Raw genomic sequence first — 72,089 nt, forward strand, 5'->3', positions numbered from 1 at the left:
AATAAATAATTGTTTCAGTCTCAGAGTTGAATTCTTAACAATAAGTTTCTCTTCCATTGAAATGAGCAGTTGGGAGGATTTCTTTATCTTATTTTTATTCTGTTAACTTTTATCTGGCTTACTCTATCTCAAAGTGAATTTCCCCTGTGTCCAAAGTTGTGACTATAATGGAAATGTGAATTGGTCTAGAATGATTTGAACTCAAATCATTAACACACTTTTTAAATTAATAAATGACTCTTGAAAATTTTAGAGTCTCAGATGCTAAACATGTCAACTTAAAATAATAATATTTTCTGGAGTAGTTGTTGCAAAATTATGAAATCATATTGAAAGGGTTTAGGCAACTGCAGGCATATAACATGTCAGCATCGTGATACAAATTCCCTTACCTGTTTTTTGTCTGTTTTCCTGACTGTTGTTCCTCTTCGTAATCTATGCACTATCTCTGAATACAAAAGAATTCAGAAAACTAGAGATGTCAATACAAGTAAACCTAGTCTATAATTAAAAAAAAGTACACTTGTTTTCTTCACTTAGAAGGGAAGAAAAATTATCGCTTGTTTTTTGCCCAAAATACAATAATGTAGAATTCTTTCTCTTTAAAAACAAAAAATACAACTTGGATAAATTCCATAGGAAATCTAAACACTCAGATATTTTATAAATTATAAGATGAAAATAAATTTACTTGAAATCTTTAAAAATTATTTTTATTTTAAATTTTATTATATCATTATTTTAAAATTATTTCTGCTTGAGTAAACCTTCAGCTGTTTAGCCATAATTCAAGTTTTACTCTTGTGACTAAAAATTGAAGAAAATTGGCAGAGAAGTATTTTTTAAGCATTGAAAGAAAAGGTAAACCAAAATATAAATGAAATGCAAAAAAATAACACCTGACAATATATCTGTTAATAGTGTAATTGCAAAGTGTGTTCAACTGATAACAAGAAATGATAGTACTTCATTTATCACAGTACTGTACATTGGCATCTTCTGGGTCCCGGCACCCTTCCCATCTACACTTTCTCCTTTCACTTATAATTTGAAGGTGATTTTACAAAAACCTTATCTCTTTTTGCTCCTTGAGAGTTGGATAACCTTATACTCACCCAACTCAAAACTATCAATTACTTTCCTTAAGAAATACCTGTTCTCTTATCATTTCATGCAGTTGGTTTCTCCACGACTTCAGTAGAACTTTTTCTTTTGTTTTTTTGTGCAATTATATATTAAGAATCCAATTCTTCAAATTTCCTGTCTAAAGGTTAGATAGCTTGTATATTTGCTTAAACATCACTAAACATTTTTGAAAAGCCATACAACAACTTTAAAACAGGACAGGACACTGTACTTCACCAACAGCACAGGACCTAATTCAAAGATAATAAATTCCAAGGGGAAAATAGCTCTGATTTAATGTAGCTCTAGTTATTATGAATAGTACTATGAAGGTAACATTACAAAATAAAGCCTAAGAGAATGTTCATTCTATTGAAATATTGAGGCAATTGCAACAATGCATATCAAATTTTTATTTAGAAGCTGATCAGAGGTTATAAATGAAAGAAATTTTGGAAATATAAAAATATCATTAAAATGTATCATTGTTTGGTTATATTTTAACTTCCCCCAAAAATATATTCACTTGACAGTCCCTAAAAATTTTCTTACAAATTTATTTCACTAATTTTTATTTAAGTCTGATTATTGCTTCTAGGTTTCTGGTATACACCATTGATTCTTAGTTCAAATTTGTCTCTTCTTGTCCACCAAGCCTAAGAATATTAGGGAAGCATGGTGATAAAGAATGAGAAAGTAAGGGAGAAGAGGGGTTAATTTGATAAAAGCTTCATACATACAGACCTGAAGTACCAAGGCACAATCCTCTTGAACAATCAATATACATTTGATTAACAAAAATGAAGGGCATGAGGGAAAAATAAATCTTTTCTGCAGGTGAGTACCAGTGGAAGCGGGGTAGGCACAAGGAAAGAAGGCGTGAGGGTATATATGGAGGATATGCTTTGTATCCATATATGAAAATAGAAGGAAAACTGTTGAAATTGTTCTAAGAAAGGGGAAAAGGAGGGAAGAGGGAAAATGATGGAGGGATAAACCTAGCTAAGATATATTGTAAGCACATATGTAAATATCACAATCTATCCCCCTGTACAACTATTATATGCTAATAAAATCATTTAAAATGACAAAAAACACATTCTAAGATTTTACTGTCAATAGACTAAGCAATCACTTCCAGTCCCCAAAGTATCCTAGAAATGAGTTGGAATGTTCTGATGTCCTTCTTAAATGTGCATTGACTATCTACACAGTTCATAGCAAAGATGTCTGTGTCTTCATTTAAAAATGTTGATGACACATCTCCTAAATTTTGTTCAAATTTTAGAAGTTAATCATGCTTCCATATACTGGGATGTTATACAATTATTTAAATTTTTGTTACAAGTGAATTCATATGCTGAATTCTTAACCTGTAATATCTTAAAATATATTTGAAAATAGAGTCTTTAAAGAGGCAATTCAGTTAAAATTACGTCATTATTGTGGACCCTAAATATGAATGGCTGATGTCCTCTGAAGAGGAGGACATTAGGGGCAGGCATGGTGACTTTTGCCTGCAATCCCAACTACTTGGGAGGTACAGGTAGAAGAAAGAAGACCCAAGGCTAGCTCTGGCAAAATGACAGTGCGACCCATGTCTACAAACAATCTGAGCATGGTGATACACATTTGTAATCCCAGCTATCCAGGAGGCAGAGATAAGTGGATTGTAGTCCGAGTCTGCCAGGAAAAAGTAGCATTAGGCCCTACCTGAAAAGTAAAAGCAAAAAAGGCTGAGGGCATGGCTCAAGGGTTATTGTGCTTGCCCATCAAGAAAAAGGCTCTGAGTTGAATCCCCAGTATGGACTGAAAAAAAAAAACATTAAGACAGAGAGATGCAGAAGATGATGACATAAAGACACAGAGGGAAAGACCATCTACATGCACAGAGAGAGAAGAAGCAACTCTGATGACACCTTATCCTGCTCTACTCAAATGGGCAGTGCAAATAAGGAGACAAGAGCCCTCTTACTGTTGGCAGTGTCAGAAGCTTCGAACAGGGCCTTCAAAGCCAGAGGCTTACAGAGCTGTGACTCAAGAAACAGAGACTATGGCTCCAAGCCTCCCAAGCCAGACACTGACTCAAGAATGAAATCTTATCATTCGCAAGTGAATGGATGGAGCTGGAGAACACCATCCTGAGCAAGGTTAGCCAGAAGACAAAAAATCGTATTGTCTACCTCATATGTGGACTTTAGATCTAGGGCAAATGCAGCAATGTGGTTGGACTTGGGTCACATGACAAGGGGAGAGCACACACGGGAGGTATGGGGATAGGTAAGAAACCCAAAACATGAAAGTGTTTGATGTCCCCACTCCAGAAGAATTAATATAGAAACCTTAAAGTGACAGAGGTCTACACAAGAAGGGGATCAGGAACCAGTGTAAAGATCAGTTAGACATGAATCAACCTGCACTGTAACAATTTGTACATGAAAGCAATGCTAGGAATCTCTCCGTATAGCTGCCCTTAACTCAACTAGCAAAAACACCTTGTCTTTCTTATTATTGCTTATTTCTACTCTTCAAGGGAACTGGAGAAAAGTGCAGAACAGATTCTGCCTGGAAGTGGTGAGGGGAGGGGAGGGAGGGCAGGGGGGAGAAATGACCCAAACAATGTATGCACATGTGAAGAAATGAATAATAAAAAGACACAAACAAAAAAAGAAAAAAAAAAACCACAGAGGCTTACTGCTCTAACCCCTGCATAACAATGGCCCAGTACCCAGCAGCCAGTGCTGGGTTTGAGGGTGGGGCCTTCAGCCCTTAGCCATTGTAGATGACTTGCTGACTCTCTGGAACTCCTCAGCAGCCAAGATTAGTAGCTCCTCCACACCTCAGCTCTTCACATCCTCTTATTTTTTTAGTCTTTGTTCTTCACAGCCTCTTGCCTTCCACAGTCTCAGCTCTCTACAGTCTGTATTTCTATTTGCTCTTTTGAACTTTCTTCTGCTGTGTAGATGCTGCTAGTTATCCGGGGCTGACAGCCCCTGGAGTTACAAGTCCTTCATACAAATGGCTCAGTCTATGAGAAAAAGATCACACGTAGGCAATAAGAGCAATTAGAGGAATCCTCTGCTAGGGGACTCTGCTAGGGAAGTGCACAGGAGGGGTCTCCAGAGTGCAATGAGGATAAGAGGAGCACTGTTTATATAGTCACCCATGCACACTAGCTATCATGGGTAAGAGAGATGCTTCTCTTCTTGGTTGAGGACTACTGCAACAAAGCCTGGAGCAGCTGTGGGCAGCATTATCTAGAGTAGTGGGGTCATCCAAGGTCCTCTGAAGCTGTCATGGCCTGAGCAGAGCCTCCTAAGGCAAACCTTGGACAGCAGCCATGACAGTTGTGGTAGTTCCCTGACTAAAACAAGTCTCTTTCAAGCTATCTGCAGCTAGTCTGAAGTCTCCGTCAACTGTAGGTGGTTGGATCAGTATCCTCAGGGTATTCTGGAGAGTTTTAAAGCAGCTGTGTTGGCCCCATGATGGATGACAACTGGAAGAACTGTAGAGGGAACAGCTTCAGAAAAATGATGAGAACTGAAGTTGCAGGTGCCACCATCCTCAATAAAACTGGAGAGGCACAGCAATTATCTCACAGTCCTGCTGGACTCCAGGCCATGGAGGGAGCAATGGTTGCTCCCAATCTGGTTCAGTCCCTGTCCAGTTGGGGTCAGTTGCCTAGTTCTGCTCCTCCTGCAACTAGGCACAGGGAAGCGTCAGACAGTTGTCTATGAAGCAGCCAAAGGGCTCTCTCCTAACAGCTTCATTCATTTAAAGACAAAAATACTGAGTATGCTTACAAGAAAGGTCATCAGGAAATTAACAGTGTCCTCCTGATACGTCTCACCCTGACCTCCAACTTATAACTTCTGGAATTGTGAGAAAATAAACTTCTGTTTAAACAAGCCAGCTGTGGTATGTTGCAAACAAACTATAATGGATTTTATTAGCCCTCACACAAATTTCAGAAATTCCTCTTCTTTTGCATCCATATGCCTCATTTTTTAACCACACATTTTTTTTTCCTTTCTGGGAATGTTTGGCTTCTTGACGTGTACACAATTCTATGCATGCAATCAATTATTCGGTTATATGTTTCCACCCCCACTCCAGAGGAGGTCATGTGTTAGAAGCTTAATCTAAAGTCTGGAGATGTTGGGAGATGATGTTGACCTTTAGGACTTATTGGGAGGTAAGCCTTTGAAAGGGATTAAGGTATTTCTCTCAGCTGTCCCTAGAGGGTCATTAGAAAAGCCTGAGCTTGACCCCACCAAGGCCTTCTGGCTTTTTGTCCAATGATAGTATTTCTTTTTCCTCTTGATTCTTCTGCCATTGTTACCACATTGGCTATAAGGCACTTACCAGAGCAAAGCCAGTGTCCAGAACCTTGTAGTTGAATCTCCAGAACTGAAAGATAAATTAAACACCTTTATAGACCTAAATAAAGTTCCTTATGAAGTTAGCCTGCCTCAGATATTTTGCTATCATATGAATATAATGTTTTTATGCCTCATCATATTGATTTTCTTCCTACCTCATTTCCAGCTTTCCTAAGCAACTGTCTCTTCCACCCTCTTACTTACTCTCACTTACTCTTTTCCATTCTCACTTACTCTCCATGCTCATGATTTCAAAGTCATAGTTCTAGTTCAAGTTTTGAATCCTTATAAAAACCCAATATTCTAAATATTTGAATGAGGATTCCTCCTTTATCCTTCCTCCATTATTCCTGTGATTTTCATCCCATGAAGGACATCACTGCATGGTCACTTTTGCAAATGAGAAACCTAAGTGCCAATCCTTATTGTCCCTCTCTTCAACAATAAATTAGGTCTTTTTAATTTCTCCTCTTCCATAGCTCTGTATTTTTAATACTTCTCTTAATTACCATCCTTATTATGCTGGTTTAGGCCATCTCATCTCTTACATATTACCCTGATATCATTTTTTTTGCAGAAAGACATTATATACATAAGAATCAGCCTGAAGCATCAATCTGACTTTAAACAATCAAGTAGGTCTTTGTGACATTCAAGTGGAAGTCCCACTTACTTAGAATAAAATGTAAAACTTGTCCTGGGTTTGTCTTAGCCCTGCTCTTTCCTCAACCTTCATCGTCTGCGCTCAAGGGACTCTGTCTAACGCAATTTCAAGTTGGAGTCACGTTCTCTAATGCATGGTCCATTTAACATGCAGTTCCTTCATTTGCAGTATCCTTCTCCCTTTCCTCGTGCTTAAGTAATTCTGATCATAAATTTTTATTCTGATCATAACTTCTGATCATAAATTAGACATCATCATTCTTGCCACTTTCCATAGGGGTCCAAGAATGAATTAAGTTCCCTTTCTGTGCAATTCCCTGGAACCTTTTGCTAACATATTTAAGTATTTAGACAAGGAAGTAGTCACTTTAGTCCCAGTGTGACCATTTTATCAGTTTCTATACATTTCTACAATGCTTAAAATGCTTAATAAAAATCTGATAAGTGAAATGATTAATAAATCAGTGTTAAAGTTTTGCACCAGAAGATATTTTAAAGCAAAACCAAAGCTTTTTTTCTCTTTAATCTGGTTTTCAACACTTCTGTTAATATGTCCCATCCAGCATGGTGCTTGGCACATTACTCATTTTCAAGGACAACATGAGATTTCTAGAAACAAAATGAGCCATAACAAACATAGCAACTTAGATATTAGTTCTCATGTTTATGATGTTAGGAATAATTGACAAAATATTTCATGAGGACATTATAAGAAAATTGAAAATGGCAGTGATATTCCTTAAACTCTTTAATCAGTGGTATTTCTTTTCAACTCTTTATTTTCAAACCATGATTCTATGAGCATGAAAATGCTAATTCAGTTCTGTGTCAGCTGGTGTTTGATACCTCTTCATATAAAATTTTCTTTGACAGTTTTGAAATCAATACTAACACATACAACTCGGCTAAATTTTCTACACTTTTTTACTTTATACTGTGAAATGATTTTAACATGCAGAAATGTTGGGAAATACTGGAAATATTTTCTTCATACTGATTCCAAGATGCTAACATTTTAATGTGTTTGATTTAGACTACCTTAATATAAAATACTCATCTATCAGACATACTATATACTTACATAATATACAGTAATTTTATTCCTCTTATTATTTTCCAAACCATTTGAAAGTAAATTTTAAACACAATCCCCCTTTAGTCCAGAATTATTCAGTATATGTTATATAACCAATTAGAATTCTCAAAATCTGTGTTAATAGTTATAATGTACTATCATCCAAAAACTACTGATCTCATTCAAAGTTTGCCAATGATTCCACTGACATGCTTTCTATCATAAATTTTCTATCATCTATCTATCTATCTATCTATCTATCTATCTATCTATCTATCATCTATCATCTATCAAACTTGCACTGAGCTGTCATATCTCTTTAGTCTCCTTTAATCTGGAACTATGCTTTTTAAAGTCAGTCTTAATATTTTTACTAGCTTATGAGTGACTGTATGTCAGTGTTTCAAACTTGATCATTTCAGTGTGTTTATGTGTCTTCTTCTAGACTTTATAAAATCCTAACACCATGTGTACTCATGTGTGTATCAATGCACTTTCAGCTGAGATTATTAATTTATAGTCTTCAATGGCTGTTACTGTCAACAGGTAGAGTGTGTATTTTCAACTTTAATGTTTTTGAAAGTTACAATGGTATGTTTTATTTCAAGGTTTGGACTCTAAGCTGTAAATGAATTTTCAGTAGCCAATATAATTTAAAATGACGGAGTATAGAATTTCCATCCTACAGAAATAGATATAAACTAGAAAGATCACTTTTGATTAAAAGAAAAAAGTATTTCAGATAAATGTAGGCATTCCCTTTATAAGCCAGGGCATTAACTTTTTGTGTGTTTTTTTGAGAAGAAGCAAGAAATCTTTCTAACAGAAATCAGTTAATGTGAAATGGTAGTTAAGCCTGGATTTAGGGCACATTAAGTTTTTATACATTGTATATTTGTTAAGAAAGTCTGCTCTGGAATCCTTATGTGATCATGGAAGACACCATGGAATCAAAATTAAAAGAATATATATTGGCTAATGGCTAAATCTATTGTTCTCACAGGAGGAAATTGGGATGCTCCAAAATGAGAAATAGGTTAGGTCTTTTTCAAAAAATTACATCTGTGATGTCCTGAGTTTAGGGAAAAAATAGATTTATTAAATAAATAGGTAATAGGTAGATAAAAAGAAAATGATACTATGAGATTTTATACATTGTAATCAATGAAATCTTGAGTGTTATCTATCATCTGTCTGTTCTCCGATTTTGTTGAAGAGAAAACATAAGAGATAATAAGAAAGACATAGCATTTTTGCTAGTTTGAGGTTAAGATAACTATACAGAGCTATTCTAGTGATGCTTCCATGCCCTTGTGCATTGCAACCCACACTGGTTCTCTCTGCCAGACCTCTTCACTACTTCCTGATCCTCTTCCCATAGTGGCCTCTGACAATTTAAGATTACTTTATTCACCACACAACAGGGAACACATCAACCACATTCAAATTTTAGGTTTCCTTTCCATGCCCTATTTCTCCCATGAGTGTTCTCCCCTTAGTGTGTGACCCTTGTCCAATAATATTACTGCATATGAAGGAGCCCATGCAATTTTGGGCCTTCTGAGCCTGACAACTTGCTTAAGATGATGTTCTGTAGTTGCTTCCATTTACTTGCAAATGACAAAATTTTATTCTTCTTTGTGACTGAGTAAAATTCCACTGTGTATAAATACTACATTTTCTTGATCCATTTGCCGGTTGTGGGGCATCTTCGCTGTTTCCATACCTTGGCTAATGTAAATAGTGCTGCAATAAACATGGGCAAGCAGGTGCTTTTGTAATAATTTGAGTCGTATTCCTTCAGGTATATCCCTAGCAGTGGAATTGCTGGATCATATGGCAGATCTATGTTTAGTTTTTTAAGGAGCCTCCATATTGTTTTAGAAACTGATTGTATTAGCTTATTTTCCCACCAGCAGTGTATGAGGGTTCCTTTTCCCCAGCATCCTTGACAGCATTTGTTGGTGGTGGTGTTCTTGATGAAAGCTATTCTAACAGGAGTGAAGTGTTATCTTTTTGTGGTTTTGATTTGCATTTCCTTTATGGCCAGGGCTAGTGATCATTTTTTCATGTGTTGTTTTGCCATTTGGATTTCTTCCATAGAATAAATTCTGTTTAGTTCAGTTTCCCAATTCTTTATTGGTTCATTGATTTGAGGGAGTTTAGGTTTTTGAGCTCTCTGTACATTTTGGTTATCAGTCCTCTGATGTATAGCTAGAAAATATTTTCTCCCACCCTGAGGGTGGTCTCTTCAATTTAGAAAACATTTCTTTTCTTGAGCAGAAGGCTTTTAATTTCATGTAGTCCTATTTGTCCATCTTTTCTCTTAGTTGCTGGGCTGCTCTAGTTCAACTGAGGAAGTCCTTGCTTATACCTATTGCTTCCAGGGTATTCCCTAGTCTTTCATGTACTAACTGCAAGGTTTCAGGTCTGATATTAAGGCTGTTAATCCACTTTGAGTTGATACTAGAACAGGATGATAGGCATGGATCTAGTTTCAGTGTTCTGCAGGCAGATAACCACTTTTTCTGACAAAATTTGTCGAAGGGGCTGTCTTTTCTCCATTGAAAGTTTTTGGTGCCTTTGTCAAAAATAAGGTGGGCATAGCTGGGTGAATTCATATCTGGGTCCTCTATTCTGTTCTACTGCTCTTTATATCTGTTTTGTGCTAGTACCGTGCTGTTTTTATTGCTATGGCTCCGTAGTATGGTTTGAAGTCAGGTATTGTGATACCTCCAGCGTTGCTATTTTTACTCAGTATTGCCTTGGCTATTCGTAGTCTTCTGTGTTTCCAAATGAACTTTAGGGTAGATTTTCCTGGGATTTCTATGGGAATTGCATTGAATATGTAGGTTGCTTTTGGTAATATAGTCATTTTTACTATGTTGATCCTGTCAGTCCATGAGCATAGGGTATCTTTCCATCTTCTGTAGTCTTCCTCAATCTCTTCAGTGGTTTGTAGTTCTCCTTGTAGAGGTCATTTACATCCTTCAGTTTACTCAAGGTATTTGTGGGGGTTTTTTTGAGGATATTGTAAATAGAATTGTTTTCCTATATTCATTCTCAATTTGTTCATTGTTGGTGTCTAGAAAGGCTACTGATATTTGTAAGTTGATTTTGTATCTTGCTACATTGCTGAAGCTGTTTATGGTGTCCAGAAGTTTTTGGGTGCTGTTTCTTGGATCTTTGATCTATAGGATCATGTCATCTGCAAATAGGGATATTTTGATTGTTTCTTTACTTTGTAATCTTTTATTTCTTCTTCTTGACTTATTGCTCTGGCTAGGAATTCCAGGACTATGTTGAATAAGAGTGGGGATAGTGGGTACCCTTGTCTCATTCCTGAGTTTAGGGGGAATGGTTTCAATTTTACCCTATTAAATATGATGTTGGCTATAGGTTTGTCATATATAACCTTTACAATGTTGAGGTACATTCATTCTATTCCTAGTTTTCTTAGAGCTTTTATCGTGAAGTGGTGTTGAATCTTATCAAAGGCTTTTTCTGCATCTATTGAGATGATCAAGTGGCTTTTGTCTTTGCCTCTATTAATGTGCTGTATTACATTTATTGAATTGTGCATATTGAACCATCCCTGAGATGAAGCCAACTTGGTCATGGTGAATGATCTTTCTGACATGTTGTGGATTCAGTTTGCCATTATTTTATTGAGAATTTTTGCATTGATGTTCATTAAGGAGATTGCCCTGTAGTTCTCCTTTTTGGTGTGTCATTGTCCAATTTTAGGAGGAGTGTAATTCTGGCTTTATAGAATGAGTTGGGCAGTGTTCCTTCCCTTTCTATTTCATGGAAAAGTTTAAGAAGTATTGGCATTAGTTCTTTGAAGTTCTGCTACATTTCAGCCAAGAAACCGTCAGTTCTTAAACTTTTCTTTTTTGGGAGACTCTTTATTGCTGCTTCAATTTCATTGCATGTTATAGATCTGTTTAGGTGGTCACTATCTTCTAGGTTCAGTTTTGGATGGTCATAAGTATCTAGAAATTTTTCCATTTCTTCAGGATTTTTCAATTATCAGAATATCGGTTCTCAAAGTTGTCTCTGATGATTCCGTGGATTTCCTTAGTGTTTGTAGTTGTCTCCCATTTTATTTCTGATTTATTAATTTGAGTTTTTTCCCTCCTCATTTTAGTCATATTTGCCAGGGGCTTGTCAATCTTGTTTAGTTTTTCAAAGAACCAGCTTTTTGTTTCATTGATGCTTTGTATGGCTTTTTTGGTCTCTATTTCATTAATTTCAGCTCTTAGTTTTATTATTTCTCTTCTTCTGCTTGTTTTGGGTATTGCTTGCTCTTGTTTTTCTAGGAGTTTGAGATGTAGCATTAGGTCATTTATTTGAGATCTTTCTGCTCTTTTTAATATATGCACTCATGGCTATAAACTTTCTTCTTAGGACTGCCTTTGCTGAATCTCATGGTTCTGGTAGATTGTGTTTTCACTTTCATTAGCTTCCAGGAATCATTTAATTTCATCTCTTATTTCTACTATGACCCACTGATCATTGAGCAATGTGTTATTCAGCTTCCAAAAGTTTGCATATTTTCTGCCATTGTTTTTGTTGTTGAGTTCTAGCTTTAATGCACTGTGATCAGATAGAATGCAGGGGGTTATTTCAATTTTCTTACATTTGCTGAGGCTTGCTTTGTGCCCTAAGATATGATCTATTTTGGAGAATGTTCCATGGGCTGTTGAGAAGAATGTATACTGTCCTGTTGTTGGATGAAATATTCTGTAGACATCAGTTAGGTCCATTTGATTTATTGTTTCATTTAGTTCTAGGATTTCTTTGTTGATTTTTTGTATGTATGACCTATCTATTGGTGATACAGAGGTATTAAAGTCTCCCTCTGCCACTGTATTGGAGAACATATGTGCTTTTAAGCCCTTTAGTGTATGTTTGATGAAATTGGATGCATATAGGTTGATAATTATTATTTCCTTTTGATGTTTTGCCCCTTTTATTAGTATGAAGTGTCCTTTATTTTATTTGATCAATGTAAGTTTGAAGTCTACTTTGTTGGATATAAGTATTGCTACTCCTGCTTGTTTTGGGGGGCCATTGGCTTGTTAAATCTTCTTTCTGCTTTTCACCGTAAGCCAGTGTTTATTTCTGTCAATAAGACGAATCTCTTGTAAACAACAGATTGTCAGGTCTTCTTTTTAATACAGTTTTTTAAACCAGTGTCTTTTGAAGGGGGAGTTGAGTCCATTGACTTTCATTGTTAATATTGATAGGTATGTGGTAATTCCTGCCATTTAACTGTTTTTGTTGTTTAAGGATTTGACTGTGTGCAGTTTAATCGATGTTACTCTCTGATTGCTTGTGTTTTCTTCTCTTCTCCTATGGTTTGATCCGTCCTCTCTTGTTTTTTTTTTTTTTTTTTTTTTTTTTTTTGCTTTCATCTTCTGTGTAAAGAATTCCTTGTAGAATCTTCTGTAGTGGTGGCTTGGTGGTTATATACTGTTTTAGTTTCTGTTTATCATGGAAGATTTTTATTGCTCCATCAATTTTAAATGCTAGTTTTGCTGGGTAGAGTATCCGGGCGTTGAAGCTATTTTCATCAGTGCCCAAAATACCTTGTTCCAAGCCCTTCTTGCTTTTAAGGTTTCCATTAAGAAATCTGCTGTTATTCTGATGGGTTTACCTTTATATGTTATTTGTTTTTTCTCTCTTGTAGCCTTCAATATTCTTTCTCTATTTTCTGTGCTTGTTGTTTTGCTGATAATATGCTGTGGGAAGGTTCTATTTTGGTCAAGTCTGTTTGGTACCCTGGAGGCTTCCTGTACCTGAATGGGCAAAACTTTCTCAAGATTTGAGAAATTTTCTGTTATTATTTTATTGAATATGTTACATATCCTTTTGGTTTACACTTCTCCTTCTTCAATGCCCAGGATCTCAGATTTGGTCTTTTGATGGTGTCAGTGTGTTCTGGCATATTCCTCTCACAGCTCTTGAATTGTGTAACTAGGATTTCTTCTGGTTTTTTTTAATTTCTATTTTATCTTTGAGCTTTGAGATTCTGTCTTCCACTTGTTCTAGTCAGCTGGAGTGGACTTCCACTGTTTTTTTGTTTTGTTTTGTTTTTAATATAGGGACTTTTTATTTCCGGGATTTCTGCTTGATTCTTTCTTCTGAGGTTTTCCATCTTTGTTCAACTCTTCTTGTATTATTTTTGTTGTCTTCTTTAATTCATGTATCTCTCTTTTTATACTGTCCTTTTTCTTCACTTTGGTGTTTATTGAAGTCCTCTCTGAGTTCTTTTATTTGCTTCTGTGTCATCTCATATTCTTTATTTTTGGTGTGCTGAAATTTCTTGAATGCATCTTGTACATTCTGGTTAACCATGTCTAATATCTTCTCTGTGAATTTCTCAGAGATTTCTTCCCAGATTTCTTCTTTGAGGATTTTTTGTGGCCATCATTGAGTTCTTTAGTGACATTTATCATTTTTTTTTGAGGTCAGAAACAGGATCTATTTCCCACTAAATCCTGTATTGAATTATTTTTTTGAGGAGAATGGTTTCCATCCCTTCTTCTTCTTCCCATGGCTCCATTTAGTGCTGTACCACTGTATTTTTGTAGGCTAGTTTGGTTTGTTTGATTGCCTGATTTCTTTCCCTGATTTACTTTTTGTGTTGTGGCTGACTTGGTTGTTATCTAGATTGATATGCTCTATCTGACCCTGGTCTGGAGTTTTAATTTAGCAATAACAAATTCACACATTCAATACCAGACCTGTTGTTAGCATATTCTATAGAAAGCCCCTTAATGATAATATCTATAGATAGTCAAAATGGGGGGGTGGGTAATGGTTATTAGGTTAGTTACAGATTTTGGGGAATTGGTAAAGGTGGCACTAAAAAGGGGGGAGTGGAAAAAGGAGTGGGTGACTGGGTTAATAAGTATGGGGCTGCTGGGTTTTGTGGCCCTTATGTGTGTCTAGCTGTATTCCTGTTGTAGTGGAGGGTGCATATGTCAGGGATTGCAGAGGGCTGGGATTGTGTGCAGTTGGTACAGTAGACTGGTCAGTGGGTGGTGAGGGTGTAGGAGGGAGGGATAGGTAGTGTGGTGACAAGTTGGAGGAGGATGGTAGGAGGAGCTGAAGACAGGGGAAAGACTGGATAAGAGGAGGCAGAAAGAGTAGATGGGAGGGAGAAAATGGATTGTAGTACAGGAGAAGGAAAGAGAGTGAAGAGGGTAAGAAGAGAGATAACAGAATAGTGATGATGGAGTTAATAATACAGGAATAAAAAACACAAAAAAAGAAAAAAGAAGAGAGAAATGCAATTTTAAAAAGCTAGGTTCAGGAACCACAGAAAGTTCAGTCTATTAATTAAAGTTCTGAAGTTATTCCTTATGTGTCCAATCCTGGTATTGGTGTTCAAGCGGAAGCTCTGATGTGGTTTCACCAGGTGACTGGCTTGTGACTGGTATTTGGACCTCTTGTCCACAGATTACCTGGAGTTGTGAGGTGATGTAAGATTGCCAGTTCATGCAGGATGGTCAGAGCTGTTTCAGCAGGCTGCTTTATTCTTCAGCTGCAGCTCTGTTGTGTCAGCTCCTCCCCTGGCAATGTGTGGCATTTCAGTTTTGAATTCTGCCATCTGTCCCAGAGATCAGACAGAGCCCTGCTTTGGGTGGTTAGTTTGTTGCTCTGCTCCCTCTCTCAGCCTTTATGCCTCTTTGGATTGGATCTCTGCTGGGTGCCAGCAGCAGCTCTAGGAGGTTGGCTTGTCAGCCCGCCCCTGCTCTCAGCCTTTACTGCTTTACAGTGAGTCACTGAGAGTTCATTATTGAGAGTTTGGTTCCTTGCTCCATCCCTGACATTCAGCAGTGAGAGAGCGGCTCTGTGCCCCTCCCCCATTCTTCAGGGCAGGTTCAGTGTTCAGTGTTCCACCCCCACCTCCAATGTCAATGTTGGTGTTAGATTACAGTCCACTGTTTAAGTTTCTCAGTTTTGCTGGGGGGAGAGGGGTGGGTAGGGAAACTGCGTGTGGTGCATGATGCTCACCTGCTTCTTCTGCAGTTTCACACAGACAGCATTGGGGTCAGCTGGCAGGAAGAAATGGCACTGTTGTTTTCAGTGCAGTGTGGCATAGGGAGGCTTTCCACAGATTAGGTGTCCAGGATGTTGCAGGATTTGACTCTAGTTGATCCTCTGTCTTCCACTTGTGGGGAGAAGAAATTAAAAAAAAACAAAAAAAGAGAAGGGACCAGGGGCTTTTTTCCCTTGCTGGCTGTTGAGATATACTTTTTGAATCTTATCTCTATATAGATTCTATTTTAACATACATATTCATGGCCCTTTCTCTAAAATATCATAAAAAGTGGGAAACTAAATAATTTGATATTTAGCTAAATAATAATAAAACATCTGCCCTTATTTTTTAGACTATGCAGTAATTTTTCTCCTATATAGAAGATGGAATTTACAGCTAGCGTGGTTTTCAGGAATCAGGGAAAATTGCTCTTACCTTAATAATCTAACTCTCCAAATAGGAGATCAGGTATAAATTGTAGGTGCTAGTTTTAAGGTTTTCCCCATGACTGAATAAAACTCTGTTGTATACATATATATCATATTTTCTTAATGCATTCATCAGTTATAGGGCATCTGGGTTGTTCCACAGGTTGGCTGTTGTGAACAGTGCTATAATAAATATCCATGTGCAAGTGCCTCTATTGTATCTTGACTTACATTCCTTCAAGTTTATGCCTAGGAGTGGTATCATTGTATGACATGGCATTTCAATTTTCTTTTTTTTTTTTTTTGGCTTTCAAACCATTTATTTATTTATTCATTTATTCATTCATTTATTTATTTATTTTTGGACAGCAGTACTGGAGATTGAACTTGGGGCACTGAACTTGCTAGGCATTTGAGCCATGCCCCCAGTTCTTTCGCTTTTAGCTTGTTTTGCAGACAGAGGCTCGCACTAATGTTGCCCAGGCTAACCCTGAACCGTGATCCTCCTACCTCTGCCTCTGAAGTAGCTGGACCAGGTGTGCACCATCACATCTGACTTGTTTTTGAGGCAGGGTCTTGCTAATTTTTGCCTGAGCTGAGCTCAAACTGTGATTCTCCTGTCTCCAATATCCGGGTAGCTAGTCAAACTTTTTTTTAATTTTTAGCAACAAACTTTTCTCCAGTTCCAAATGAAATTTATCTATAGACACAATATTGAAAATCAATAAAAATAAGCAGTGACAATAATTTATATCTATTGAAGGCTAACCCTGAATGCATGGAAACAACTTATGTGCATTATCTCATTTAATTAGCATTATGGCTCCAGGAGTGAGTATTTTTTTTGATGCCCATTTTGCAGATGAGAAAACTGAAGTTCAGAAAGGTTAAGAAATGACCCAAAGATCACCCGGCCAAGAAGTAGCAGAGAAGGGATTTGAATCCTGGGTAGGTGACGCTCGAGTGAGATCTGCATGGAAGTAGAGGGCAGTCTGGGGACCTCTGGGCTCCCCTCTCATTCTTCCCTTATCTTGCAGGAGGCTCCTGAGTGTGGCGTTAGTCACAGGGGTCTGCAGGGCACAGTGAGGTCCTGCTATCAGAGGCAAATGATGCAGCTCAGGGCCACGAGCCCTAACTCACAGATGGGACAGTTCATTTGGGGTTGAGGTCATCTGGGAAAGGCTTTACAGAAGAGAGAGTCAGAAGCAAAGCAGGAACTGACCTTGGACCTCCCATTCTCATTGACTCCCACCTGCAGGCAAGGAAAGCCAACTGGGTCACTTCTCAGGGATAGCAGGGGCTGCCCAGAGTGTAGAGGTGACCCAGCTGTGTGCCTGAAGTCACTCCATTCTCATGCTTTGGAGTTGGCTGCTTCCAGGCAGAGCCCTGGCAGGGGAATTACAGAGCAGATAATAACACCTTTGGTTTAGTGACCATGGCTTTAAACTTGGCAGCTGGTTCGACACAAAGAGATTAAATGATTCCAACCAAAATCCCTTTCAAGTGCCTCTGGAGAGTAACAGCTTTGCCAGCAAAAAGCACTGGTCATTGTAAGTCTGGAACAGAAACCTGAAGTTGCCAGGACAGAGAAAAGACTCGGGCTCAGTCCCTAACTCTCCTCTGAAGAGCCAACTGCCTGCACCTTCTGGCTGCCTCCTCTGCTAGACTAGCTCTATTCTTCCTGACATTTATGCTGCCAGTTCTGGGGACACGGGCAGTTCCTGAAGTCCACGTTAACCATATTACCTTTTCAGGCAGTGAGAGATGAAGGGTGCATGGGTGTTCTTCTGGGCCCTTCACACCACTCTGAAACTGGCAGGCTCCTGACAATGGATGACATGGGCCTAGGATGGTTCTGACCTTCACTCCTCTCTTCTCCCTTCATCCTCATCTTCTGTGTCCTCCACTGCCTGCGGCCCCAGTCTTCAACATGCTGGCTACACAAAACCGCTCATCTTCTGCTCCATCACAGTGAGCTTTTGCAACGCTCAAGCATAGTACTGGTGACCAGTAATGAATCAAGGCACTATAGGCCTCACAGTTTCTACAGGACTCAGGTTGGGATGGTGGTCTGGTTGGATGGAAGAGTTGGGGCAATCCTGAAGCTGTGTTTCTATGGTGATGGATTTAGAGTGAACATGTGCTTGTTTGGGGTGCCTTGCTGATTGAGAGACTCTACACGGGAAGTCTAACCTCCTCCTTCCCCTAGTACTGTGGGTATGGCATTGCTCTATGCTTCACCTTCCCAAGTCCTGACAGTAGCTTCAGAAAGCCTTCTGTGCCTAACCTGAAGCAGAAATATGCCAGGGAATCTCAGTTTCTGAGGCAGGCTGAGTAGGGCGGGTGGTGGTGAGGGAGGTGTGGGCCTGGTTTGGGATGAAGCCACCTGATGGGCTGTGCTCATCATCCAATCCAGGAAGCATGTGCGGATCACCCACACACACCCAAGGCCTCTTTCTGACCCTTAAACGCCCACCCTCAGTGACCTAACGGAGAGAAGAATCCAAACGCAAGGGCAGGCTGACAATCCAACCCCAGCTCAACTTCAATCCATTCGGCCAAGGCCAGCAGCTGAGCAAATGGCCCACAAGGTGGCACAATTGAGTCCCCATGTTACTGAGTGTCCCCTCGCAGCCCAGGGAGACACCCCACAGGGAGACAGCCTGAGGGGCTCACAGAATAGGGAGGCTGGAGGGACACACCTGAATTGGTTACTGAGGCGTTGCTCTCAGATCCAAGGAGGGCAACCTTTGCAACAACAGTTGAGGAGGAAAAATGAGAGAGTGATTTGTGAGGGAGCCCTTGGGTGATAAGATGAGAACTGGACCTGGAAGCAAGGGAGGATTTACACGGGTGGAAAGGAATTGCACGGTAAAGGTCTGGGGCAGCAGTCAGCACACAACAGGGAGAAGATGCTGCTGCAGGGTGAGGAAACCTCTCTAGATAATGGAAAACACCCAGGAATGGCTGACAGGTGTGCTGCTATGGTGGGAGGCTGACCTCATATCTGGAGGCTGCCAAGTCATCAGCCCTGAGGAGGACATCACAAAGGCTTTGCAATTGGTGGCCTCGGTGGCTGCACCTGCTCTCCAAGGCACTGTTTCCCTCTGCAGTGTGAATGGATGACAGGAGGAAAGGACACCATTTTCCACATTTGTGAGAAACACCAGCTGTGAGACTCATGTTCCCAAACTTTCAAAGTCTCTTATTTCAAGAGGTTAGAGTGGAAATGGGGCCAGTTGGACCGGCTGGTGTCCTTAGAGGCATCTGGGACCGGTTTGTGACTGAAGGGTCAGAAAAGGCTTCTCAGAAAAACCAACATCCTACACACACTTCTTTAGTAGGAGTTGAGGAATCGCCAAACTGATTTCCATAATGGATGTACTAATTTACATTCCCACCAACAGTGTTTAAGGATTCCTGATTTGCCACATCCTTGCGAACATTTGTCGTGTTGTTTGTGTTATTGGTGATAATCATTCTTACTGAGGTAAGAAGAAATCTTAGTGTAGTTTTGATTTGCATTTTTTATGACCAGGGAATTTGAGCACTTCTTCATGTATTTATCAGTCATTTGTATCTCTTTCCTTTGAAAATTCCCTATTCATGTGCCCATTTCTTCATTGCATCGATTCTTTGTGGGTTGAGTATTTTTGAGTTCTGTAGGTTCTGGATATTAGTCACTTGTCAGATGAGCAGCTAGCAAAGATTTCCTCCAATTCTGTGGGACTGTTTCATTTGTTATGCAGAAGCTTTTTTAGTTTGATACAATCTAACTTATTTATTCTTTCTCTTATTTTCTGAGCCACTGGAGTTCTATTTAGGCAGTTGTTTCTTATGCCTAAATGTTTCAGTGTATTTCCTCGTGCTTCCTGCAGTTGTTTCAAAGTTCTGGGTCTTACATTAAGGTCCTTAATCCACTCTAGGTTGATATTGTACAGGGTGAAAGACATGGAGCTATTTCTAGTTTTCTGCAGGCAGATATCCACTTTTCCCAGCAACATTTGTTGAAGAGGTTCACCCTATTAAACCTCTAAGCATTATCCAAGCTCTTGGGAAGGGTCCTAGAATGTGTCAAGGCAAATATCAATAAAGAGATATTGTCTTTTAAAAATCAAAACTGTTGTGGTTAATTTGGGGATGGTGGCCTGTATGAAAGCTGTGGAGATCAGAGGCTCCAATCATTCAGCAGATGGCACCATACTCTGGAAAATACTGTGAGCCTTCTCTGATAAAACTGAGCAGAGTTTTTAAGCCCCACAACAACTCTGAAGTCCTCAAACCAAATTCCAGAAAGCACCCTACTGAAGTATGGCAATGAGGGTATCCACAGAGTTGATTCAATAATCTCTCAGAAGTAAGCCAGGGCTGACTGGGTTGGAGGAATTGAACATACAGACACAATTCTTTCATGGGTTCTTTTTACTTATTTACTTATTTATTTTTTAAGTAGGACCTCCCTATGTAGCCCAGGCTGGCCTCAAGCTGTTGCTCCTGTTTCCCACTTCTGGGACAATTTTTTTTTTTTCCAATACTGAGGTTTGAACTGAGGCTTCACACTTGCAAGGCATGTGCTCTACCACTTGGGCTACTTCACCAGCCCTTCTTCCCACTTCTGAGAGCTGTGATTATAAGCATAGGCTACTGTGCAGATCTTAGAACTGAGAAATGGGAAAATTTAGACCTAGTTAGAGCAAATTATATGCAAGTCAAAGGATTTTCTTTCTTTGTTTTGTTTTTGCTTACTTTTCAAAAAATGGAAATAGGTAATGTAGAAGAAAGAAAAAAGTATCTTTTTTTTCTTTTGTTTTTCCTTTTTATTTGCATTGTACAGGAAGGATTCATTGTGCCAATTCTGAATAGCCTAAATTGTAAGTTGGTTAGACTGTTCCCACTATCTTCCCCCTGCAACCTTTTCCTCTCACCACTTAAAACAATTGGAAGAGATTTCATCACTATATTTCATGTATGTATATGAAGCCCATCAGCCATATTCCTTTACCCTCATCTCCTTCATTCACTCTCTCCCCTCCAACAAGTACCCCCTGCATGTGGTTTGGAGGTAAATGGATGGAATTGGAGAACATCATGTTAAGTGAAATAAGCCAGGTTCAGAAAGGCAAAGACCACATGTTTTCTCTCATATGTGGAAGATAGATCCAAAAAATAAACATACACCAAAACAAAGATGATCATATACACATTTATATGTACAATTATGTTTGTAATAGTGGAACTACTTTTTGGCACTTGAGGGAGTTGGGAAAGGAAAAGAGAATGATAGAGTCAGCAATATCATAATGCAATATATCTGTGTAACTAGAGGACATAATGATATGTACTGAAAGCTGGTGAACAATGGGGGGTGGGAGGGAAGGGGTAAGGGAGAGTAGTGGAGGACATTGAACTGGCCAAAGTAAAGTATATTCATGGCTTAGATAAAATGAGAAACCCCTTTGAACATTGAGTTTGAAATTAAAAATGAAAGGCAGGATTTATTCATCTTCCATAACAAATTGTGTACACTTAACCAACATCTCCCCATTTTCCCTCCCCTCAGTCCCTGGCAAACACCATTCTACTATCCTTTTATGACTATTTTAAGTTCCACATATAAGTGAGATCATGCAGTATGTGTTTGTCTTCATCTTAGCTTGCTTCACTTACCATAATGTCTCCACTTGAACATATCTTAAATATTCATTTAAAAATAGAACCATCCTGTGAAAAGTAAACCTCACTGTGGATGAGAACAAAAACTATAGATAGACAGAGGTGATTAGAACTAAACTCAAGACACTTAACTTCATATGATGAAGTAGGGACAGGTGTCTAGGAATTCAATTCCTATAGAGAAATAAGAATATACACATATATATATGTACATATGTATATATATAGAGAGAGAGAGAGACATATATGTTATAATAACAAAAATTAGAAAGATGGATATAACAATTTTACACTGTTGGCTATTGCTACAAAGGAAGTGAAGGAAATGAATGGATAAGCTCAAAAAGGAGCTAACCTATTCAAATTCTTAATATTTAAAAAAAATAAGCCACCAGTAATCTGATATTAGTTATAGTTCCTTTTACAGTTCACTTTCCTGTTGGTGAAATTGGTTTAGTCCTATTTGCTCAGAAAACCACACAGACTTGTTTAACTTGTCAAGTTAAACAACAGATGTGACAATACTTTTTAAAAAGCTGAGTGTGATAAACAAAGACTGCCTACTATGGGTCAAGTAAAAAGCTCAGACACAGGAATAAAGATGGAAAACATTTCTGGACTTTTCTAAAAGATGCATTTATTCTAGTAAGGAAAATAAGTGAGTAACAAAGTAATTCAATTGAACTACTCCAAATACTAGAAAAGAGATATGGTAGCACAGAGAGAGAATGACTGCTACTTGTAGCAGTTAGATTTTGAAGTTAACTTATGAAGAGTGGAAAAGCTTCCAAATAAAGTGGACTGTTGATCTAAAATGTATAGAGGTTTGGAGGTCGCAGTGATAAGGAAATCAAGGAGATGGCAGTTTGTTGGAGTATTGGGTTGGAAATGCCGAAGTCAGAATGTAGATTGGAGCTATCAACATTCGTCTTGCCTAAAGGCAGACACACTATGCCTGGTATGCGATGACTATTTAGTTATAGAAACCTAGTGTGGAGATAAGGGGTCGGGGAGGGGAGTCATTTGTAATGTTCCTTTGGGCATATTTATTTAAACTACTACATTTATCTGAAAGGATCCAGCCTGTAAATCCTGGTTAGTACAACCCACTTCCTGAATCTTCACTTCCTCTGACCTTGACTTACTCCTTCCCTGTACAGCGAACTACATTGTCAGGGCTAAGGGAAAACAGGAGAAGACAAATCTGACATGATCTCCAAAATATGGGCGCGAATGCGCACCCGCGCAAACACACACACCCTAGGAGATCTAAGAGTTGAAGCAGGACTATTTGACCTCCATATTAGTGCTTATGCTAGAAATACACAGGTTTTGACATTTAGCTTTCTAGTGACCCATATGTGGAGGATGAATGCTAATTCTACCTGTAGCTTTTATTAGACAGAACATCAAAAGGTTTGCTTATTTTAAAAGGTATTTATCCTTGTTGTTTTTTTAAAGCCCAGAAGGTCAGCAGTTTCAAAGGGCATTGTTCTGTATTGAATATAGTAAAAATTCATGCTTTGTGCTCAGTGACAATAATTGGGAATATACTTAAATTTGACTGGCTGATGGTGCATGAAATTCAATTACTGTTCTTTGAAGTATTGTTTGAGCTAAGCAAGTTTGTTCTTTTGCAAAATTTAACAATTTAACAAAGGAAAGGGAAGTAGAGTGTCTTCCAGTTGAAAGATATAATTGGCATTGTTATTCTCTGATTTTAATTACCCTTATATTCCATTACCTTTTGAAGTTTGGTCTCCAGAAAAGAAAATTATAAAAAGAATAATAGAATAGGCTTAAACAATGGTTTGACTAGGTCACTTGCATCAATTCAGCCTGTTTTTCTTTGTGAAATTTCATGACAATTATCTTTTTAAAAAGTAAGTTAGGAACACATTTTTATGAGATCAAATCTCTTTAATTATTCTACTAAAGACCGACCATCTCGTTTAACATATTGATGTCAAAGATACATTAGTTTCTCCTAAAGAGGAATCTGCCTCCTCACTAGTTTCTCTTGTATCCAAATAACTTCATTGTTTCTGTAGGGATGAAAATGCTGGGTCAACTTTTCCTCTAAAACTTTCAATTTCCACATGATGAATTACAATTACTTTGGAGAATAGCTACAATTTTCTAGTCAGTTTAGAAAAATATAGAATAAATTATTAGTTTTATGTGAAAAGTTCATCATTTTATTTTTATAAACCTTTAATTTCTATACATATTAAAATGCTGGGACTTAATTTAGGCTTCAGTCAGGTTAGAATTTAAAGTAGCACATCCTTATTAAAGACTTATAGATTCTTATATGTAAACAGTCATTTGCTTGTTACTTAGAAACCTTGAAACATCAAACACAGGAACTATGCACAAGTAATAGAGTCTTTTTCACATCGAATGATTTCATTTTTTTTACTACCAAACATTTATTTTTTAAAATAACATGACTTTGAATTTAAGAATGAATGATAAGAATAACAGTAATAAATACTAGGTACTTAAATAAAGTGAATACCTTCTATTTTTAACTTAAATTACCTACATTTATCTAGCTTTACCTATGCTAGAATTGTGTTTAGTTTAAACACAATTCAATATTAGCCATAGACCTCAGACAAATCATTTATAAGCAGTTTTAATAATCTGGTTAGAAATTACTTCATTCCCACCAAAAAGAATAATTAAAATACCTTAATTCCAAACTCTTTTTCAAAACCCATAGTTATTGTTGGATAGGGAATATTTAAATCCTTTGTGTGCCTCCCTCACCACACTTCCACTTAGTTCTTATAGGTAAACCACTAATAGACTAGTACTTTGAAACTAGTCAAAATTCACATATAATTTATACTCATGGTATTTTAGTAATTTAATAGTCTGTATTATATACACCCAATTGTTTTGGTTCTCACAGACTAAAGCTCAAACCAAATGTCTTGCTGAATTCAACAACCATCCTAACGCCTACATATCACAAGAAAGTTGCTGTCATTTGCATATCTTTAGAAAGAGTCTATGTCCTGTAAATTCCATTTTATCTCCTCCTTACCCAGCAACATGTTTACTTATCCATTGCCAAGATGAAGTGCTTTTTTTTAAACAAACAGCAAACTATTAGATCAAAAAATAAAATGATTTCCCTCCCTCATCCACTAGCAGTTAAAACCAAGCATTAAGTTACGATAAAATGCCCAGGAAAAGAGTTTGGGTTCTCTTTTTGTTATATATTTAATATCAACTTTACAAAGCAATCATTGATAACATAAAATATACCCATTAAAAAGCATATCTTTCTATGAGTGTAACAAATTACATACCATGTTTCACCAACAGTCAAGATACAAATGTTTTTAATTCCTTTCTAGGTAATCATCATCCTCCATTCTCAGCTCCAGGAAATAACTAAACTTTTTTTTCACTAATGATTATAATTATACTTTCCAGAAGAGCATGTAAACAGAATCATTGAACATATACTCTTTTGTGACTGATTTCATTCATACAGTATATTTTCAAGATTCATCCCTATTGCTATGTCAATAAATAGTACATATTTTATCAGAGTTGTATCACATTGTATCACTGAAATACAATTTATTTATACATAACATGTGGCCAGTTGTAAGTTTTGAATTATGAATAAGTATACTGTGTACATTTTTGTACAAGTATTGTGTTAAATGTGTTTTCATTTCTCTGAAATAAAGATTTAGTTTTATAAATGAAATTTCTGGGTTATATGAAATTGCATGTTTTACTTTATAAAAAGCAGTCACATTATTTCCAAAGTGACTGTACTACATTACACTTTCAATAGTGAATTTGAGTTTTATTTGCTACAACTCTTGCCAAAACTTGCTGACATTTTCTCAATTTTTGCTATTCTAATGGATGTTTAATGAAGTTATATTTTATTCAGAGTAAAAATATTTTGTATTCCTGGATTGATAAGTGATATTGGTCATATACGTTGTAAAAATATTTTCTTCCAGTATGGACTTATTTATTTTCTTAACAGGGCCTACTAAAAGTAAAAGGTTTTAATTTTGATGAAGGTCAATTTATCCATTTTTTTCTTCTATACCTTTGATTTTTGGAGCCTAATAAGAGAATCATTCCCTAAACATAAAATCGAAATGATGTTCTAATGTTTTCTGTTAGAAATTAGAGTTTTACTCCTTACAGTTAGTTCTGTGATCCACTGTAGGTTGTTTTTCATGTATATTTCAAGGTGGACGTTCAGGTTTATTTTTAAGACATAGTTATCAAATCGTTTTGACACATTATATTTTTGAAAAAAACTTTCTTCACTAAATTATGTTGACAAGTTTGTTGAAAATCAACTGACCATGCATATGAGAATTTATTTTTGTACTCATATCTGTGTTCTATTTTCAGATTTGTGTTCTATTAATCAATTATCTGTTCTTATATTAATACCGCACAGTTTCATTTTGTTTTTAAGTTTTTTGGCCGTCCTGGAGTTTGAACTCAGGACCTTGTACTTGCTAGGCAAGTGCTGTACCACTTGAGCCATGCCCTAAGTCCTTTTTGGTTTAGTTTATTTTTCAAACAGAACCTCATGCTTTTGCCAGGGGTGGACCTCGAACCATGAACCTCCCATCTCCACCTCCTGTTTACCTGGTATCACAGGTACATAGCACCATTCTTGGCCCCATGTATTGCTGTAATGATCCTCTTACGTCAAAGTATCTTTGGCTATTTCAGATTTTTTACATTTTCCTATTGATTTTACAAATAGCTTATCAATTTTTACAAAAAGAATATTGATGTTTTAGCTACTGAAATTGAGTGAAATATATAGATGAATTTGGGGACAATTAAATGTTTATCAATAACTAGACTTCTAACCTAAGAATATGTTACAACACACAATTCATGTGTTACTTAACTAAATTTTTCTGTGCAAAGGACTTGTACATATTTTACTAAACTTACTCCTAAACATTTGATAATTTTACACTATTAAAAAAAAGAGCATATTTTAAGTTTTGAATTATTTATTTCAGGATAGATAGATAGACAGACATACAGATAAAGCACCTGCACACCCATGTTTATTGCAGCATTATTCACAGTAGTTAAGTTATGGAAACAGCGAAGATATCCCACTACTGAAGAATGGGGTAGGTAAATGTGGTATTTATATACAATGGAATTTTATTCAGTCACAAATAAGAATGAAATTTAGTCATTTTCAGGTAAATGGATGGAACTGGAGAACATCACCTTAAGTAAAATTATCTAGATTCAGGAGATCAAAAGCTGCATGTTTTCTCTCATATATGTGGAATATAGACCTTATACAAATACAACAATATTATGAAAAACAGGTCACACTAATGTGAGTTCAAATACAGGTGCAGGGTGGGGTATAAGAAGGAAGTTAAGGTGAATATGGTTGATGTACTCACTATACAAGAAAGAATATAGAATTTTTAAACTTGTTGAAATCACTATAAGAAGGAAACTAAGATAGAAAAGAGAAAAATAGAGATGAACCAATTCAGGTTATAATACATACATATATATAAATATATGGAAATGTCACAAGAAAACTCCCTGGATAGCTATCTTAAACAAACAAAAATGCCATTTTTTTCTTTTACAAAGTAGGAGAACAGGAAGGCCAAACAGGTCTTGTCTGGGGGATTATTTGTACCAGTGGGAAAGGGGAGGATGTGGAGAAAGGGTATAAAAGGGTGAATATAGTGCAAATGGTGTGTACACATGTATGAAAAATGGGACCTGTTAAAACTATTCCAGGAATGGGGAGAGGGGAGATAGAGGAGAATGATGGAAGGGATGAATTCAAATATGATACGTTTGACATATTGTAAGAACTTTTCTAAGTTCCATAATGTACCCCCTGCACAACAATGAAAAAGCATAGAATTGGAAATGATAGCCCTAAACAAATGTTAATAAATTTATCAATCATTAATCAAGGACTCATAACCTAATTTAGAATGTATTTTAAATGGTAGCAATGTTTGTATAACATTTTTGAACGTGTTCAGAGGTTTAAAATAAACTTTGAAAATTAAAAAAAATTGATAGATATAAATAGATGATAGATATCTATCTATCATCTGTATGTCTGACTTTTCACCACTGTGACAAATTCCTGAAAAGAACAACTTAAGGCAAGGAATTATTAGCTGGGCATCGTGGTTCACACTTGTAATCCTAGCTGTATGGGAAGAGGAGGCAGGAGGATCTTGAGTGTAAGGCTAGCCCGGGCAAAGTCAGTGAGACCTTATCTCAGGAACAAAAATGTGAAAGAGCTGAAGGCATGGTTGAAGTGATAGAGCACTTGTATAACGTGTGAAGTCCTGGGTTCAATTCCCAGTACCACAAGAAATGACAAACAATACCAAAACAAAATGGTAGGGGTTATTTATTTTGACTCAGGTTTTCAGTTCATGGTGGAGCTCACCTCTGAGAGGCCATGAAGCCAGAGGGAATACCTGTTCTACTTGGCTTTCTCATTTTCCCCTTTAACTTTCTCCAGCCCCTCTTATGCCTGCCTATGTGTTGGTGCTACCCTCTTAGTTAATGTTGTCTGGAAACACCCTCACAGACACACCCAAAGTGTGTATTACGAATCTCCTACATACTTCTCAATCCAGCCAAGCTGACAATTAAGATTGACCAACACAATATATAACAATACAGTTTATTTGTATGCATAAATATTGTATATTTTCACCTTTTAGTAACTTTTTCACAGATTTCTCAGGCTGTCCTGTGATCATGATACCATGTATAGATATAGACACATATGCATTTTATTCCTCTTTATTTCTTATCTTTTTGCAAAGACTTTAGAGCTGTGTTGAACAGTAGTGATAGGATTGAATATCTTTGTTCAGTAGACTAAAGAATTGCCTTCAATGATGTCTACAAGCTAATGTCTACAAAGCTTGTGACAATGAAACCTGATATTTAAGAGGAGCTATGGAGGTATGATTATGTTAAGGATCCTGTGATAGAATGCTTATCTTTGATTATCCTGGGGGGCCTGATTTAAATATAAACCTCCTTTTGAAAGGGAGAAAGATGTCAGAGAAGAGAGATGATGCTATGCTGCTGTCTCTGAAGAAAGAGGAAGGAGCTGTGAACCACACAATGAGCATTGATTCCAAAAACTAAACCAGGCAAAGAAACACATTGTCCCCAAAAGCTCTAGGAGGAACACAGTACCATGAACTCATTTCAGACATCTGATTTCTTGGCCTGTAAGATAATAAATTTGTATTGTCTTAACCATTAAATTTATGGTAAATATTACAGCAGTAATATTATATCAATACTCTTGGCTTATTTATTTTTTCTTTTTCAATCAAAACATTTATTAAATGTGAACTGCATACAGAGAGTTACGTATGGGTTAGTACCTGGTTAAACCAGGTACTGTCCCCTTTTCATGTTCACAGAAGAGTTACTGTTCATAGCTGTGCCGATCTTATGGACTGCAAGGGACAGTATAAAATTCCATCGCAAGGCTAGGGATGTAGTCTAGTTTGCACAAGGCCCTAGCTTCAATCCTCAGCACAAGAAAAACAAAACAAAATACTAAGTGCAAGATTGGCTGAACTGGGATGGAAGCAGGGATGAGGGCATTGAGCCAAGCCTCCTAAGCAGTGATCTTATAGTCTTCTCTGCCAGATATCCAAGCTCTTTTGCTTTAAAGTCAGACAGGAAGCATACAGGCTGCCTTCTGCCTGGGACGAGGAATCCAGGTGATAGAAAAGAAAGTCAGAGAGAGATTGGGGAAAGAGAGCAGGAGTTGGTTTTTTATTGACTTTGAAGTGGGCTCTGTAGTAAAGCCCCTTTGGGTCTAAGAGCATTTTTCTACTTCCTTTTTTTTTTTTTAGTTGCTGCCTGAGCTGCTAAGCCTGTAATCCATCATTTCCTGTGACATCAGTACAACTCTGTCTGTAGGGCTGGATGGAGCGTTGGTCACTCACTGCAAACTTTTTTTGGGATTTTCTTTGAAGCTGACCTTTCACTGGGAAAGCAGGATGGCCTTCCAAAAAAGACCAAGCTGAGAGTTGAGTTAGAGGCCCACAGCCTGAAGCATTGCCACTCAGGTCCAACTGGAATAGCCAGTAGTTTGCCCCCCTAAGTTGGGAGCCCGCAGTGCAGCCTCTGGGTCCTGGAGCATATAGTCCTTAGAGCATCTTTACTGAGACCTTCCCTTAATTCTTAAGGGGAGAGCATTCATTGTTTTACCATTACATAAAATTTTTGCTGCAATTTTTAGTGTTAGTTATCTTAGATGGCAACTGTTCTTTTCTTTCTATAGCTTGTGTAGAATTATTAGAATGAATGTCCATTGAATTTTGTCAAATAATTATGAATTTTTGTCAAATTCATACTGAGATGATCATATAGATTTCTGTCTTTATCTGTTCATGTGGGGAATTGTGGAGTTTCATTGTTCAAATGTTAAGCTTACTGCATTTCTGGGGGAAAATGCGCTTGTCAATGGTGTTTTATTTTGTTAATATTTTTGTATGGAATTTTCTATTATATTCATGATGATTGATCTAGACATGGTGTTTTTTTTCAAACATCTTAGTCTGGTGTGTATGGCCTCTCAAAAATCCTTTAGTGTTAATTTTTCCTCTATTTTCTGAGAGAATTTTACAGTATTGCGATTTTTCATGTTTGATAGAATTCACAGATAATTTTGGAATTTTCTTACAATTTGACTTTTTTATTAGATACAGGATTATTTTTGTATTCCATTCTTTCTGGAGTAAGTTTTGATAACATTCATTTTCATCTTTCAAGGATTGTCATCTCTTCTACATTGTCAAATTTGTTTTCATAATTTTAATCAGTATTTATCATTTTCCATGTTGTAGAATTATTTTAATCTCTTCATCTTTGCTCCCTAATACTTTTTGTGTCTTTTTTTGTCTTGATTAATGTAACCACAGGTTTATTACTTGATTTTTTTATTGTTGTGCTGGGTGGGGTACATTGTAGCATTTACAAAGGTTCTTAAATATATCATACTTGGACTCACCCCCTTCACAGCTCTCCCCCATCCTCCCTCCCACGATTCCTGGAACAGTTTCAACAGATATCATTTTTGCATTTACTTTCATGTGCGTACACTGTTTGCACCATATTCATCCTCCTACCTCCTTTCCCCACCACCTCCCACCAGTGCCAACACCCCCAAAAAAACCTGTTGTGCACCCCATTCTCTGATTTTGTAGAAGAAAAAACATAAAAGAGAAATATGATGTTTTTGCTAGTTTGAGATAAAGATACTACACAGGGAGTTTCCTTGTGCTGTTTCCATTCATATATGTATCACAAGTCCAATTGGTTCATCTCTACCAGTCTGCTTCCCATGGTATTCATTCACTGTATTCATTCCTGTACAGTGAGCACATCAACCACATCAAGTTTTTAATTTTTTTTTCTTGCCCTACCCCTCCCATGCATGGCCTCCCCTTAGTGTGACCTGTGTATTATAATATTCTGCATTTATTTTAGGCCTACAGTCTGCACATGAGGGAGACAATGAGATTTTTGGGCTTCTGAACCTGGCTAACATCATTTAAGATGATGTTCTTGAGTTCTAACCATTTACCTGCAAATGACAAAATTTCATTCTTCTTTGTGGCTGAGTAAAATTCCATTGCGTATAAATACCACATTTTCTTAATCCATTCATCAATAGTGGGGCATCTTGGCTGTTTCCATAGCTTGGCTATTGTGAATAGTGCTGCAATAAACATGGCCACAGGCTTCTTAATTTTATTGAATCTGTCATGTAATCAGCTATTGACTTCATTGATTTTTCTATATTACATCTCATTTCATTGATTTCTTCTTCTTCTTTCTTATTTCTTTCCACTTTCAGTGTAATTTGATCTTATTTTAGCTTCTTAAAGTAAATTATTGTCCAATGCTTATGTTTGTGAAAAGTATAAAAGTACTTTGCTATTGTTTTTACTTTTATAGCCAATTTTTTTAAGGAAGATGGAAAATTAGTACACTTATTTTATTTTTACCCACATACCATTCTTAGTGTTTCTAATTCCATGTGCAGATCTAAACTTTTACATATTTTTTTTGCCTAAAATAGCATACCTTCACCATTTCTTATAGGGGAATGTAGCTTCATTTGTCCAAAATGTCTTTATTTGCCTTTTGTTTTGGTAGAAGTTTAAAATAAAAAGTTCTATAGCACTCTAAAGATAGTGTCATCAACCATTCATATTTTGTGAGATGTCTGTTGTTTTCTTTGCTGCTCTATATAAAATGTGTTTTTATTTTTCTCCTGCAACTTTTAAGATCTTTTCTTTATCACTAGTTTCAGTGCATTGATGAAGATGTTTCTGGTGTTTTATTCTCATGTTTGTATCAGGTTTTCTTGCTAGGGCTTCATTAAGCTTCTTGTATGTTTTAATAATTTTAAACAAATTGGGAAATTTCCAGTCATTATTTCTTCAAATATTTTCTCTTTTTCACTATCTTTTCTCTCATTATCCCAATCCAGTTGTGCATTTTTGTTAGACTATTTAAAATGGTCCCACCATTCACAAAAGTCACCATTTTTAGTCCTGATGCTCTCTCTCTTTCTCCTTGCTTCATTTATTTCTTCAGATTCACTAATCCTTAAGTTTCAATTTTGTTGTTTTTCTATTCAATTAAATTTTTCTTTCATATATTGCATTTTTAACTCCAGAAGTTTACTGTGATTTATTTGTAGATCCTCTAGTTTTCTACTTCTCATACTCTTTCTTCCTTAAAATACTTGAATGTCCTCCAAGCAGCTCTTTTAATAGACTCATGCCTATCTTCCATTTCTGGGTCTGTTCCTGTTGACTTTTCATCCCAGCTTTGAGTCATGCTTTCCCACTTCGTAGCACATCTAGCAATATCTGGATCCAAGAAGTTATGAATGTTTGCTATGTTTTTATTTTTTTTTCAGAGTCCTGCACTTTGCTTTTTCAGATGGTTTGTGTACTTGTGAGTTGTCTTGATTCCATGAGGCCCGTTCGTAAGTCTTTGGTAGCACAGTTCTAGAGTAGCCTCCGTTCCTGAAAGGGATCACCAAGTATCCTCCATTTCAGCTGGTGGGTCTTAGATATTTCCTACCCTGTGTTAGTCCTTTGCCTGGCATTTTGCACTTTCATGTTATATATGTGTAACTTAGTACCATAGGGAACTTACTCAGATTTCTTGAGATTTTCTCAGGGCTTTCTTCTTTCTGTAACTCTCTATTGATTTCCAGCTATTGGGATGAAAGGGTAGTCTGAGAGGTGGAGTGCCAGCACAAGACCCTGGATTCAAATCACAGTACTGCCAATAATAATAATAATAATAATAATAATAGGTTCCAGCCACCTCAGCTTCCCCAAGCTCTAATTTCTTTCTCCGCCCCCCTGACTTTTTTTTTTTTTTTGCTGTACTGGAGTTTGAACTCAGGGTCTTCACCTTGAGCCAGTCCACCAGCCCTTTTGTTTGTGATGTGATTTTTTGAGATAGGGTCTCGTGAACTATTTGCCCAGGCTGGCTTCAAACCACTATCCTCCTGTCCTCTGCCTCCCAAATATCTATAATTACAGGTGTTAGCCATCAGTGCCTGGCATAATTTCCTTTTCCTTTTGTTAGTGAAACTCCTCAACAATGTACCCTCTTCTTGTGCTCACTGTTCAAATTGCCTTTATCAGGAAACTAAGGAACTCATAGAATTTACATTGCTGCTTTCCTCTTCTCAGTGCTGATGATCTATGGTTCCTTATGTGTATGTATATATACATAGGATATGTATGTATTTAAATATATTTAAGTATGCTGTATATTTATGTATATTTACATGTGGTGTCCTGACTTGTATTAATTTACATGTGGAAGAGAAATATAAAATCCTTGATACTTTTTCATGGCCAGAGAATAATTCCAGGTTCAATTTACACTTAAAAAAGTTATGACTTGTGTGGTTTTATGATTCTGATGTGAGAAGTCTGGTACTTTCAGAGAATTTGATTAAATCAACTCTCCAAAGACACATAAATTATAACTTATCCTTGTGTTTCTTCTTTCTTTTTTGCTCCATTTGTCCTAAAGAGGTACTAAATATTAAATCCAGTGGTGCAATATCAAAAGTGGCAACCATTTATCTTCTCAGGTTTTCTCATCTCAGTCTCCACTTTTCTCTCACATTCATCCTGTGATGGAGAGAATAACAAGAATTTTATTGTAACATAATTTCCCATATTTATAATCTGACATAATCCTAAGTAACCATACCAGTCTCCTCAGATCAGTGTTCTGATACCACCCAATTGAAAGTATCCACTACTTACCATCTTGCTCTGTTCTTCTCTGCCATGTCACTGTGTTTCAATTCCTCAGAATACTCAAAATGATCTGAAAATGTAAGTTAATTTGATTCTTAGTTTATTTTTCTCTGGACACCTTCCTCTCCCCTCCACAGGACAGTAATGCTCTCAGCTATTTCACTTATATAGATCCAGTTCCCGTAGAAAGAACACTCAGCCGTAATAATTATCAGAAATAGTTTATTTTATTCTTAACAACATTTACATTCCTGAAGTACTTCTAAAGGTTTCAACAGGTTTTCTTGTGAAAACAGTGTCTCTAACCACGATAAATTCCCATGTCTAGTGGAAACCTTGTTGATGGTTTGGGCCACAAAGAAAATGCACCAAATGCAAAATGAACTGAATTATTTCTGCTTAACGTTGTTCTTCATCACACACCAAAATCAGCTTAAGTGCAGCAATTGGTTGATAAAAATTGAGTCTGTAAATGAAACTGCTATGCCACTTTTATTAAGAGAAATTATTTATACAAGACTGTTATATCTAAATATATCAAGATTTTAAGTAAAGAATGCTAATAAAATTAACAGCTAACAGCCAGCAACTTGAGAATTACTAGATCTCAAAGACAGGCCTGAAGGGAAGATTTCTGAAAGTCTAGTTCCATTAGTTCCAAGTGGTGAAAAATTTTAGAGACTGCATTTTTAAAAATAGATTATTTGTTTATTTATTTATTTATTTATGGTGATGCCAAAGTTTGAACTCAGGGTCTTGTGCTTGCTAGGTTCTACCCTTTGAGCCATACTTCCAACCCAGAATATATTTTTTAAAGAAATGAATTCTAAAATTTCTAATAATTCAAATGCAGCTTGGATAAATCATAATCAGCATTTAAATAGATAAGACTTGTTTGTTTTCCTATGACCCTATTCCCTACTCAATCTCCTTAGAAGACCAGAGGATAGCTATTTTAAAAAATATGAAATACTCAAAATCATTTATTTTACATCAAAATATCATATGACTCAATTTTTCTTGGTATTCATATTCTGTTAAAGGACACAAATCATAAATCTGAGAACATCTTTCAAACACTGGAATTCTTTGTGCACAGAGAATGGAACATAGAGGGCAGTGCTGTACTCATAATGTAAGGTAGGAAGCTTTGGCGAAATTCAAAGTAACGCAGCAGGCTTAGTTTCTCTCACTGTGTTTATCAGACAAAAAAACCTATTTTAACTATTTCATATTTAAAATGCTGGGTTTTTTCTCTTAGAGTATATTATAGAATAATATACCATTGTTATATTAACACATTACAGTATATAATCTAATATCATTCATACAGGGATATTCTTATAAGATAGTGAAATCACTAGTAGAATTCTTTTGTGGTAGTAACACAACTCAAAATCTACTCTTAGCACTTTGCAGGAATATAGTACATTGTTGTTAACTACAGTCACCTTATGGTACAATAGATATCTTTTTCCTGTCTAATTGACCAACATATGCCAGTCCTTCCGTCCCTGTCATCGGGTCCTGGTAATCATCTCTGTACTCTCTGTTTCTATGAATTCACATTTTTAAGGTAAAAATGATAAGAATGCAAGGAAATACGTATGTTAATTAGCTTGATTTAGCTATTCCACAATGTATATGTGTTTTCAAAGGATCATGTTGAACACAATACATATGTAAAATTTTTGTGTGTCAGTTAAAAATAATAAATAAAAACTGTAGAAAGCAATAAAATCATTAATAATATCAGGAGGTGAGATATTTAATAAGTAAGGTGCCACGTGTTTTTCAATTCTGGTGAAAGCATGTACCAACTTACAGAAATCAAATTTTGATAATGAAATATGATTTAGATATAATCCATCCAGGATTTCCAAAATAAGGTAAGCTATTTTTTTGTCAACATTCAGAAAGACTCAATTTGTTCATAACATTCATTTTGATCCAGGTATTAGAAACCACATTGTCCACTTTGAATGATATGAGTCCTTTTATCCTATCCTTTCTCCTTAAATCAAAATTCCGGCAGACTTAATACTCAGCACAAATTCCCATTTGTTTCCAACTTTTTATATACCTGCGATTTGCAAATTCTCTTTTCTCCATGAAGTCAAATCATTCATTTCTCTCCCAAAGAAATATTTTCTTTGTCTCAAGCTAGGTCAAAATCCTTTCCCAGTCACAAGCCTAATCACAGCATACTTGCAAAGTGGAATACATTTATACGTCTTCTGTTTTCAGCACTTCTTACTATTCTTCTGAGGTCAAATCTAAAGGTCTCTTGTCCCTTCCCCACCAAGTCTTTGGTCTCTCACTCTGGTATTTTACCTCAGATGATCATTTTCAGGTAAGAAAAATGTACAATTACTTTTTTAAACACTTTGAGCAAAGAACACTATTAAAAATTACAAGTATAAACCAGAACAGTATGTCCTTCTTATCTTAATACAAAATGATAAATCATAAATACACTTTACTAGACCCTATAAATGGTCTTAGAATTGGTGGCAAAGGAAGGCTCAGGAGTCAGAAAGAAATGGCTTCTAATTTGCTCCAACTTTCCTAAAGTACCTTTTCCATCTCCAGAATATGGACTACATCTTCCCAAGGTCATTGTGAAGACTAAGTTCATTCATATGCAAGAAAGTATCCAGTGCATAAAAGGACTGTAATACAACTTAGTGCCCTCTCCTGTTCCTGCTTTGCATGCCACAATTTATATCCCCAGTGTGTTAGTGAGCTTTCTGTTGCTATGACAAAGTACCTGAGAAAATTAACTTAAAAGAGGAACCATTTCTTTTGGCTGATGGTTTAATTCCATGATCACTTGGATCCATTGATTTCTGGGCTTGTAGCGGGCAACACGGTGGAGAGTGTGTGTTAGAGCAAAGATGCTCAGCTCATGGTGAGCAAGAAGCAAAGAAAGAGGAAAGGGGGAGAAAGAGAGAGAGAGGGAGAAAGAGAGAGAGAGTGAGAAAGAGAGCTCAATGGTAAAATATACCCTTCAAAGGCACACTCCTAATGACCAACTTCCCTCAAGTAAACCCTATCTTTATGACCTTCAGTAGATCCTAAATGTTAGAATAACATTTCTACCACCATCCAATAGCCCATAAAGCTATGAATCCATAAATGATTCATTCATTCATGAGGTCAGATGAGGTCAGGTGATTGAGCCTCATGACTCAGTCACCTCCCAAAGGTCTCATCTGTGAACACTGCTGCACTAAAGACCAAACCCTCAACAAAAAGCTTTTGGGAGACACTTTATATCCAGACCTTAAAATCCAGTTAACCAGATTTTTCCTTCAAACTATTATTCATCTGTATAGTTTTCAAAAAATAGTGGAGTACACAATTGTAGACCCTCAAAATGTACTCATTATTATTTCTATTCTACAGAGTTTTTGGATTCCCTAAATAAGGAAATTTTGGTTCATGTCTATTCTGATTTTTTATTCATTAAATTTAAATTTTAAATTAAGACATAAAAATATAAAATTGTACACTTTAATGGGTTGCTATTTAGTGTTTCAATGCATATACATTGTGTAATCTATAAATCAGGATAAACTATCTTTTCAAACATTTATCATTTTATTATGGTGAAAACATTGAAAATCCTTTCTCCTTGGTTTTTGAAATAAATAATACACTATTGTTGTCTATAGTTACCCTCCTATGTTGTTACACCCCAGAACTTCTTGTTCTCATCAGTCAGAACTTAATAATATTTGATCAACCTGATTTACTACACTGGCCTCCCCCCCTACTCTCCTCAGCCTCTAATAACCACCATTCTACTCTCAACTTTTATGAGATCATCTCATATATGCAGTTACTTTCTTTTTGTGCCTGGCCTACTCCATTTGTAATAATCTCAATTTGTAAAAATCTTATAATGACAAGATTTCATTCTTTTGATGGCTGAACAGTATCCTGTGTACATATACCTCCTTTTCTTTATCCAGGCATCAACTGATGGACACCTATGTTGTTTCCATTTCTTGACTATTGTGACTAGCACTGCAGTAAACATAGGTGAACAGATGTCTCTTCCACATTCTGATTTCATTTCCCTTAGTTATATACATGGGAAATGAGACAAGTCAGAAATCCAGAGAATCTATTTCTAGGTAGTATGAATTTATGGTCCAAAGGAAGTAGATCTCAGCTGTGCAAGAGATCAACTGGAGAGCACATTGCAGCTTACCACTCCATCAGAGGCACAAATTACCCAGATACCAGGGATATTTGTAGCTAATGCCTCACTTTGACCAGTAAGACTTGACTTGCTCAAGGCTGCATAATTCCTGAGATTAGGAGGATAGAAGCCCATATGTCAAGACTGGCAGGCCCCAACGATGCCTCAACTGGAACTGGAACAATTTTGAGTCCTTGGCATTTGTTGAGACTTTCGTTATGACCACATTTTCATTAATCTTCTCTCTCTGCCAAATTCTCCTTTGTTCACTCTATCAAAGATGTTCCCAGTGTGCTTACCAAATTTTTTCCTACATTTCAATTTCTGCTCTACAGTCTGTTTTTCAGGGACTCAACTTGAGATTGAGCCTTTCTGTGATTTAAACTTATGAAGCAATTGATAAGCACATACCATGTACTCTGCCATGTGGATTATGTAACAAAAATATAAGATATGATTTTCTTCTCAAGAAATTTATAAATTTATTAGCAAGATAAGCAATAAAGCTACAGCATTTTGTTAATCATATAATATGTTTAAGAGCAAAAGTGAATGGCATAGTTCACAGTAACAGTTTTGAATAAGGCACATTATGATGTCAGAATTTAAATTACTTCTCCATCATTAGTAGATGTATGGTCTCAGGAAAATTATAGACCTTTCTGTGACTTAGTTTCTTCACTGAGAATTGGACATGATAATTACACTTACCTCTAAAGGTTGTGGCGAGCATTACATACATTAAAATATGTGAAACAGAATGGTCTCTGTCATGTACTAAGTGAACTAGAAATATTAGTAATTATTGTAATTGATATGACAAGATGTGAACAAGAAAAACTACTTAGACATAGAATCATACCCAATAATTATAACTTACAGTTCAAAAGAGCTTTTTGCAAAACCTTTATTCATATTGTTTTATTTAATTTTAACAACACTTTAGAAAGGCAACTACTAATTTCATTTTGCAAATTGTAAAACTAAAATTGAACGAAATCAAGACTTTAGTCCAAGGTTATTCTTAATGATGCAGTAGGAAGTGAAAAAAGCAAAGCAACCCAGAGTATAGCATTTGGGAAGGCAAAACTATGCAGAATGTATGGTGAAATAATCAATCAGGACAGAAATTTCTTAGTCGGAGATTAGTCTCAAACAGAAGTTGTGGTCAGGCTATAGCTAACTTTGAATTATATGCTAAATTAAATGAGAGAATCATTGAATGCTTCTGAGAGGCAAAAGGCATAATAAAATTATTATTTTATGATAAACTTCTTGGAATTAAAAAGCTTACAAGTAAAACAATTTGGTAAGAATCTGAACTTTGAACAAAACTACACACTATTTTGTTTTGGTTTCTCCTTTAAATTACTCTGGTCTATGAAAAAGTTATTTGAACTTACCAAGCATTTGTTTCTTCCTCTGCCAAAAGAGAAAAACAGTAATAATGCCTATAAATGATTTGGAGTTCTTCCATGAATGGCAAGTGATACAGAGCTTTGTATGGCCACTCAATCTACTCTTGGCTTGGCTAAATTTATAGCTTTTAGAAAAATTATTTCATGGGCTTTTACAGATTATTATCTTGTCTTTTTCAAAAATTTTAGTTTAGATTCTTTGACATTATGATATGGTTTTCTATTTGCAAATTTAAAACAACTTTGTCTTACAGAATTAAATGGTTTCACATATTAGTTCTTTTACCATTAGATGAGCCACAAACAAAAGAAGTAAAATCCATGACTCATGTAGTTACTTTACATATGATATAAAATATGGTCAGGAAGAATAAAACCCAACCTAATGAAATTTCCTGAAAATAAACATGTTGTAAGTTGTATTAATAAATCAAATGTCACTTAACAGTATAACCCTGAAATTTTTAATGAGCTTGAGTAAGGTCATTGCACCAAATCATAAGGTTCATCTGACTCAGGAACATACAGACCATGAGTTCCTAAAGGAGTCCTATTCCCAGTAATCAATATCAAATAGAATCAAAGTTACCCTTGTATTTTATTTTCTGTTAACTGAGACAGGAAAAAAGAACACAGAAATGAGCTTCAACCAGAGAACAGTGACTAGAAACGGAAGCAGAAAAGCTTGCTGAAGGAAGCTTTCTCCATTAGACTCTGTGAATGAAAAGAGTCAGGGTAACCAATGACAGACTATACTCTGAAGAGAGAAGAGAAGAGAAGAGCATCAGGAAATATGAAAGAGAGGCAGGACAAATGAAAAGCGCGGAGAAACAGGAAGATAGCAGAGTAAAATAGGGAATAGTCTGCAGCTCCAACACTGGTTTCTGGGGTGTGAGAGAGGAAATTATTGCATATCTTTCAAAACTAAATCTGAATGTCAATGGCTTCAATTCTCTAGTCAAAAGATATAGACTGGCAGATTAGATTAAAACACGAGATTCATCATTTGTTGCCTACAAGAAATGTACCACACAGGAAAGTCAAACCCAAGCAAATGGACCCCCAAAGCAAGCAGCGGTAGCTATACTCGTATCTGACAAAGCAGGCTTCAAAACAAAATTGGTCACAAGAGACAAAGATCACTTCATATTGGTAAATGGTACAATCCACCAAGAGAATACAACAATTGTAAACATATACACACAAATGTTGGTGCACCCAATTTCATAAAACAAACTCTACCGGACATGAAATCACTGATAGACCATAACAAAATAATAGCACATAACTTTATATTCCACTCTTACCAATAGATAGGTCATCCAGACAAAAACTCAACAAAGAAACTTCAGAATAAATGACACTATGGATCAAATAGATTTAAGGGACATCTACAGAATATTTCACCCATCCATTGCCATTCTTCTTAGCAACCCATGGAACTTTCTTCAAAATAGGTGATATTTTAGGACATAAAACAAGTGTTAACAAACACAAGAAAATTCAAACAACTTCCTATATTTTATTAGACCACTAGAAATCAACAGCAAAACAAAGTACAGAAAATATTCAAACACATGGAGACTGAACAATACAGTTGTTTATGACCAGTCTGTCACTGAAGAAATAAGGAAGGGAATCAAAAGATTTCTTGAATCAAATGAAAATGAAAACACAACTTATCAGAACTTTAGTGACACAGCAAATACAGTTGTAAATGCAAAATTTATAGCTACATGTGCCTATAGTTTAAATAAATAAACTAATGCTGCATTTCAAGCTCATAGAAAAATAAGAACAAGCCAAATGCAAAAGTAATAGATGGAAAGGCATAACAAAATCAGGGAAGAACTTAATGAAATGAGACTAAAAGAATAATAGAAATACTCAATGAAACAAAGAGTTGGTTCTTTGCAAAGAGAACAAAGATTGACTAAACCCTTAGCCAAACTAACCAAAACAAATAGGGAGATGACTTTATTTAATAAAATTATAGATGGAAAATGGTAAGCCATAAAAATATTAATGAAATTCTGAATATCATCAGAGAATGGTGAAAAACTGATATTTTAGTAACATGAAAATCTAGAACAAATGGATAAATTTCTAGATACCTATGATCTACCAAAATTGATCCAAGAGAATATAAAAAACTTAAACATATCTATAATGAGCAATAAGATTGATGCAGTAATAGGGTCTCTCAACAAAGGAAAGCAGAGGACCAGATGGATTCTGTGCTCAAGTCTACCAACCTTTAAAGAACTAACACCACTGCTCCTTCAAATAGTCCATGAAATAGAAAGGGAAGGAGTACTACCAAAAGTCATTCCATGAGCCAGTGTTACTGTGATACCAAAACTGGATAACGATACAACAACAACAAAAAGAAAATGGTAAACCAGTTTCCCAGCTATGTGGAAGACATTGATAGGAGGACTGCAGCCTACTGCTGGTACCAGCTCAAACTAAGAGACCCTACCTGAAAAATAAGCTAAAGGCAAACAGGGGTAGAGCCATGTCTCAAGTGAGAGAGCTTGACTTGAAAGAGTAAGACCCTAAACTCAAACCCTAATACTGCAGAAAAAAAAAAAGAAAAAGAAACTTTTCCTTGAGATGGGAACTCTGTCTCTGCTTTGGAAGACTATGTGAGGCAACTGTGAAAGAAGCAATCGTTTACTGTGAATTTAAATAAAATAGAAAATCTAACAGAGTATAATATTATCTGAATATCAGATGAAGTAGTATTCCCACATGCATTAATTCACTCATTTATCAATAAAAAGTAAGTATTAATCAATTACTATGCTATTAATGTTACTGTGATATTAACTTTTCTAGGTGTTAGGAATAGTTTTCTTTTAAAATGTCCTTTAGTATTAATATATCAGCTATTGAAATACTAAACTAGTACTCATTCAGTAAATAAAAGTGAGAACTTCTCTTTATAATTAAAAATTATTTTTTTCTAATACCCATATATAAATATTGTATGAAACTTTATATTTCGCACATTCTAGCTAAGGCTTGGAATATCAGGAAATTTTCCAAGTCATGTAAAAATGTTGCTTTGTTTTCATAATTTACATTTCTCTGTAAAAACAAAAAGGATATGACATCCATTTTCTAGTAGATATAAAATATAAAATGATGACTTTTACTTCATAAGCTCAGTCATAAACTTAATAAAGAGGTCAATTTGAAATAAAATCATACATAAACAAAGGAAGAGAAATATTATTGTAGACATTGCCATTTTAAAGATGTTTGGTTTTCTACTCTTTTTACCACTCTTTTGCATCTTAGGATAACAGAGTGATTATTAATTGATTCATTTCATTTTAAAAATGAATCCTCAGAGCTGTAGAAAAACAGTTAAATATCTGTCTTTGAATTATGTTCTAAACTTAGCAAAAGCTTTCTTGTGCTAATCACTTCTTCATAATATTTTTGGGGAGTACTATGGTTTGAGATCTGGGCCTTGTGCTTGCTAAGCAAACACTCTGTCCCCTGAGCCACACTCACAACCCTCAATCACTTCTTGATCAGAAGCAATTGATATTTTTCATTAATTATTTTCAACTTCCAAAGAAGTCACACATAAGTATTCTAACTATGAAATATTTCAAAGACAATGAAGGTACAGAATAGAATAACACAATCATGTACTAACTACCCAGATTTTAAAATAGTTTTGCTGTTTGCTTCAGGATTTCATATATGCATATATATTCATTTAAAGATATAAACATGTTATATATGCTATAAAACAGAGTGCAAAATAATGAAATTTTGTTGTATATAACCATAATTCAACAGATGTAAAATATAAAATATGTGCATATAAAGCGTTGCAAACAGGGCTAACATCCCTCCTCTGCCTCACTTCACATCACTCCTTACCTATGGAATCCATGTGTTTCTGGCCTCTCTCTGAGTGATAACAGTCAGTCTTTCAGTGTTCTCCATTTTGTGATCAGATATCAAGTTTAAGTTTTTAACCACATACATGTAACTCAGCACTAGTTTTTTTTTTAAAGAAAACAATCCGTCCTTCTCCTGTCTTGTTATCTTTATTGTGCCATCTCCATTATGTACAAAAGTCACACACGAATAACTTTTAGATTTATTCTTGCTAATGTGAAATCTACCCTGATTCAGTTGGCATTATTTTTACATATTCTGTCATTTCTCTCTGTTTTATTTAAAATTCACCCACCACCCTTGTTCTTCCCCTACTCTCTCTTTTCTATGTCTCTCTCTGTGTCTGTCTCTCCATCTCCTTCTCCCCACCTCTGAGGAGTTTTGACATGAAATTTCTAAAATACTTGTATTGACATAATTTACTTAAATTCATCTTTAAAGTGTACAATTCTGTGGTTTTAGAATAGTCACCATGCTATGCAAAGCTCACCATTAATATTAGAACATTTGTTACTACTATCTCCCCTCAAACCCTGCATACATTGTGAAGACAATGTAATCCCTCATTCTCCCTGACCCCATCCTACTTTTTGTTTCTATGAATTTGCCTATTCTGGATATTTCATATACATGGGCTCATACAGTAAATAGTCCTTTGTAATTGCTTTTATTTATCACGATGCTTTTAAGGTTCACCTATGTTATATCAAATAGTACTTCATTCCTTTCCATTGGCATATAATTTTCCATTGTATGAATGTACCACATTTTATTTACCATTCATCAGTTGACAGATGTCAGTTTTGTTTCTATTTTCTTGACTGTTATGAATACCAGTGCCATGAACCATCTGTGTAGGTTTTGTGTAAATGCATGTCTACATACCCTTTGGGTATATACTTGGAGTAGAATTGCTGGATCATAATAGTAAGAGTGCATGTTGAACATTTTGGGAAACTGTCAAATGTTTTCCAAAGTAGTACTGTTTTGCAATTCCATCATCAGTGTATGAATGGTCCAATTTCTCCACATCCTTGCTAGCACCATCTTTTACCTTAGCCCTTCTAAGTGATAGGAAATACTTCTTTATGACACAGATTTGCATTTGTCTAATGATGGAACGATGAGCATCTTTTCACATGCATTTTGTTCAATTGCGCATCTTCTTTGAAGAAATTATCATTCAAATCATTTTTTAAATCAAGTTATCTTTTTGTGATTGAGTTGGAACAGTCTTTTATGTATTTTATGTGCAAGTTCCTTATTAAGCATATCATTTGCATATATTTCATGCCATTCTGTGGGTTTCTTTAAATTTTGTTTTTTATTTATTGATTATTTTACTTTTATTATATCATTTTTACATTTACTTACAAGGGTATGCATTATTTGGATCACCTCTACCATCTCCCCACCCCCCTGCTTCTAGGCAGAACCTGTTCTTCCCTCTTGTTCTCCAATTTTGTTGAAGAGAAAACTTAAGTGATAATAAGAAAAACATAGCGTTTTTGCTAGTTTGAGATAAAAATAGCTATACAGAGAGACTCCTACTGTTGTTACCATGCACATGTGTGTTACAACCCACATTGATTCATATCTACTAGACCTCTTCACTACTTTCTAGGCCTCTTTCTATAGTGGCCTCTGCCAGTTTAGGATTATTATATTCACTCCTACACAGTGAGCATTAGAGTTTTAAGTTTCCTTCCCTTTCCCTATTCCTCCTGTGCATGGTCTCCCCCTAGTGTGTGACCCATGTCCAATATTACTGCATATGTTTTAAGTCTATAATCCACATATGAGGGACAACATGAGATTTTTGGCTTTCTGAACCAGACTAACTTCACTTAAGATGATGTTCTCCAATTCCATCCATTACTTGTGAATGACAAAATTTCATTCCTCTTTGTGGCTGAGTAAAATTCCATTGTATATAAATACCATATTTTCTTAATCCATTCGTCAGTAGTTGGGCATTTTGGCTGTTTCAGTAGCTTGACTATTGTGAATAGTGCTGCAGTAGACATGGGTGTGCAGGTGCCTTTGTAATAACCTGAGACATATTCCTTCTGGTATATCCCTAGGAGTGAGATTGCTGGATCATATGGTAGATCTATGTTTAGTTTTTTAAGAAGCCTCCATACTTCTTTCCATTGTGTTTATACTAGCTTACATTCCCCCCAGCAGTATACAGGATTTTTTTTTCCATATGTTGACCAATATTTGTTTTTGGTGGTGTTCTTGATGGTAGCTATTCTAACAAGAGTGAGGTAGAATTTTGGTGGTGTTGACTTACATTTCTTTTATAGCTAGGGGCGGTGAGTATTTTTCAAGTGCTTTTTTTAGCCATTTGTACTTCTTTCTTTGAAATAGCTATGTTTCATTCAATAGCCCATTTTTTTTAATTGGGTCATTGATTTTGAGGGGAGTTTAGTTTTTTGAACTCTCTAATATGCTGGTTATCAGTCCCTTGTCTGATATATAACCAGGAAATATTTTCTCCCATTCTGTGATTACCTGTTCAATTTAGAAACCATTTCTTTTGTTGTGCAGAAGTTTTAAAATTTCATTTAGTCCCATTTGTCAATCCATTCTTATAGTTGCTGAGCTGCTTGAATTCTACTGAAGATGTCTTACCTATGTCTACTGCTTTCAGTGTATTCTTTGTTCTTTTCCCGACTCCAAGGTTTCAGGTCTGATATTAAGGTCCTTAATCCACTTTGAGTTGATACTATTACAGGGTGACAGGCATGGATCTAGTTTCAGTTTTCTGCAAGCAGATAACCATTTTTCTCAACAACATTTGTCAATAGGCTATCTTTTCTTCATCATGTGTTTTTGTCACGTTGGTCAAAAATCAGGTGAGCACAGCTGTGTGGATTCATATTCAGCTCCTCTATTCTGTTCCACTGGTCTTCATGTCTGTTTTTGTCCCAGTACCATGCTATTTTTGTTGCTAGGCTCTGTAGTATAGTATGAAGTCAGGTATTATGATACTTCAAGTCTTGCTTTTCTTGTTCAATATTGCCTTGGCTATTCATGGTCTTTTCCATTTCCAAATGAACTTTAGAGCAGATTTCTCAGTCTCATTGGGATTTTGATGGGAATTACATTGAACATGTAGCTTTTGGTAGAATTGCCATTTCTATGTTGATTCTGCCAATCCATGAGCATGGGTGCTCTTTCTACCTTCTGTAGTCTTCTTCAATTTCTTCAGTAATTATAGTTCTCCTTGCAGAGGTCATTTACATCCTTTGTTAAATTTATTTCTAGGTATTTGATTTTTTTGAGGCTATTGTAAATGGAATTGTTTTCCTATATTCTTTCTCAATCTGCTCATTGTTGTTGTATAGAAAGGCTACTTATTTTTGTAAGTTGACTTTGTATCCTGCTACTTTGCTGAAGCAATATATCGTGTCTAGGAGTTTTGGGGTGGAGTTTTTTGCATCTTTAGGGTATAAGATCATGTCATCTGAGAGTAGGGATAGTTTGACTAATTCTTTACCTATCTATATTCTTTCTATTTCTTCTTCTTGCCTTATTGCTCTGGTTAGGAATTCTAAGACTATGTTGAATAAGAGTGGGGAGAGTGGGCACCTTTGTCTTGTTCCTGACTTTATAGGAAATGGTTTCAGTCTTTCCCATTAAGTATGATGTTGCCTATAGCTTTGCCATATATAGTCTTTATAATATTGAGGTATATTCCTTCTATTCCTAGTTTCATCAGAACTTTTATCATGAAATGGTGTTGAATCTTATTGAAGCCTTTTTCTGTGTCTATTGAGATGCTGAAGTGGTTTTTGTCTTTGCTTCTGTTAATGTGGTTTATTACATTTAATGATTTGTGTATGTTGAACCATTCCTGCATCACTGGGATAAAGCCAACTTGGTCATGGTGTTGATCTTTCTTATATGTTGTAGGATTCAGTTTGCCATTATTTTATGGAGGATTTTTTTGCATCAGTGTTCATTAAGGATATTGGCTTGTAGTTCTCCTTTTGGATGTGTCTCTGTCCAGTTTGGGAGATGAGAGTATTACTGGCTTCATAAAATGGGTTAGGCAGTGTTCCTTCCCTTTCTATTTCACAGAAAAGTTTAAGAAGAGTTAGTATTAGCTCTTCTTTAAAGGTCTGGTAGAATTCAATACAGAATCCATCAGCTCCTGGACTTTTCTTTTTTGGGAGATTCTTTATTGCTGCTTCAATTTCATTGTGTGTTATAGATCTGTTTAGGTAGTTAATATCCTGTTAGTTCAGTTTTGGATGGTCATAAATATCTAGAAATTTGTCGATTTCTTTTAGATTTTTCTAGTTTGTTTGAATATAGGTTCTCAAAGTAGTCCCTGATGATTCCCTGGATTTCCTTGATGTTGGTTGTTATCTGCTCTTTTTAGTTTCTGATTTTACTAATTTGGGGGTCTTTTCCCTCCTCCTTTTAGTCAGATTTGCCAGGGACTTGTTAATTTTGTTTACTTTTTCAAAGAATCATCTTTTTGTTTCTTTGTTTCTTTGTATTTTTTTTGGTCTGTTTAATTGATTTCCACCCTTATTTTTATTATTTCTCTCCTTCTGCTAGTTTAGGGTTTAGCTTGTTCTTGTTTTTCTGGGAGTTTGAGATGTAATATCAGGTCATTTACTCGAGATCTTTCTGTGTTTTTCATATATATATGCACTCATGGCTATAAACTTTCCTTTTAGGACTACCTTTACTGTGTCCCATAGGTTCTGATAGGTTGTGTTTTTATTTTCATTAAGTTCCAAGAACTTTTTAGTTCCCTCCCCTGTTTCTTCTATGACCCACTGATCATTGAGCAATGTGTTGTTCAACCTCCAATTGTTTGCATATTTTCTACTACTACTTTTGTTGTTGAATTCTAGTTCTATTGCGTTGTGATCATATAGTATGCAGAGGGTTATTTCCATTTTCTTATATGTGTTGAGACTTGCTTTGTGCTCTAAGATATGGTCTATTTTGGAGAAAGTTCCATGGGCTACTGAAAAGAATGTATATTGTCCTGTTGCAGGGTAAAATATTCTGTAGACATCTATTAGGTCCATTTGGTCCATGGTGTCATTTAGCTCTAGAATTTGTTTGTTGATATTTTTTATCTGGATGACCTATCTATTGGTGGTAGAGGGGTATTAAAGTATCCCACTACTACTGTGTTTGGGTCTATATGTAATTTTAAGTCATTAGGAGTATGTTTAATAAGGTTGAGTGCACTGACATTGGGTGCATGTAAGTTGATCTTGTTATTGCCTCTTGATGTGTTGCCCCTTTTATTAGCATGAAGTGACCCATCTTTGTCTCTTTTGACTAATTCAAATTTGAAGTCTACCTTGTCTGATATAAGTATTGCTACTCCTGACTGTTTTCATGGGCCATTAGCTTGGTGAATCGTCTTCCAGCCTTTCCCAGTGTTTTGTTTCTGTCAACAAGATGGTTTCTTATAAACAACAGATTGTTAAGTCTTCCTTTCTAGTCCACATTACCAAATGGTGTCTCTTGATGAGGGACTTGAGTCCATTAACATTCAGTGTTGATATTGAGAGGTATGTAATGATTCCTGAAATTTAGTTGGTTTTGTTTTTTAAGGATTTGAGTTTGTGCGGTCAATTCAGTGCTACTTGCTTGTCTTTTTCTTCTCCTGTGGTTTGATACTTCCCATCCTCTCGTGGTTTTGTTTGCTTTCATCTTCTGTGTTTAGAATTCCTTGTAGAATCTTCTGTAGTGGTGGTTTGGTGGTCATATATTGTTTTACTTTCTGTTTATCATAGAAGGCTTTTATTCTTCCATCAATTTTGAATGTTAGTTTTGCTGGGTAGAGTTTCCTAGGGCTGAAAATGTTTTCTTTCAGTGTTCAAAATACCTCACTCCATGCCCTTTTTGCTTTTAGGGTTTCTTTTGAGAAACCTGCTGTTAGTTTGATGGGTTTATCTTTATATATATACATTTTTCTCTCATAGCCTTCAATATTCTTTCTCTGTTCTCTGTGCTAGTTGTTTTAACAATAATATGTCACAGAGAGGTTCTATTTTTGTCAAATCTGTTTAGTGTCCTGGAGGCTTCCTGTACATGAATGTGCAACTCTTTCTTGAGATTTGGGAAATGGTCTCTTATTATTTTGTTGAATATATTATGGATCCCTTTGGCTTGCAACTCTTTTCCTTCTTTCATGCCCATTATTCTCAGATTTGTTCTTTTGATGGACTCACTGAGTTCTTTCATATTCTGTCACAGTTCTTGAATTCTTTGACTAAGAGTTCTTCTGTTTTTCTTTAATATCTGTTTTGTCTTTGAGCACTGTGATTCTGTCTTCCACTTGTTCTAGTCTGCTGAAGTCACTTTCTACTATATTTGTTATTTGATTAAAGGGAATTTTTATTTCCAGGATTTCCATTTTATTCTTTTTTTCTGAGGTTTTCCATATCTTTGTTCAACTCCTCTTTCATATCTTGTGTTGTGTTCTTTATTTCATATATCTCTTTTCTCTTATAGTCTCCTTTGTTTCACTTCAATGTTTGTTGATGTCTTCTGAGTTCATTTAGTTGCTCTGTGTCTTCTCAAGTTTTTTATTTGTGGTGTCTTGCTATTTCTTGAGTTCATCTTTTACCTTTTCTTTAACCATGTGTTGTAGCTTCTCCATGAGTTTCTCAGTGATCTCATCCATGATTTCCTCCTTGAGAGCTCATTGGTGATATTTATCATTGTTCTATTCAGGTCATTAACTAGGTATGCATTTTCTTCTTTTTCCATTAAATCCTCTATTGACTTGTTCCTTTGAGGAATGCAGTTTCCTTGCCTTCTTCTCCTCTCCATCCTTCTAACTGGTGCTGTGCAACTATGTTCTTGATTGTCTGGTTGGTAATTTTAGTTGCCTGTTTTCTTTCCCTTAATTTAATTTTTTTGGGTTGTGACTGTCTTATTTGTTAGCTAGGTTGATGTGTTATTTCTGTCCCTGGCCTGGAACTGTAAATTAGCAGTAACAAATTCACAGGTTCAGTGCCAGACCAGTTGTTTACATATTATATAGAAAAGCCCTTGGTGATAAGATCTATAAACAGTGGGAGCTGGGGGTGTAATGGTTGTATGGATAGAGATAGAAAGTTGGGTAATTAGTAATGGTGGTACTAATGGGGGGACAGAAAGAGAAGATGAGTTAGGGAATATGTGTGGTACTACTGGGTTTGGGGGGCCCTTGTATGTGTTTGGGTGCAGCTCTGCTGTTGTAGTGGAGGGTTCTTGTGTCAGGGACTGCAAAGGGCTGAGGTATGTACAGTTGGTACAGTAGGCTAATCAGCAGGTTGTAAATGTAGATTTGTGGGGTAATGTAGTGACAGGTTGTGGAAGGCAAGAAGGGCCGGGCACATTCAGGGGAAAAGATTGGATGAAAAGGGGCAGAAATAATAGTTGGAGGGGGAGAACAATGGATTGTTGCACAAGAAAAGGAGAGAAAGTGAAAGGGGATAAGAATATGGATAAGAAAATACTAATAGCAAAATTAAAAATACTTTTTTAAAAAAAGGGGGGGGTGGGACTAAGAAAAAGAAAGAAAGGAAACCCGAGCTACAACAACAAAAAGTTTGGTCAGTTCAGCAAAAGTTCTGGACTTATTCCTTTGGTGTCCAACCCTGGAGTTGGTGCTTGGTATTCTGGGCTATGTGGGGAAGGGTGCTGCCACTCTTGCTAGATAGCTTGGGGAGAGATGGCTGGAGGGTTTTTTTTTCCCTGCTTTTTTGGTCTTATGGGCTGTCTATTACAACCAGGAGTTCTGAAGTGGTCTCTTCAGACTGTTGGGTTGTGAGCAATATTTGGTTCCTTCTGCCTGCAGGGCAGGTTGCAATTGGGATCTGTAGTAGCTCACTGCCAGTTTGTGCAAGGTAGTTCAATCTGCTATGGCTTTCATCAGAAGGCAGCTGCGTTGTCCTAGCGCTGCAACTCTGGTTGATCAGCTCCTCTCTCAGCAAGGTGGAGCAATGCAGTTTTGTGCACCTCCCTCTGTCCCAGGAGACTAGCTCAGCAGTCTGCCATGCTCCTGCTTTGGGAGGTTGGCTTGTCGCCCCACCCCCCTCTCAGCCTTTGTTTCTCACCCTGCCTCTGCTCCCTGTGAGTTTGACTCCTTGCCCCACCTCCACTCTCCGAAGTTCATTCTTCTTCACTTTCCAATGAGCATATTTACCAGTAATAAAAATGGAATAATCAGTTGTTTAAATAATAACAATAGTAAAGGTCATACAATGAAGAGAGTTCCACTATAGCTTGTAGAATTCTCTCTTTTTACACTGGAAGCCAAAGGATGCAATTCAATATGGAAAAAGTACAAATTTGTAAGTTTTTCTCTGACTGGAAAATGTGTGAAAATTTGTTTTCAACCAAAACTCTACTTAATTGGCACAGCACAGCATTGTATTTCAATATATGCCTATGATGTGAATACGATATTCAAGGGTAGGAAGATGGATGGACAATGAAAAAGGTCCTCAGATATTAAGAGAAAGAAATGTCACTGGGTGCTTCCTAACTTGACCAGATAGTACCATGCATGTTTGTACTATGCTGCTATCTTCTCTCTTTGAAAAATTCTCCAGGCTCATGCAGCAGTTCAAGTGGCTGAGCGTCTGCCTAACAAGCATGAAGCCCCGAGTTCAAACCCTGTGCCACAGAAAAAAAAAAAAAAAGAAAAATTTTCCAGAAAAGAGGAGAACACAACTTGAAATCTTGCTTCCTATCATGAATTTCCTCAGGGTCTTCCCTGGACATATGCCTTTTAAAAGCAAACTGAAGAGCACAGTCAAATGAAAAGCAGCTCTTCCTCATGAATAGCAGTGGTTCACTTGATAGTCAGTCACATGAACTGTTAACACTTCTTGCTCTACAGCAAAGTCACAAATGTTCATTTGCAAGTATATTCCAAATAGGTGCTCTTAATAGACTTGGACAATGCCTGGCACAGAGTGAGAAATGTATTATCTCATTCTTTTTTATCAATATTATAGTAATTATTATAATGTGCTGAGTACTTATGCATCACCTGGTATAAAACAGGGGAAATGGTGTGTGATGATTGATTCAAGTTCACTGTTTCAGAGATAAGATGGACACATGATTTCTGACATTACTAATGCACAGGTACATGGTCTAATTTCTCATAGCTATGTGGAGGAGCATAACTTTCTTATGCCTTATGATTTAACTTAGCCTTCAAAACAACCCCACAAGAGTGATACTATTTTACCCACTTTAAATGATTCTCAAAACTGAGAGTATTCACAAAGGTAGCAAATGATAGAGCTTGCTTTTAAAAAAGTTTGCCCATTACAAAAAACTATAATGACCTCATTCTAAAGGGGATCATATTTCCAATGTCCTTGTCCAGCAGTGGTATAATGTAAAAGAAAAAGCTACATCCATAAGAATGGATGGCCAGAATTTTCTGCTCACATGAAGTCAGATATTTATTCTGTCTGTGACTTTTAAGTCACTGTGAATGCCTGAATTGTTTACCGTTAAGGAAGGAGCACCCTGAAAGGTTAAAGAATTTGAGAGTTCTGCAAAATCAGTAATAACAAAAAATTCTTGCCTTTCTAAACTTTACAATTACTGTTTTAATGGAAACTGATGTTTGCAGAGACCTAAAAATCCATGAAGTGAATGAAGTAAATGGGATGACTGCAAGACTCTAACCATTTCTCTATGGGTAATGGCTTGTAGAAGTGGATCTAGTCATAAATGGAGCACATCACCCTGTGGTAATGCACTCAGATAAGGCAGCAGGATGAGAAATAGCAGAAGCTGTTTATCACTCTAATGTGGTGAAACTGATAGCCCTAAGATTGAATTCAGGGAACCTCATGTGATGACACCTCCCCAAAGCATATTCACAAGGAGACAAAGATACAGCATTTACCCAATTCCAGGAAATAGTGTGCATGAGTTAATAGCACAGAGCATGACAGTAATATTCCATTTGGAAAACATGTCCATTGCTGACTGCATGCTGACCTTTTCATCCACTGCTAAGCATCTTGACTTCTGAAGCAGCATGTATGATAGATCACATTATTTAAAATGTACATTTTATTTCTGGATTAGTGATTTATTGTCACTTTATATTGGTGTTAGAGTAGCCTTTAGTTTACCTCAACTAAATAGAAGAAAACTCATGAACATTTGGGGGTTTGTTTTGTTTTGCTTTGTTTTTTAACTTACAAGACTCTTGAGCCCACTAATGAGTTATATTTAGATATTGGAAGAGGTAAGATGGATGTTTTCCTTTGTTAGAAGTTTATGTCATTGGTGAGTTGTTTCCTATGAGTCAGATTTCTGGCTTTCAATAATCTAATCTAATATAAAAAAGGATGATTGTGAATCTTATTCTTGAGAAATGTAATCAATTATTTTCTACTTTCCCACAAATATCTGAATTAATGGTGGCAAATCACCAATCTCTTTTCTATTATAAGAATTTCTTCCTACTGGATAATGGAAATGTGTCCACAGCTTTTTGGGAAAAGAGCTTTTCCTTCTCAAAGATACTTCAATTCTGTTTGATCAGGACTTGACATTAATGGATTCTGGAATGATAAATAAGAATACTGTATAGGTTTCAATTTGCTATGCTCTTATGAGTATAAGATAATAATCTTATACTGGAAAATAGATTGGTTTTCAGAAAATGTATAAAAACTAAATTTTAGGAAATATCAGCATGTCTTATAATTCAAGATGACAATAAGATTATAATTTGTTCATCAGGATAGATGTTTCATTTTCTCTCCTTTACTGCCCATTAGGGTCCCTAGTGTACCCTTGATCACCTATTTGAGTTTAATTGGGACAAATTTTTAACCTCTTCCAAATTAATATTTTCCCTACAGAGACAGTATTTATAATAATCAGAGCTCATAGTTGACTAGTTCTGAAATATCATACAGGCTATGAATATATTGAAATACTATTCTGTCAGAAAATAGTATTTACTATTAATAGTGAAATTGTATGAGAAGGATCCCATAAGATCCTTCATTTCTTGGGTTCATGCCTCTCTCAGGAAATCTAAAAACAATATTTGGGTTTGAAAATATTAGAGGTAGAAATTGAGATCTTGACAGATGAGAAAGGTGTGGAATTGGACCTGATTGAAATTTGGGGATAAAAGAATAAGCTTTAAGAATTAAGTCATCTGAAATATATCTTGGAATAATTTTTACATTCTACTACAGCATTTTTATTTTTATTTATATTTTTTGTGGTACTGGGAATTGAATGCAAGGCCTGACATTTACTTAGCAGGCACTCAACCACTTGAAACAGTTCCCTAGCCCAACTGTGGTCATTTTTGTGACTAAGTTTAAAAGCCTGTGGTTAAGTTAAGGGGAAGCAGACCAACAGTTATCTCACAGTCCATTGAAGTCCCAAACCCAGCCATTCAAAAATATCAGTATATATCCAATCAGGGTGCAGAAACCACACAGTGATTTTTTAAAGGAAGGCAAAGCAAAGAATTATTAAGCTATGATAAAAGGATAGCTATAAACTATAAGAGAACTTGCATGCTAGCATGCAAGGGTTGAGGAACCATACCCAAGAAAGAAAAAAACTAAAAGAGTCCTTTTTCCTCTTGTCTGGTATCAGACTTTGATGGAGAAGGTGTGGTTGTAGCCCACCGGATGAGACAGGGATTCACTGGTTTGCCTAAGCTTGGGCCACATCTGGCAAAGCAGAGAGCCAGCTTTGGGGCATAAGTGAGCCTTAGTTTGTGGTTGTGCCGAGCAAGTGTGACTTCCAAGTATAATGTCTATGGAGGGCTGCAAAAGAGGCCCTCTGGGCTAGGTTAGGGCTGCAAGATCATTAATGGACCACAGTCTGGGACAAGCCATATCAGACATCTTCCCTCCTATGCTGGAGACAAAGTGTGCAGCTGTAGGTTCTAGAAAAAACAGCTCCTTCTTTCTGCAAAGTCCCTTCAGCATCTTCTAAGAAGAAAGAGTAATATCATCCTCACTACAAAAAGGAAACTCTTAAAGGAAGTCTGCCCTTCACCACAGGGCAAGTACAAAATGGTGAGGTTTGAGAGTTGAGAAACCATCAGTTAATAACAGGTGTACATGCTGAAATTTTTCTGTCACAGAAACAGCCTCATACAGATATTTTTTAAAGAAAAATTTTTTAAAAAAAACTTGTGAGACCATCCATGTATAAACAACACCAATTTCTAATTTTGTAAGGCTAACAAGATACTTTATTCTTGTGATTTCAGCTCTGTCATCTGAGAAATGAACTGTGGTGAAAATTATACAGATAATATTTGTAAAGTATATAGCATAGAGCCTTATCCTAAACAAGCATTGAGCATTAGCTGTAAAAACAGAGTCCCATGCAGCCTCTACCAGTTTTGATCTGAGAATATGTATGGACTCAGAATTAAATAAGGCAGTGACAATATTTTCTCTTGCCTTTTTGCTTCCTGTGATCTATTAGTGGCCAAGGGGAGTGAACATGTGAACAGTTGAGTTATGTTTTCTAATTATATATTGCTTGAGAATGTACAGTTAGAAAGGTCTCTTACCTGATCATGAATCTTATTTCTGTCAGTATTTTGTTTACTTAGTACACACATACATCTACACACAGGCACATACCTATGCATACCATCCCAGGCATCTTTTACAGAATTCTTGTTTGTTTTTCAATATTCTATACTTAATTGACATTTTTTTGAATCATGTATTTGAATAGTAACAAGCTATGTACTTACACTAACAAACTGTGCACTTCTGCCTTGAGATTGTGTATAAATATCTGACTCTGAGCTCTGCATCACACTCAGCTATAAGAAGATTATCTCATATAATGGGTTAGGAAGTAGTTTCAGAACCTCCAGATGATACTCAGGTCTCTGGAAAGACCATTCCCCAGCAACATATACTTAATTTAAAATAAGTAAATAAAAAGTAAAAGGTCAATCTTTGCCTCCCTCAAAATGCTTTATTGAAAGTTCTGCTTACATTTTATTTTATTTTTATTTCATCTGAATTTCACATGGCACAAAAAACTTAGGTGCATGAGCCTATCCCACAAACAGAAGGTTCTTCCAGTTGTTCAGGTCAATCTTTCCACAGAGGTAAATAAACAAGAAATGAATCATATTACATACAGAATATGGGAATTTTTAAATTTTACAACAAAAATAATTGTATTAAGTTTATGTAGACAAATTCAATCAATTGTTAAGAGGAAGACACTTACATAAAAGCACCAAACAGACAGCCTTGATAAAAGAAAAGCCTCGGATTGATTTTTTCTTGTATTTTTTGAGAACAGTATATTCCATTTGTAAATTCAAGGTTGGTAGGCCCTTCTCAATATTTTGAGCACTTTCTTTTTCATCTCTTTTGGGATTCTCTCTCCTCTTAGCTTCTTGTTTCTTAGCAATGCTTTTGGCTTTTGTCACTCACATTCATGTGCTTTTTGACTTGATGTTTTCTATTTATTTATTATTTGTTATTATTGCACTGGGGGTACATTGTGACATTTACACAAGTTATTCTAGTATATCATAGTTGAATTCACTTTCTCCATCTTTTTCGTTTTCTTTTCATCTTTTGTTTGTTTGCATAGGAATGAAGTTTATCATAGAGGTGTTTCAGAAGTTCTGTATGCCATTCATCCATGAATTGTGCTTTCATTAGACTTGGGCTTTCTTTTCCTTCCATAGAATTTTCTTTTGTAATTTTCCTGAATATTTAGTTTTCCTCAAAATGTCAATCCTTATAGTTGCATTTCTACATACAATGCCAGTGAAGGAAGGGGTAGCTGGCTCCCCAGCCCCTTACCAGATGGCAACACAGAGGGGTTGCAACGGAGGCTGAGGGTCGGCTCCCCTTTTCATCATTTACTGAATTAACATAAATTTCTTCCCTGGTCCACTGCTGTGAAAACTTATATTAATACATTTACTAATATTAAATTTTCTAATCTATGAAAATATTTCTAAATATTTCTAATATTTGTGTATGTTACCCTTTTTAATACAGTGATACATTAAATTTATCATTTTTATTATTGCAACTATATTGATACATGGGTTCAATCCAAGTCTTTCTTTTTAATGATATCTATTTTAGTTTTCTAGGGATATGTAACAAAGAACCACAAGCTGGGTGAATTAAAACCACCCAGGCTTATTGTATCACAGTTCTGGAGGCTGGAAGATTGAAATTGAGGTGTTAGCAAGTCACACTCTCAGAACTTTAAGGAAGAATGCCTGTAACTTCCAGTGTCATGGCAGTCTTTGTCATTCCTTAGATTCCTGCTACATGACTCTAAACTCTGCCTCCATCATCTATGGCATTCTCCATGTGTGTTGTGTATCTGTTTCCACATTGTCTTCTTTTTCCTATTAGGACATCAGTCATACTTGCAGTGAATTTATCTTTTCTAAACTACTACACCAATTCTGTCTGCAATGATCCAGTGTCCAAAAAAAGGCACATTCTGTGGTTCTGGGACTTAGAAATTCAACACATCTTCTGGGAACACACAACTCAAACCACAACATCTTCAGTAGGGAAATCAGTGTTATGATGCTTTAGTGGAAACAGCTGGGAAGCATTTCACTTGTGCAATCTAAAATGGCAAATGTACTGCAAGAAGAGATGAACCTTTCAGGTCTATGAAAATTCACATTAAAATTTTCTAAGTCCACCTTTTCATACTGTCTGTTTAAAATGGAAAATATAGTTCTTCTAATCAGATAATTTTTCACTTTTTGAGTTTATTTTGGTAAACTAGGCTGTCTCTGAAAGTTAGTAATTTCACCAAGATGTCCTCATTGGTTTTCATCACTCATGTTAGATACTCTGTGTTCTCATATTATTATTTGTTTAACTGATGCTTGAATTTGTATTCATCTTTTTTCTCTTAATTGTGTACTGCAATGGAATTTCAGGTGCTAGAACTTTCATTGCACTGTTGCACAAGATTTCTGTTATTAGGCACTAGTAACTATTTAGATGTGATTCCTTAACTTAAATTGTTTCATCTTTATTCTGACTTATTAACATTTTTTAAACCTATTTATTACCTATAGGATATTTAAACAAATAAGTGTTCTGTTGTTGATGTGATCATTTGATTTTTATGACTTCAACTTTAAGGATATCACCTGTGTGTATCTGTGTGTGTGGTGTCTTACACATGTTAACATGTGCACTCTATCACCGAGTATACTCGCAGCTCTATAAATGCTTTATATATGTGGCTTAATATGTTGTCAAATCTAATGACTTGTTCTTAGTACTTGAAAAAGGACTTTTAATAAAATATTTATTTCTTGCTTCTACTACACAACAAAAAGAACTAAATCAGAAAGCCATTAATAACTGGCAAGTTTGTATCATCTTCTAATGTTTCTTTTCTTTCTTTCTTTTTTTTTTTTGAAGTAATTGGAATTGAACCCAGAACACTCAAGCTATATACCCTACCCTTACCAGTTTCTTTAGTCCATTTGATGCAGTGCTAAATGGAACTAAAGCACTGGTCTATTTTCTTTTTCAACATAAAACATTTTAATATAATACATGTGCCTAAGGTAAAAACTTACCATAGTTCTTAGCGTAGAAATAATAACTATTAAAAGCAAAAAAGAGAAACTGCACAAAATTATAAGCATAAAAATACTACCACCTTCTCATCCATCAGTAACTACTATTTATATTTCAAGGACTATCCTTCCAAAATGCCAGTGCAAAAAGTTGCTTACACAAGATATTTCATCACATTGTTTCAGATGCTATGAAATTCAGAAAAAGCTTGTCTAATGAATACTGCTACATCACATAGTGCTAATAAATTGCAATGTGTTACTATTTAAATGACAATGGTTAGTCATTTAACCATCAGTGGTGCAATGGTTAGTGCACTCTATTCATATAATAATATATTGTATTCATATTATTGTTTATTTATGTTTTGATATTTTCTTTAAAAAATATTTTTATTACTACATGTCAGTTGTACAGGAAGATTTCATTGTGTTATTTCCATATATGTTTACAATGTATCTTGGTTATATTCACACCCTACATCATTCTCTGCTTTGATATCTTCTTTTTATTTGTTGTCTATTCTTTTCTGTCTTTTCCTGTGTCAACTTTTTCCACAATCTACTGCTTAACAGCAAGCCTTTATCTCCTTAGTAGCTGTTGTACACATCTCTATGTATGCTTGTGTCTCCATCTATGTCTATATTTGCATTTCCTCAGTCTCTATCCGTGAATGCTATACTTGCTCCTCTAGGTGGTTCTTGTTATTTTCATGAAGATAACACACTAAGTCTTTAAATAACTGAAAATATCCTCACTTGATGAGATATAGGTATTTTGAATGACAGTTTGTCCCATAAAAACTTTTCATCTATCACATCTTTGTTTTTAGCTATCAGTTTTGTGACCTAATAGTCTGAGAAAATACGGTACCTTTTCATTGTCAACTAGTCTGCATTGTGTGTTTCTCTCTGTGTGTATTTATGTTTTCTTTCTGGTAGTCTTTACTTTTTTAACCTCAGTATTAAAAATTTCTCTTAGACTTATCCAGGAGTTAATCTCTAAATCTTCCCTATAGATAAAATGGATATATATATATTTTTAATGTTTTAAAATGTTTGCTTCTATTTCATCAGCTGTTCTTGCTATTAAACCATTATATTTTGCAGGGACCATATACCCAAGCTAAATGGTTTGTTCTATGCTGTGATTACCTCTGAAGGGCTCAACCTTGGGGTTGGCAGCTGGAAGACAGCTGCCCACTCATGATCATGATCCTACAAAAGCCATGATGTGTCTGTCTTCCACTGAAGTGAAGCAAATCAAGCTGAATTTGTAAAATACAAAAGAGAAGCTCAGAGAGGAAATATCACATTTCCCAGTGAAGTGGATGAGCAATCCACTAATAAAATCCATTTTGCTTTTGAGGAGAAAAGTACTCAGCTACAGCAAAAGCAAAGACACTAAAACTGCATGTCTCAGAGTAAGTCAGTATCTTGCTTTTGCTGTGAAGCAAGTGTGAAGAAAGGCCACCTGGTAGTCCATGCTGAAGAGGCTGAGTGGGATAATTTATATCACCAAATTAGTTTCATTTGCAACACCTGCTAAGATCTATTCATTAGCATGGTTTTGATCTAAAATAATGAAAATATTGAATGTGGTAGACTGTCACATAGCTAACTGCAAAGGGTGATGTGGATGATATGCAAACAGATAAGTGTGTTCAGACAGAAAAAAAGAAAACCTGGTGTGTGAACACAACTACTGCTTTGACAGTGTCTCTGTTATAGATGAGAAACCACACAAGGGTTGCTCCGTGACAAGTCCATGTGCTAGTTCTGCATATGAATGATTACACAGAGAGATGTCAAAGGTGCCATATTGCTCTTGATGAAGAAGGGGAGTTTTCCAAAACCAATGGTGACAAGTGTCTTGCTGGCTAAGTTCATGGTCATAAATGAATAGAAGTTTTCTGTTCAGAGAATTGTGGGAATGGATAATTTAAAAAGAGAGCAATTCTGAGCTATGCTTTCCATGGTCATCTGCCTTTCCACTATAAAACTGAATTATTGGGAACATAAGAAAAATGAGAAGAAAACCTTGAGGAAACCAAGAAATCTTGTTCAATACCCTTCTTATCTGTTTTACTTTGGAATTTTAAAAAACTGATTACTAAATATTACTTTGAGCCTTTCATTTAAAATTGTAGAAATTAAGCTTCAGCTTTCTAGAACATAACTCTTTATTGTGAATAAATCTTAGTATTGCCCATTTACCAAATAAATTTCTAAGAGTAAATTCCAAAGAGTGACAGTATGAGGTATGGAAAGCTAACAACTTCAGCTCTGAACATCTTTTGGTGTAAAATGAAGTAAAAATTATGCTCTATTGCCGCTTCTCACTTGTTAAGTTTTATAATGATATTACAGTGTGATATATGAACCTTAGCACACATTACCATCTTAAAGTGTGTTCACGCATCTGATTTAAATAATGATGGTGTTTTAAAATCACTTCATGGTAACTATGCTATATTTTTACATTTTTCTACCCTCTCATTATATGCAATTTTTTAATCTTTGCTGAGAGCTTGATATTTTCATTAACTGAATCTTTAAAAATATTTGCATAGGTTTCCATGATGGCTTTGAGCTTGGAGATATGTTTTAAGTTCAGGATTCAGTTGCCCGTAAATGGAATCAATGCAAAGAATCCACCTACCAGCAGTTCTTGAGAAATTTTGTCTTGTGAGCCCTTAACAAACTTACAAAACAGTAAGGACCCCAAAAAGCTTTTGTTTATATGTGATCTATACATACAGAGGGACATTTATATTTACTGTAACAAAATTTAAAAACTGAGAATTTTTTAAAATATTGCTATTTAAAACAATAATACTCCCATTGTATGTTATAAAATAATATACTATTGTTATTAAAAGTAATTTTAAGTACTGGATGATAGTGAGAAGAACATCATTCTTCACATTTTGCATATATGTTTAATGTCTGTCATCAGAAAGATCTGATTCTGTATCAGCTTCTTCACTCAATCTTTTACAAAAGGAAGAAAATGAGATCTCATGCAAATACATAGTTAGAAATTATGGGAGTACTTGGTAGCCTTTTTAGATAATTACTGGTATTCATTAATATAAGTCAAAATTTGACAAATGATGTTATCTTAAAAGCTATTTGTAAGTTTTAATCTGAAACCATATAAAAGATATTTTTTGTGCTGTCACATAAAACTCCATTCGTCTATAATGGCTGACTGTCTTGAATTTTTTGCAAGCTATGTTTAGGCCTCATTGGACAAACATAAGAAAAGTCCCAAGTATTTCCTAAACAACTCTAACTTACTGGAACTTGACCCTAAATTCACTTTCCCTTATGATTTTTATCGTGGCTTGATTTGGGTGTTTTTAAAGAGTGATCTTTTTGTTGTCACATTTAGATATCCACAGGTATTCATAGTCTTCTGGCTGGATTTGCGCTCCATTACCCACATAGTTCTTAACCTCTACAATCTCTATCTCCCTCTTTGCCTTCAGCAGCCATTCTCTGGTAAGCTTCTCATGGTATCTCTGAATATTCTCTGCCTCACTGTTAGACAAGACTTAGGTTAATCCACACAGATGTCTGTGTTCCCTTTTGTGTGGATTCCTCTTCTCTAACATATTAAAGATTTCAGTTGTTTCAGAAGCCTTATAATCTGATTTCTGTAAGGTTACAGAGAATATTCAGTTTGTTCTCCAGCACACTGTAGTTGAGGGAGAAAATTGCTGACAAAGCTATTCATTAGTCATGGCATTCATCTTTTGAGTTTCTCTTCAATAGGTATCCTCTCTTGCTTTCCCTCTTGTCCAAATTCTGTAAACCATTGTCTCGTATGTTTTATGCAGATTACAGCAATAGGGCAAACCTAATATGAATTACTCCATCATGGTAAAGGTATGAATTCCCCAAGTCACTGTTTGTGTTTTTATAAGCATTTCATAGAAAGTTGGGAATGGCAAAACAGTTTTCACTATCTTTCTAGCATTCTAAATTAGAACTCAATTTGTACATTTAAATTTTGTTTGCAAAAATCATAAGAGACCATGAAATGTTTGAGGCCATCAAGACAAAAATTAGATATCAGTAATCCTTAGAATCTTTGGTTCCATGAGTTACTCAAGTAAAATGAATTAATCATTTTACTGAAAATGCATCATGATTTATGCAGTGTATGACTGTAAACCCAAAACAAATAATTAATTTCACTTAATTATTTATTGATATGATCACATTTAGTTCCTGAAAACAACTCTCTGACACATATTACAGACATGTGGCACAAAAGGTAACTTAGTTTCATTTAAGCTAAATAAGTTACCTAGGAGCACAGATACAGTTGGTTTTCAGAGATTAATTGAATATAGTTCTGACTTCCTCTCAAGAAAAATGACCAGTAGTTTCACCACATGTGTATCTATCTAGCTAGCTATTAATTAGCATAAATTCTGTATCCATAGATAGATAGATGTGTGTGTATACATATAGTATAACATAAATTCTAAAGGAGGAAAAAATAATAAAGAAGTAGTTGATTTTCTGTTCAGAAAATGAAGAATATTGGATTCTAATCCAGATTAAACCACTTAGAATTTTCCAGATTTAATTTTTCTGAGACATTAGTGAGCAAGACACTCAACAAAAGCAGTAAAACAAAGACTTTCCTCTATTCCATTAAACTTAGAATAAAGATTCTTAATATCAAGTTTACAGAATTAGGACTCAGGAAATATTAGATGCTTCACAGGCCTTCCCTATTTTACTATCACATATAGATTTTAGCTTGTGTTAATAAATATAAATTTCTATTTAATGATTTCATCTCAATAACTCTACTTTTATACTTGTCAACATTGTTTGCATGTTTCTCCAAGTGGTATTTGACACTTTAAAATGATGTATTGAAATAGTAGTTGTATTTAGTTTTAAAAATTCGTATTTTCCCCAAAACCAAAGGATCAGTCATCTGATAACCAACATAGATCATAAACCCTTCACATTAATCATAGTTCAAAGCTAAACTCATCCATAAATGTATGACTTAGTGAAACAACATTTATTTACAAAAAGGTTTTTCATAATGCATTAGGTTGATTCTGTGATCAAAAATTACCATAAATATTTCTAAAGTGACAAATATGAAGAAAAAGTTTGCTCTTTCTAACAGTAAAGTTAAATTTGTGACTTGAATCCTAATTTTCCTCCAAAAGGTATCTTTGCTTTTACAGAGTGCTGCTCGATAGAAAGATCTAGAATGGCCTGGGGAGGGTCTTCAAGTGTGACCCCTGCTGAAGTTGCCCCAGGAGACTTTGCAGTTATTGCTGGGTGTATTTTTAGATATTTCCTAGACAGTTAGTTATCACATCTTTAGAGTTATGTAAGTGCATTTTAATGTGATTCATCCAATATTTAGTTATTAATATTACTTAAATTTCTTTAAAAATCAACTGAGTACCTATCATATTTCTAGAAATATTCTAGGCAAGATTTTAGAAAAGATATTTACTTGAAATCTTTAACATCCAAGGTTTGTGTATGAAGATTCAAGAGACAACAACCCCCCCAATACACACACACACACACACACACACACACACACACACACACACTGGAGTGGATATGGGTCCCTGCGACTTAAGTGGAGGGAAGCTGGTGGCTCAGCCCGTCCAGAACTCTGTCAGGGTCACCTTTGGTTGAAAGGTTATGAAGGTGAGCTTGGGCAAAACTTATCTACAAGGAGCTATTGGACCACACTACAAGTGATCTGGTCTGGGACAATCAGATTACTACTTGAAAATGATGCATATAACAATAACTAAAACAAACCAAATCCTTGCTCTCACCTTGCTTGCATTCTGCTTGAGGAAAAGAGACAATAAACCACAGGAGCCATGGTCAGGGAAGGAAGATATAGTGCAGGGAGAGTAGAGATCTTTTGTAGCATATTACAGCAGAGACCAGAATGAATGGAGGGGGTAAATTATGTGAAATGACTGAGATGAGGGAACTCTAGGAATTGAAAATCGCTGAGCTTGAGGTTTGCTTGATGTCTTTAAATAACAGCAAGAAGTTTATAGTTGAGGGTTAGAGCCAGGGAGGAAGTAGGACAAGTGAGATCAGGAAGCTTTATGGTGTAAAACCTTCCATTGTAAAGATTTTTTTTTTGCATTGAATTAGATAAATAGAGCCATTGGTGAGTGAAGTGATATGAGCTACTTTGGGTTTGAAGAGGATGAGCAGATTGCTGTATTAGGAGAATATTACAGGCTATAAAAGGCAGAAGCAGAGCCACCAGCTATGACAATTTTGCAATAATCCTAAGGAAAAGGAGATGGTGTCTTTTGGACTCAAGTGGGAACAGTGGAAGTGCTGACAGGAGGTTATATTATGAAAACATTTTTAGGGAAGAGCCAATAGGATTTCCCCTTGGATTTGAAATGCAAGTGACAGTGTGATATATAAGAAAATTTGAGAGATGTGAGATGATGTAAGAAAAATATATTCCAATTTTATTCCAATTTTAAATGCCAGGACATCAGTTGGCATTTACATCTACTAATGTTAGGAAGATTGCATGAGGAAGAAGTTTGTAAAGTTTATTTGTGGGGCTGGAATGTGGTGAGACATACTAATCTGGAGTTGATAAGAGTTTGAGGAGGGAGATACAAAATGATAGGTATATTAAATATCATTTATATTAATGACATCATATATTAAATATCATATATATTAGAAATACCATATTTAATATACAAAAAATCACCTACACTAAATAGTATACATATTTAATATATATTAGATATCATATAATAACCCTAACATCATTACTTAAGTGTAATTATGGCCAGAAAAGTGAAGAAGAATGAGGACTGGTTCTAATGGGATTACAAAATTAAAATTTGAAGGTCAGGAAGATGAAATCCAGTGAGAGCAACTTAGAGGATCTGTCAGTTGAATAGGAGAGAACTCAAAAAGAGATTGACATGAAAAATTCAAATAGAGGAAATGTTTCAAGAAGAGAATGATCTATGTATCAAATACTTCTAAGAGAAAAAAAGTAAGGACTGAGAAATGGTGGTGAGAGTGGAAGGCATGTAATTGGTGACCTTGATGAAAATGGCTATGTTGACAAAACTCTGATTGAGGAGACTTCCGTAGCATATAACAGGGTAAGAATAGTGGGCAAGGAGTATAAGTGATAATTTGAAGAAGTCTCGCTGTGAAAAATGACTCAGAAATGGAATGTTAGTTGGAAAGTGATGTGTTCAATGAATTATCACAATGTTGAGGTCCAGGTGGAAAAAGAACTTGATATAACAAAGAGTGAAGATACCTACAAGTAGACCAATGAGGTTAGTCTTGGATGGCATCACACACATCCAAATGTGGGGCAGGGCAGAGTGTCTGGGTATGGATGCATGAAGAGTGACAGATTTGGAAGAGGAAACAGGTGACTGCATTTTCTAGCAGAAAGAGGGAGGAAATTAAAGTTACTGGTGACGGTTTGATGAGAGAGGCATTATGAATATTTGGGAGAAAAGTGGGAGAATGAATTGACTGAAGAACTCAAATGGAATTGCAGGACTTATTTATAGGAATTGGAACATTCCTTCTTCTACTTAACTATCACCATCTTCTATAGCCATCCCTCCGCAAAGACATAACTTGTCACCCTATATATTAGTCATATTATGATAATATTTGTGAATGGTATCATACTGTGAAAACTGTCTTCACTGATTTTAACATAAAATATATCAATAACATACATTTAGTTCATAGTTTAAATAGCCAATAGTATTTCTTTGAATTAATTTATCATACTTTACCTAAGCATTCAGATATTTTACAGTTTTTTCAAGTTTTTATTAATGCAACACTGTGGTGAATGTTAAATATAACACTCTGCTTGATCAACAATTTCTTTTGTAGGACTAATTTTTTTTTTGTGGTAGCAGGGTCTGAAAGCAAGGCTTTGCACTTGCTAAACAGGTACTTTCTACCACTTGAGCCATGCCTCCAGCTCTTTTTGCTCTGGCTATTTTGGAGATGGCATTTCACCTTTTGCTCAGGCCAGCCTGGACCGTAATCCTCCTATTTTACTCTTTCTGCTGTCACTGGGATGACAGGTGCACATCACCATCCCAAGCTTTGGTCTGTTGATGCAGGGTCTCACAAACTTGTTCCACAGGGCTGGCCACATGTGTGATCCTCCAGATCTCACCCTTGCGAGTAGTTAGGATTACTAGTGTGAGCCACCAGCACCCAGTGAGACTAAATCTTAAAGACTAAATTTCTGGAGTTATGCTGAAGAATTACTTTGGGAAAAAAAAATCTTACTAGCTATACTTTGACCAACAGCTGATGACAATTATGATTTCTCTACATACTAGCCACTATTGAGTGATATAATCTCTAATATTTTCCCAGTGATTCTGTTATGATGATTGCTAAACAATTAAAATTAGCATTTGAAGCTATGAGAAGAGCATTTATGAAATTATGTAATAAACAGCTATGAAATGCAGCTATTTGAAGCTATCTAGTGCTCAGATACTCTCTGTCTTAGTTTGGAAACTATAATTATATATATATATATATATATACAAATCATATATATAATTTATAAACATATTGGCCATACAGATAAATAACTTAATCATGCATATATATGTACATGTATAATACTTGTATTTAAAAGTAAAGAAAATACATTTGAAATACATTATATGTGAATTTTGACACCTACTTAAAGCATGATTTCATCACTGCTCTACTAATTCTCACTTGTGTTGAACTTTTTGAAAGAGACAAATACATAAATTTCAAAGGGCAAAGAATCCATATGTAACAGATGATGACATGAACAAGAAATTTATATGACGTACAATAGAGATAGCAAAAAAATATGTACTGGATCATCTAGAACAGTCTTGATATAAAACTATTACATAGGATTTTCCATATCACCAGAAATATATTAGAAATGATAACATTCCAGCATCCAAATTATACTTCCCAGCATATCTCTAACACAATAGCACAAGAATTCACTATCTGCTCATGTGCTGTAATTTTTGGTTTAAAAATATAGTTCTCTACCCTAAGGGACATGTAGGAGAAAGGAAATACCTGGGATAATCCAAAGCTGTTTTAATGCACTGTGTCATCATCTTAATATTTTAATGAAAAAACATTTTTAAATGGTTTATTCAAATGCTTTTCTCCATAAGATAATATTAAATCTAAAAAGAAAAATAGCCAACTTTTGAGAAATGTCTCTGTCCTCTAAAATAACAATTTTATAAGTGATCTAACAAGGCAATGTTGTTTTTTTTTTAATCCTGGTGTGCTTGAATGAATGTGGATATTTATTCTCATTATGGCTTTTGTTGTCTCCTCGTATTGAATTAATCGCAGTACTATTTCGAAAAATAGTAAGTTAACAAGCACTCTGTATGACAAACCCAATTTGTTTTATTTTCAACAACATAGTTTGTTCAATTATAATGAAAAAGTAAATAGGTCAAGGAAGCAAGTATTGTTGCATGTTTTGACTTGATCATCTTCCTGGTCCTTATAAATTCTACTTGACCATTATAAAAATCAAGCCAATTTATGAATCTCTAAACCTCAGGCTTTGCGTTGGATGCCTCCTGGGCAATCTTAGGGATGCAATTTCTAATAAGGGAGAAAATCAGTGAGCAATGGTGATTAAGTCTGCTGGATCTCATGTGCACATTAGTGCTTCACAGCAGGCTGGGCTCATTCTCATAAGACAGGCTAATTAGACTAAGTTTTGATGCAGGGGAGAGCCACAGATAGAATGTCTAAGAATGAAATGATCTTAATTACCATCTGTAGCAGGGTCCTGGAAAGATTCAAGACACTCCATCTCATCCTATTTATTGCACAGAACAACCTTATGATGTAGATATGTATTATTATCTCTGTTTTTCTTGTGAGAAATTTAGAACCCAAAGAGGCCAAGTAGCAGTCAAAGGCACATAGTAAGCAGAGAAGGCAGAATTCATACCCAGTTAGAATGCAAGGCTCATTCTCTGTGTTACTGAACTGGTGATTGCTACAGTGATACTGGGTTCTGTGGTAAGAGTCTGGGGAAAGAAGAACACAGAAAGCTACTAGGACTGCTTGAGCCTACCTCAGCAGGAATGAAGACCATCAATAAAATCTTAAAGTACCAGAGAGAAAGTCAAATCCTTCCTTGAAAAACATGAATATTATTATTATTCTGAATAGTTCTGAAATCAAAACATGCACATTTTTCACCTGCCAATTCAATATCAAATAGGCAAATGAAAAAAAATCAAGTGAGCTGGGCATGGTGGTATACTTCTGTAATCCCAACTATTCAAGAGATAGAAATGGAAGTATCCCAGTTTGAGGCCAGCCCAGCCAAAAAGTTAACAAGCCCCTATCTCAAAACAAGCCAAGTGAGGTGATTCATGCCCATGGTCCTAGCATGAAGGCATGAAGGCAGAAGCATAGAGGCAGAAGTAGGAAGACTACTGGTCCAAGGCAGCCCAAGCAAAAAGTGCAAGATCCTATCAGGATAAGCAGACTAAAAGTGAGGCACCTGGGGGCATGGCCAAAGTGTAAAGCACTTGTCTGAGAAGCACAATGCCTTGAGTTCAACCAGTGTGAAACCTTTTCCACGGATTTAATTCTGATCTGCGGCTTACCTGTGAAGTCTTAACAGGTGTGCAAAGTGTCCAGGGGTTCCTCTCAGAACCTGAACTTACACCAGTTAGATTAATGAACAATATTTATAAAACTTTCTTTTTGTCTTTGTATTTAAAAATTTAGCTCTTTTTCCTTCCCCCCACCTTTATTGTTTTGCTGAGTGAAGAGTACATTATGGGATTTACAAAAATTCTTACCATGTATCAAATATATCGTACTTGAATTCCCCCCACCCCCTGCTCCACTCTCTTTTATCTCCTTCTTCCTCCAATTCCTGGAATAGTTTCAACTGGAATCATTTTTTGCATTTACATACATGTGTAAGCATTTTTTGCATCGTATTCATCCTCCTAACCCCTATCCCTGACACTTCTCCCCTCCCACTAGTATTAACCCCCTCCCCAGGCAGGACCTGTTCTACCCTCCTGTTCTCTGATTTTGTAGAAGAAAAAAGCTTAGCTCTTTTCCTTGGCTTTAAATTTTAAGGAAAGATTTTACAGTAAATTAGAAGTCAAGGATTAATTTTCCCATTGAGGGATTAATGACAAAAATAATTATTAAATCATTCTAGTATTCCATTCATTTTTAAACCACTATTAAATGCCTTAAGATAAAATAATTATAATAAATCTTAAATCAATCAAGATAACACCAAACTAACAACTCAAGGTGTCCACAATAGTAATCTAATATTAAATAAATATACAATTAAATCTCAATAAGAATGGGTCATTTAAAAATTTTTTTTCCATGAGAATGTATTAAATCATGCCTAGTCTTTTCTGCCGCTGAGCTTTCTCTGAAGATTGATGAGTTAAAAAAAAGAATAGTAGCTAAGATTGGTTTCTTTGGGCCAGCCCTTGTGGTACATGTCTGTAACCACAGCATTTGGAGGCTGAGGTAGGAGAATCATAAATTCAATGTCAGTCTGGGTTACACATTGAGACCGTGTCTCAAACAAGAGAGAGAAAGAGGCAGAGAGACAGCCAAAAAGAGAGAGGAGAGAGAGAAAAGAGAAAAGGAAATTGGTTCCCCACAATGAATGATTTTTTTAGTGAGCAAAGCAGACAATCACCTTTGTGATGTAAGTGCAAATGATATCCAACTCACAATCTATGAATCACAAAGTTTAATTACAGCTTTCCACAAAGCAACCAGTTATTATAGTTGTTCTTCCTGACATGGGCTCAAATTAAACTCTTAAACTGGAAGCTTCAGTTAAAGACAAGACAATGTATTTTCTTTTTTTAATTGCAGGAAGGTAAAGAACAATTACAAAAAAAAAACCACTCACATGTCTGTCGAAGACAGAGAGGGAATCAGTAACAAAATCCAAAATGAGGGCCCAGTCCCCAGCAGAAGATGATATACCCACCGTGGGAATGGACTTCAAAATTGTAGTAAGTCTCACCTAAGAAAGAAAGCCTCTCTTACTTGCTTTTGTAGAACAGGAACCGACTTTGTGTATTTATTTATTTTAACCAGGCCCAAGGTCCAGACTTCTACCATAAATATCAGAAGAACAAGACAAAAAAACTAAAATGCACTTCAGAGACCAAAATCAAATTATTTTAACAAATGGAAGCTCTCACAGCCAGAGAAACTGAGGAAGTTGCTTAAGTTCATACAGTTAGTAGCAGATCTAACATCAGAGTTGAGATTTGTTCAGAATCTAAGTTTCCATACACCACACCACATAAATAGAAGAAAATAAAAGTTTTGATGAGCATAAAGAGTGGAACTATGTTTGAAAAATGAAAGTCATCTGATTGAAACCAGTCATGGTAGGTTGCCAAATTAAGTCAGAGAGAGAGCCTGAAAACAGGGGGAAACAGCTCACTAAGGTGGCACCATATCAAAGGAGGACTCGGAGACAGTATGCAGAAGGGAACTGGAGATTATTGTTTCCTCATTCTCTGATTTACTTAGATTGGACCTATAGCTGTTGTCCAAACTCCCATAACAAAATAATTTTGAATTCTTGGATAACTTTTCTTTGAGAACAAAAGAGGATGGCACAGCAATCAAGGAAGATATCAGAATATACTTATGTCCATTCTGTCCACCAATCTATTTCTGCAAAGCCTAGGCATTGCCAGTTGTGTATATTGGACACTAAGGGCCAAAGGAAAAGCAGTTCCCAGGAGTATTTTTGTTATCCCTCACCTCACCAGTGACCTAAGGTGAAAGAGTTGTTTCTTCCAGCTGAGAGCCACATTACAGTTTACTTTTATTGGTTCTGTAAGAAATAAAATATTCAGTCTTTGGCAAGATTTTATATCATCATATGGTACAAAGCCCAGAATTAAGGTTCAACACGATATGCTGCCTTGACATCTGGTAAATTTGGGAGGGCCTCTAATGGCCTAATCCCAAATTACCCTCCCAACTCTGCTCCCAAGAACAAAGACTTATAGTTGCCCCTGTTACCAGAGGAACAGGGAGCAATTCCTGCTCAGTCGTGCAGT

The sequence above is a fragment of the Castor canadensis genome, chromosome 4 (assembly GCF_047511655.1).
Source record: "Castor canadensis chromosome 4, mCasCan1.hap1v2, whole genome shotgun sequence".
Classification (NCBI taxonomy): domain Eukaryota; kingdom Metazoa; phylum Chordata; class Mammalia; order Rodentia; family Castoridae; genus Castor; species Castor canadensis.